This window comes from Rhea pennata, chromosome 11, assembly GCF_028389875.1.
Source record: "Rhea pennata isolate bPtePen1 chromosome 11, bPtePen1.pri, whole genome shotgun sequence".
Lineage (NCBI taxonomy): Eukaryota > Metazoa > Chordata > Aves > Rheiformes > Rheidae > Rhea > Rhea pennata.
The window spans coordinates 14767553-14838775 of record NC_084673.1 but is presented as its reverse complement, the minus strand read 5'-3'; the positions used below and the strand labels follow the sequence as shown (position 1 = coordinate 14838775).

Sequence of the window (71223 nt, the reverse complement as noted above, 5' to 3'; positions counted from 1 at the left end):
TTTCAGATAAACACAATCAGAACGGAGTTTAAATAACTACTAGAAAACAAGATACATTTTAAGAGATGCTAAAACTCACTCAGATGAGCAACTGAAGCATCACCCTGGTGTAAACAGAAATGGATATGATACTACAACAGTGAAATAACAAGAAATTTTGCTAATGATTTTTGGAAAAATGCAAATTAAGGCTGATATTAGTAACAAACAGTAGAATACCTTTATTAATAACTTTCCTTGGAAGTAAGATGATTTATTATAACTATGTTATGCAACATATGCACAATACAACTAAAAAGAACATTAATTAATCAAGTAGTTGGTTGTGCTCGTAATTTGACTAAAAATTGTGGTGTTGCAGAACGTGGCTTGGAGTTGGGAAGCATGCATATGAAAACAGACCAGTGCTTAGGAGCTATTTGTTTATTCTTTTGTTTCTGAAATTGCACAGGAAATTACCACCTGTCTGTGGGAACTGGCAAATATTAGAAAAAAATAATTAAAATAAATTTGAAATGGAAGCAGGCATTTAACAAAACAAACAGAATACAATTGCAGCACATAAGGTACTAGGGAGGTTCAGTGTATTTATTTGTAACAATACCATGTAGTATAGGTGACAATGAGTGTTTCTGATATCTTGTAATGTTTAAAATTGGTACAACAGCTTTAAACAGGAAGAGAATGTGTAATGAGCTATATACAAGTAAATTTTGTAGACCCTCCACAGTCCTACAGTCCTTCACATCAACATGATTCCACAGCTTTTGAGGTTAAAACAGAGTGTGATTTTATATGTTAAATACTGGGAAAAGAAACATTTTACATGGGGGAATATAAAGCTGAAAAACTTAGTTACATTCCATTTGCTCTGTGCCGTTTTCACGGGCACTAACAGCACTTGTGTGTCTACTCTCTTCAACTCTGCCAGAATTGATATATCAGACTTCAAGCAGATTTAAATATTTATATCTAGAATTCTATTTTCAGGCTCTGCACAGATTTAACTGCATTTAGTTTTAACTCTGGTGATTTCTGTATACATGCTAAACGCAAGAATGCCAGATGCTCAAATGGGACAGAGGATTATTATTACTTATTTAGTTATACAGATCCATTCCTCACGTGTCCAGATGCATGAAGAGGAAGTAGAGAAAAGACACCCTCCCAGAGGGCTAACACCTCCTCCTGATGAGACTTGCAGTGAGGGAGTCACAGGTTATGAGTTCCAGAAATGACTCTATGACTGATTCATTCTGCAAACTTTTGTCAGCATCCTCATCAGTGATCACATGAATTAAAAACGCTCAGATTTTCACAGGCTAAACTTATGTACTCACATTCTAAAATTTTGGTCTTCCTTCTAATTAATGTTTGCAAAATGAGTCAGAACACTTAAGGAAAATATACTGTAGAATATGAGAATAAATGTAAAAAACCAAAACTGCTAAGAAAAAACCCTCAAAGACGACTGAAATTTTGATTTATATACATTACTTTCCTACTAGGAAGACTTCCTTCAAAGGAGTTTGACTACATAAATGCCACCCCAGACATTAAAATTCTACCAGCCACATAAGGTGATAAAATAATTACAGCAAAAGACACTGCCAATAGCTTATTGACACAGCACTGAAAAGGAGTAATGCACAGATTAAACATAAAGTGTAAATGAGTATAACGAGACTATGAACATACATCTTTAAGTAAAAGATCAAACTTTTGATAAACTTAGGTTAGAAAAAAAATCCTTAAACGTGAGAAAGTTAAGAAATAACAAAATAACATAACAAAATTGAAAAACTAAGATATGAACTAAACTTTCAAAAAAGCAGAGATACTGAATTTACTATCATAGTACTTGAATTTAAATTTTATAGAAATCCTAGAAGTCAACACCACAGCCCACTACAGGCACTTCAAGTTAGTATCACAGCCTGAATTCTGAATCAGAAAACAATACCTCAATCAACCTGTCACACAGCCTGAGTTTCTTCTTTCTTTAAAATAAATGTATTCTTAGTTTTGCATACTGCGACTTCTGCCATTAATATCTGACCAGCATCTAGACAAAACCGCTTGCATCAATGTGAATGACACTATATAAACAATAATGAACACAGAATATTGGACCAGACCTGTCAATCTAGAAGACTATTCTCTGATTTTACGACTTTTGCCAAGTCCATAAACAGGAGCCATAATAAATACTTGGAATGAAATGATAGCTCATAGCAACACATTTCTGATCAACAGAATGCTGATCCGTAACAGCAAGCGATACCAGAATTTAGCTCGAGCTAAATTCTGGAAATGGATTTCAATTCACAAGTACAATGCTTTAATAAAGTAGAAGAAAGTAAGTAATGTTGTAAGACTTTGCTTTGCTAGGTGATCATATAAATCAATTGTTTGAGAAAGCCCATTAGGTGCGCAGTAAATCACTGTTGCCATAAAAGAGAATAGAATTTGCTGCTAAGCAAGTATTCACTCTCCATCTCTGTCAGAAAGAGTCTAGGTACAACACAGAGCCAATGTGATATCATGGTTGTAAGTGACAGTGGACAAACACTTTTGAAAAAGTGTAACTGGACAACAAGGATCTACTTAAGGCCGAAAGTGCGTGCATGGGTAGACCTTAAATTATACAATGCATGTGGGACAGGGTCAGTCTGGTACTCACACAGACAGTACATATGGGCTGCATCTACATTAGTGTTTTAGTTCAGATCAGCAGCTTCTGAAGCAAAGTACTGAAGGATTTGAAGCTGACCCCATGCACTCAGATCAGAGCTAGTCTGATCCCCTGAAATACATATACTGTAAATGCCAGGTTCTCAGCACCAGCTACACACCAACAGCACTATGGTAGTTTCTAATGCAAACACAAAGAATCAGTCTAACAAATGTAGAAAACCAAAAAGAAAGTACTAGCAAGAACAGTGTTTTACAGTTCTGTTACAAAACTCCACTCTGCACCTAACAGTGAATAGAGGATTACAACCACATAAGCATTAAAATTTCATTGAAAATTATAGAATTAAGAGCATTACTATTGATATTTCATTATTTGTTGTTTACTGTCATTTCTAGATCATATTTTTATGTGACAAAAATGAACAGCATGATCTTTATGTTCAGGTATGCTGTGATACAGTCTACAAGAGAGTTCTAGGGCACAGTTCTGATCTCACTGTATTAATTTCAACAAAATGCTTTGGATTTATTTTAAAATCATTAAAGAAATCACAATGATGCTCCAGAGAGAAGGAAGCAGCAAAAACTTCTCATAGTAACAAATTTTCATTAGCTCTCATCACATCCAGAGACAATAATTGCATCATTCTTTTATTACATGAACTGAAGTATGTAGTAATGTGAAGCTCCATACAGACAACAATAGTTTTCTATTACCCAAGAGAGGAGGGGTAGTCCCATAGTCTATTGTACTGTACAGGTGTCAGTGTCCTCCTTCCCTTTAATGCAAAAGAATTAAATATGAATCTATCTCATGTAGATATTTAATTTTACAAATAATTAACAGTTCCGACTACTAAAATCACTTATTGTGCATGTCCTAATCATTAGTGTTTCTGACATAGAAGGGCAACAGTGTTTTCTCCAAAGAAATGGTACAAGTTGTTAAAAAAAACGGTGACCAAGCAGGGTTTGAAAATGTTTGCATCACTCAGCTGAAACATCTATAGTTAGAACTTCAGAAGTCTACAAGATCTGTTCTGCGGGTCATGGTGCCACCTAGGGGAAAGCTGAAAAGGACCAAGAAGCATAGTTACTGAGCAGACGGTAGCATTATGTCAATGAAACTCAAAATTTGGTCTAGTTCACAAAACTATGAAACAAAGAATACATATTAAGGTTTGAAGAAGGGAAAAAAAGTGCTATTTAAGAGCTCAGCTCTATGTTGAGCTTTGTGCTTTAGTGATATGATACAAGGTCTTTTACAAAAGTTATTTCACAATGATGTGGATATAAGTTTTCAATTCGAAGTATGTTTTTGATAATAAAACGTGTTCAGGTTTTTGACCAAAAAAGCTTTATTTTGTTTAAATTTCTGCCTGATGATGTATTAAAGATAAAGTTCATCTGATGTCTTGATTAACGATTAAAATAAAATATGGAATACTTCAGCGTACATTTAGATCAACACTATGGAAATAACTGATAAAATGCAAAGTATGCCTAAATAAAGGTAAAACACTTCACATCATTACAAGTGCACATTTACTGCACATGAAAACACACTGTATTTACTAAAGGAGACAACAGGGAAGTGGAAACTAAGATTCCTGACACTGAAAAAAGCATTCAGGCCCAGTATATTTGAGATATCCCTGAAAACAAAAGAAAGCACAGAGAAACTATGAGATGATGTATTTTAAAATACGACCTAAAATTTCAATACATACATAAAAGAAAAAACATATCCATAGCAGTCATAAGAGATTAGACACAGATAAAATGGTTATGAGTGCAGCAAAATCCACAAAACTCATTAAGGTAACACACATACACATGATTATTAGAATGAGCAAGACATAGCTGAACTATCTACTTTAAGATCTTATATAACTCTACAAACAGTTTTTAACACTGCACAGCTATAGATTTAGGCTTTATAAATTCTTCTAAACATCATGATAATAAACACGCGTACCAACTCTATAGAGACAACATACAGATATCTATGTGGACATTTGTGTTATATGTTTCCATTTTATCTCAAATACTTTTAGATGTTAAGAGCAGAAAAAGTAACCAGTGTCAGTTACCAGTTAGAAGAAACATTTTTTCCACGAGTTGTTTAATAAAGTCGTTCCCTATAATACAATTGCCCATTTCTTGCTCTCTTCTTTAACACAACTTACGTTGCCCAGATATCTAGAAAAGGAAAAAAGACGAAGAAGAATTAGACTGACCCTCGAGATCGGAGAACCTTTCTCAGTGAAGACAGTGTTTGCAAATTTCCACTGAATTCAGAAAAGGAAACATTTGCATTTTCCATTTTTATTAGAGTGTTTTATCAATAATTAATAAAAAAGTAAGGTTTTGATTACATAAGAACATACAGGACCAGTTTGGAAATGCACTTATTTCTGCACATAAGTTCTTTTTCTTGTCATTCTTGCCAGGAATATCTTCTGCGATTAATTCAAAATGCTGAGACAATTTGTTTTCTCCTCTTTCTTTAAGTGCTTTCAGATGAGAGAGAATCAAAAGGTACTTATCCAAACACAGTACAAATTGATGAAGAATTCCTAGACATAGAAACTCTCCTATAAGACAAATGTTACTAAGTAAACAGAGGAATCCACTTATATTATAGCTACTACTGGTACTGCAAACTTTCCAGCTATTACAAACAGCCCTAAACAATCTTTCAAAACTTTCTGTAACATCTTGCATTTGAAAAGACATGAAGGGAAACAATTATGAAGCTGGTTTCTTTTATAGCAGGAATGCAGGTACAGTTAAAAAAAAATCAATATTTTAGAGGGCATGAACCTTGGTTGTGGATCCGTAGCCATACAAGGATGCTGATCAGTCTTATCTTTAAAATGTTTTATGCAGCTGCACATTGCATTCAGAGTTGCCTGTGGAATAGGACATAATAATCAGCAGGGGAAGGAGAGCTCATTACGATGAGCTCTCCTTCCCGTGCAGATTACCTCAGCGTGAAGCACGTATCTCAACCAAAAAAAGATTGCTACTGAGTGCTACACAAGATGATTTTAAATCAGCTAGCCTGGTGTTCAGCCTGTATTTACAACCTTCTTCTAACCTTCAGAACAGCAGAAGGATCAAGATAATCTCTTAATATTAGCAACCTAAAAGTTTAGGAACAAATCACTAAGTAGATAAAACTCATTCATAGACCTGTCAAGTCTCATGCTCACACACTGACTCCCAATTCACATATGAAAAATTCAGCAGCAAGAACTGATGTAAAAGGGCCAAGGCAGGACATTTCATATGTTGGGGAGAGAGCATCCAGCACACTGGACAATACTGAGAAGAAACTTCCATTCAAAAAAGTACAAATAAAGTGATACCTCATATACAGATTTATAGTCTTTAAATAACATACAAAAATATGCATAACTGCAGGAGATAAAGACATTTGCCTATAAGATATCAAGGACTCCCACTGGACATAACAGGCCAACTAATAACATTAGTGTTTGGACAACTTTTTAATCAGAATGCAGTATTCTGGAAAGTAATAACGATTTGTTTGTCTCCTTGTCTCAATTAGGTAAGAAAATCAGGGACTTGTGGCAACTTTTTAGTACTAACATTGCTGTAAAGTCAGAGAGTGGAATCTCAGAGATTCCACATTGCTGTAAAGTCAGAAAGCATCACCAAAAGAAACACACACTCACCTAGCTATCAGGTATTTCCATTCTTGTCTGAGATAAATGATGATCCTTTCACAAATCACACTATTTGCAATGAAATGACTGAAAACCCCTTGGCTATTATGGAAGTTCCAGGATTTAACTCCCACACAAGATTTTGATCTCAAAATCTTCCTGTTACTACATTGCATGGACTGAGAATGTCTAGATGTGGCATGTGAATTGCTAGCTTTCTTCCACTGCACACACTGCAGAACTATACATGCAAAGCGTACAATTAAAGGTGTACCCACAGTATAAACATATCTCAAATATGTCTCTGCCAAAAATTCCTATGTATATACTCTAGAAAAGTGAATGTCTCTCACAGCCACAGGAAGATCTGAACAGTGTGAGGAGTTTCAGCCTAAGTTGCTATTACATGAGCAGAAGTTGTTTTAAGTGTTAATTCACCTGACCCCCACAAAAGGATCCTTCTTATACTTCTCTCTCTCAAAATTCACCTTTGTCCAGCCTACATGCTTCCACATCTGCAAAGTACCTGATAAAAAGATGTGTACGCAAGTATTTTCTGAAAACATTTATTCTGTCTGTATTCAAGAATTTGAAGACAGAGGCACTCAGCTGCTCAAATAGCAGACTAAACTAAATGGAAAAGAACAACTGTCATATTCAAAGCACATTAAGTTTGTTCTTCATTTCTGTCAATATGCCAGAAAGTTTCTTTGTATTCTTTGACCAATAAATGTATTTTTTCTGGACAGAAGACCTCTCTTTCATAATGCCCCTGGATTTGGTTTATAGAGTTAATTCTAAAACAGGAAAGTAAAGTTTTATTATATCACTACAGCACACCTCATTTTCACATGGCACTACCTACATTAATATTGACAACACAGGAGAAAGTTTTCAGTGAATTTTTTTCTATACAGTAACTGTGATATAGAAAAGGAGTTATTAAATCAGAAAAAATACTGGTAAATTAATACTAAGACTTTTTAAAGTCTTAGTTTTACTAATTCATTCTAATACAAAAGGCAGTATATTTAATTGTAAACAAATACAAAACGCTAATGCTTGCGCTCTACTTTGTAAAGCCACATCAAGAGATTCTTGCACTCATCTTTGCTTCACATGTGCAAACATTTTCATCGGATATTTAGGGATTATGTTGTGAACAGGATCCGTGAATTGATCAATGTTAAAAATAACTCTGAAGAGTAGAAAATAACTTAAAGTATGGGAACCGCACCCTTTTGCCATAGTTTCACTTCAGCTAGCAGCAAATGACAGAGAGATTAAGAAACAGAGTAAAACAAATGGAAAGGAAGGGAAACAGAGAAGGTTAGTAGAACTCCTCAAGATGGTATCACTGCCAAATGAATATTGAATCACAGCCTCACACTTCACCAGTGTTTGGTGTTCTAAGAGCAGCAAATAGCTATGAATGTTCATATGTCAACGTGTCATAGCTTCTGGTGAATGCTGATAATTAAATAGCAAACTCTTGCCTTTCAATATGTTTATTTGCATTTCATGTTTTATTAACAGCTGAAAATTCAGTTTTGACCTCCAGTGTCCTGGAACATACTCTGGCATAACTTTACCCACTTCCGAAATGAAGATTATACTGTAACTAAGTATTACACATCTTGACCTGATTTTGACCTGAGATATCCCAGGACATATTGCTGTGTATGGAAACATGTAAAATCAGCTACTAAGTAGATTTGACAAGAACCACAGCAGTGCTTGCCTATCTAGATGAGATCAGACCTGAATCCTTATAAATGATGTACTAGGCATTGTTTTTGCTGCACAGATGCAGTAACACATTCCAATTACGGAAACTGCACAATTTTTATTCTACCATAAAATTAAAATAAGAGATACTAGGAGATACAGTAAGGAAAGCCCATTTAGAGATACTGAAACAAAGTACACTTTACAGAAGTATACAGCAAACTTGTAGAATTTCCTGTTGTTGAGATTATTGTGTCTGATACTGTGCCAAAATTACATAATTTGAAATTGGTGTTAGCATGTCAGAGCCACAGTGGCCAAAACAATTACAAGGATCTAAGATCTTAAGCATAAGTTGATCATATCCTAAGATTAGAATTTTCTTTTTCATATTCGCCATTGCACAATTGAAATCATGATCTTGCATCCTGAGGAAACCTAAAGTCAGTTTACTATTCATCACTTGTAAGACTGAAGACATACAAATATTGACTATTTGAGGTCTTTTGGGGGCGCTGCTGCAAATTGCTTTTCAGTCTTCTAATGAATCATCATGTATTAGACAAGGTTTCTACAACTTAAATATGCTAGTTTTCTGACATGAGAATTTCAACATATTTGTTCACTTTTTGTAGTGCACAGATTTCTTGTTATTCACATTTCATTTAGAACTGTTAGACTTGAGAATTTAAACACCTTGGAGATTTTCTCTTAAGTCATGAAAAATATATTCTACTTACAAGATTGAACATACGATACAAATCCCAGCATAAGTTACACTGAAGTAACCCAAATTTGATACTTGGAGAAAAAATTCTGGCCTGTACTCTCCCTGAATAAGCAACTTCCATGTATGCAGAAATTATGTAGTGGAAAAAGTACAAAAGCAAATACCAAAAAAAGCAGAAAAACTCATTGAATACTTGCAACCCTGAAGAACCTATTGAATCTGTTTAACTAACCATGCACATCCAGTAAGACAGAAATAGCTTAAAGTTAAAGACATTTAAGATAATAACCCTTTAAAAATTACAATGACCTTAAATTTATTTCACCTATTATTTTCTCTTGCCATCTATTATTTTTTCTTGTCATTATGGCATTGTAAAAAGGATTAGAATGACACCATCTAGGACACTTTGAACACATTAGAACTATGCAGGAAAAAAATAATGAAAACAGTCAGAATTTCTGAAAATGGCAATAAGGAAAACAAAGTCTCAGCAGTTAAACTCTTACTAGATATAAAATAATTTAGAATACAAAACATTCACTACAGATTACATTTGAAGTATATAGCAAAAGCAACTATCACAAGAACTGCCCAAGGGGCTTACATTAGAAAAGAATCATCCAACTCTGCTATCCAGTGCTGTTACACACTGCTAAGATGACTGCTAAAGTTTCACCTGCAAACACCTATTATTCATGAGGACAAGATTCTGGGCAAGAAATATTGCGTTGATCTTACCTTCTGCTGTGTGAAGCTCCTCTGCCTTTCTGGAAGACAGGTTCTTCAGAGAACTACAGGAACAGCCCATCTCACTTTATGCAGAGCTCTAGCAGATCACAGCTCTCTTTCCACTTCTGAGTTCCTGCAATTTTTTAAATTTTTTCACACGTTTAACAGGAAAAAAATGAAACCACTGAAATCACGATTTGATTACTTCTACTGCAAAATCATTCCTTCTTGTGAATACTTTTTCCTCCTCCCTCTTTTTCAAAGATGCTACATGCAAGGAAAAATCTCCCTAGTTACAAACTTCACATGCTTGCAACCCTTTGCTCGGGGTCAGTGAACAAGCTGCCTCAGGAAAGTCACTTTATTTTTCCACTCATTTTGGAATGGAACTATGTTAAAATACATACACTGATGTAAAATATATTTTGGTTATGCCGGTTAAGTTGAACAAACATACTGGAGCCATACATCTATTTCAATCCTCCTCTTCTACCAGCTACCTCGGTTTTGCGGTGCTCAGCAGGCCTTCGTGTATTCCTGCTGCCTATCTCAAGGGACAGCCTGCCGGGGATCACAGCAAAAGCAGCAAAGACAACCCTCCAAACACCCTCGCCAGAACAACCGTGCCATTCAGAATACTTCTGTTAGAAATGCTGAAGGCGGCAGCGCAGAGGCGCTTTGTAAAGGGCCCGGCACACAACGAGGTTCCCCTACGCGAGCGGGGCCGGCACAGCCCGCCCGGCAGGCTCCGTCCCGCTCCCGGGCGGGCGGGCAGGGACGTGCCACGCGCCTGCCATCCCGCCGGCTCATCTGGACAGTCGGCGTGACGCCCAAATGCAGTATTTTAGCAGTATTTCAACCACTTTACTGGAAGCTCATTTTCAAATCCCACACATAACCGCATCCCCTTGATGTAGTTTTGGGATACACGACAGGAAAATAACATGAAAGAGAGAAACAAACAAAATAATGATATATTGAACCCACGAGCTGTGTGTTTTGTCACTAGTTCCTTTGTCCGTTTCCACCACGTTTTTCCCTCAGGCTCCCTCTTTCCGATTCCTGCCTTCTCGCTCTCCGCCCCAGCCGCCTGCCCCGTCCCGCACTAAGGCTCCAGCCTGCCCCTCGGTTCTTCCTCGCTGCCTGCTCGCATGGCGCCGCGGTTTCTCTTTTCCTTCCCGCGAGGAGCCCGCGGACGAGCCGCCCCGGCCGGGCCGGGCCGGGCCGGGCCGGGCCGCGCCGCGCCGCGCCGCGCCGCGCCGCCCGCCCCTGCCGAGGCCGAGGCGGGGTCCGCAGCGCCTTCCTGCCGCCATTTTAGCTTCCGAGGGCGCGGGCCGCCAGCCGCAGCTCGTTACTGAGCTGCGGGGCGGGGGGCGGCCGCGGTCACCGGCTCGTGCGCACCCGGGAGCCGCCTCCTCCCCTCCCCGGGGGGCGCCGCCCGTGAGGAAACGGCCCTTGCCGCGAGGGAGAGCGCGGGGGCGGCGGTACGGCGGGCCGGCCTCCTCCTTCCCCCCGCCCGCCGCTGGGAGGGGGCCGCGGCGGCGGCGGCGGCGGCGGCGGGCGCGTTTGCGAGCGCGCAGACGCGCGGCGCCGGGCAGGGCTGCGCGGCCTCGGGGCGGCGGGGCGCGGCGCCTCCTGCCTTTGCGCGGCCGAAGCCGCTTCCGAGGATGAAGTTCGGCTGTGTCTCCTTCCGGCAGCCCTACGCGGGCCTGGTTTTGAACGGGCTCAAAACTGTGGAGACCCGCTGGCGCCCCTGGCTCGCGGCCTACGAGGGCCGCACCGTGGCGGTTCACGTCGCGCTGCGGGACTGGGAGGGCGGCAGCTGGAGAGCCATACTGCTGGAGAGGCGCGGCGTGAGCCCGCGGCGGCTCCGGCGCCTGCTGCAGAGAGGGGAGCGGTTCGGCAGAGGCGTCGTGGCAGGTAAGCAGCCGCGGGTCGCGGCGCTTCGCCCGGCGGGCCGCCCTGCCCGGGCGGGCCCGCGGCGGGTGCAGCTGCGAGGGGAGAGCGTCTCCGCGCTGCCCGGCCGCTCGCTTGGGGCTGCGGGGCCCCTCTTCTCTCTAAAGCACGTTCAGACCCCTGCTAAAGGTTTAAAATGCAGCAGCTCTAAAATCTGCACGAGAAATAACGCTGATTTGTGCCACCTTGTCATACAGTAAGATAATATAAATGAGGTTGGCTAGTTTCATCCTGTGAAATATGGCAACTCCACGTTTTTGCATTTTGAGCTTATGAACTCTTGCTGAAATCATTTTACAGTACTCGTGTAGTTTAAGTGAAGTCATCATGTCGTATTGCTTTGCATGTCTAATGTATTAGACTATTATGTAAATAAAGCTCATTTCAGTTCTACAAATGCTACAAGTGCCACCGATGCTCAGAGGCTCTTTCGCTACTCCTGCAGCGTAGGAGAGTGGTGTTTCTTTGCTTGTGTTGTGCTGAAATGTAATGTAGTAGCCATACTGTGTAAAACTTAAAGTTTGTGTCCACCACTCATTTTGTACTTTTTTCTTGAGTATCAATTTGCTTGTCATACATTCTGTCTCCTCATTTGAGTATTTCTTGCTGTTCCTGCAAAATAAATTATTTTTATCACACGTACCAGAAAATTGTTCCAGTTCTATAGTTCTGAAAATTGTTAGGTGCTAAGTAATATTAAGACCAAGATTTCTAACCTTAGTGTAAATTGAATGTTAAACCAGAGTAGCTATAAAAGCTTCTTTGATCTTTATCAACGTTAAATAATATAAAAATTCAATAAAATAAATCTTACAAAAGCAAAAAGGGATCCAGAGAACAGGAATATCCATATACTTTAAAGATCTTAAAATTTAATAAAATGGTGTCTGGATAATGAGCAGATAATAGTTTTATTTTTAAAGAAGCTGTTTCAAGGCCGGCTGTAGCTCACGAGTTTTCAATAGCAGCTCTCCAAGAAGCAGACTTCTTTTGACAGAATTGTATCTCACTGGATTGGGGATCTTATAACTGCATGCTTCAACAGTTCTTTACCTAACTTCAGTCATACAGTAGTGATTGACACTTTTTTGAGGTGTGCATATTTGAAACTATGTTCTTCTGATAACATAAATTAGCTGTTTTGTATGTAATTTGGGAGGTTTACTTTTGGAAAAACTTTTCTAGAAGGTCAACCAACCAGATTTTTTCATTTTATAATACAGGATTAATTGACATTGGAGAGACATCCCTGTATCCAGAGAATTTACCTCCTGAAAAGGTTTTGGAGCTGGAAAACAAAGCTGTCCTCAGTAATCTAGAGCAGAAATACTTGACCGTTGTTTCAAATCCACGCTGGCTGCTAGAACCAATTCCTGCCAGAGGGAGCAGAGGTGTATGGCAGGTAGACATCCCTGAAGAACTGATCCCTCCAGAATCATAGGAGTGCCCCATGCTATATTTTTCTATTTAAGTAAGAACTTCTGATTTACCACTCAGAATGCTGAATGCAAGTGAATTATTTAGGATTGCCTTCCAAAGGTAATTGTCTGAAGTAGGAAATATATTTGTCGAACTGCCGTTTTGAGACAAAATAATGAAGATCTCACACTTATGACCAGTACTGGAAAGTAGTTATTATTTAGATTTTTCATGTATAAACAACTGTAAATAAATGTGACTTTAATACATGGTTGGTGTATTTTATGCCAATTTAAAATGTGACTAAATACAGGCATGTTACATGATGCACATGTATGTGATTCCATAAGGAAGAAAGTTATAGGATCCTATATTAAAAAAAAAAAAGATTTGAGAGCAAGCTTTCACCATTAATATGTTATCTGTCTTACAGCTCATTCCTACTCCACATTTGTGACATGATAGAGAAGGAAAGCATTTGAGATGATAAAGCTAGTCCAGGTGGCTTCTCTAATCGGGGCAGAAATTTATGTGATGGGGTCTGTGCATGGGCTGTCATGAATCTACTGTAATTTTAAAAAATTCCACAGAAGGCTCTCATGCATAGATTGGGTATGCTGCATGTACATATGTTGAGAGGGAGCAGCCTGCAGTATATGACTCTGGGAACTGACAGTGAGCCTTTGTAGAAAGACATTTGTCAGAAAGAAGCTTGTACAAAATAACATTATTTCTCATTTAAGATGGGAAATACTCATTTTTAAAATATTAAGAAAGTGTTAAAAGTCATGAAGAAAAGCCACTAATTATGGCAGTTTTAGAATTTTTCCAAAATGGGAATTACAATGAAAATTACTGAATTACGATGAAAATTCATTTTGACTCTCTGGAGTGTTTCTTTACATTCAGTGGCCTGGTAGTTAAAGTGCCAGGATACCTAAGTTCAAATTTCTGTTCTGTCTTAGAGCAGTTTTCATTGCAGATATCTTTGATCTAGTAGCAGCTATAACCAGGGTTTCCCATGTTCAAGTTACGTGAAGTAAAATGAGTCTCATTCTTCTTTCCCCCAAATACCCCTGGAGAAACCCATGCAACAAATGGAATGTTTAGTTGAAAAAAAGAATGTTTTTCCATATAAGATATCAGTAAAATCTCAATTAGCCAAAATTGTTGCAATCAACAGTATCAAAACCAGCATCTTTTATCTTCCAAATCACCTTAGTTTTACATTTCTTGTTGGTTTAGTTATCACAGAATTTTGAATCTCTTTTATTAGCATAGATTGGGGGTAACTTAACTTGTACGTGTCAGTTATGACATGTGAAAGTGTTGCTTCTAAATTTTTTACCATATAGTAAAATGGTTTTAGTAATTATTTTTCTTCATTTTTCTAAAATATAGGAAAACAACTGATTTTGTAGAATCAGCTCCAGCATAAACTATGATAACAATGTTATATAGTATTAGGTTTGGCAAGATTCTGCTCTGCACGGGTAACTTCAAATGTAGGTTTATAGTAGAGAAAAAACAATTAAAAAAAACTTTTTAGATTTGAACTGCTAAAAGAAAGGTCCTGTATTTCACTAGAAAGTATTATAAAATTAGGCCATTAAGGGTAATGCTAATGACCTCAGTCAGTGGCTTTTATGTTAAAGACTGGCACTCAAAGACTGGCACTCAAGCTTCTAGATAGTAGTACTTCACTGTGGCATTGAAAAAAGTTGGCAACACATCTCCATTCAGCAGTCAAAATTTAGTTTCTTCCTACAACTTTGAATATGAGATGTGATTATTTTTTGTTAGTGTACTTTTTCCTATATGATTAATGATGAAATCTTTCATGAGAACAACTTTACAGTCTATTTAATTCCAGTTTTAGTTTATGGAGTGGTACTGTTCAACTTCTAAGAAAATCTGAAAGTGACTTCATGAACATCGTTGAGCTCTCTGCTATCAATGTAAAGCAATGACTAGTATCCCCATTTTAAGTGAAAATTAAGGTAAAGAGGATGGTGAATTGTTAGCATATCCGTGGTAACTACAAGTAGATCTCAGAGTTGTTGAATCAAAAAGTGTATCACACCACCTTGTTTTTATTATATCAACTTTTGATATAATCATGTCCAAGCTATGCGTGGAGAGATGTTCTTGACAAAAATAAGACAGAGCTAATAGAGTAGTATCAATGACAAAGTTGCTGCTTAACTCTTGATTCTCAGCTGTCCTTTTGTATGTGAAATAAAAAATAATGATAAAGGATGGCTAGATATTGACAAAGGGAGAGCTATTTTATCAGCTACCAAATATATGGCTAGATATTCCTCTAAGGAACCTTTGAAAATGATGGCATAATACTTGGTTCAAGCAGATGATGTTACAGTTCACAAAAAAGCCAGCATACTGTGCTGCTGTTGAGAATACTCAGATGTTTATTTGCTGACATGAAAAGTATATGAAGTAGTAATTTGTGTAGCTTTTCAAGATAATGCATTTCACCAATAAATCTGTGTAAGATAGAGATAAGCATGTGCTTTTCATAAGTACTTCTTGAAAATATGAGTTAGAATCAGGTGTTGGGATGGCAGGGTAGGAGACGAATGAGAAGAAACAATTGAAAATTGTCTTCCTGTGAATTTATTTTTTTCCTGTAGTAAATTGGAAGCCTGCAGTAAAAGGATTTTATACTTGTACCTTATTCCTATACCTTAGTTTTGTTTTCTTTGATTAAAATTATTGCTTTGAATTCAGTGGTTCCACTTTAAGGCAGGAAAAACTCTTATGGGTAAAAATAATGAGAGTTTTCTGGTAATTTGCTTTATCACCATTAGATAAATAATGACAATGTGGGCAGAGGAAAACAAAGGTGAGAAAATTCTAGTACAGCAAGCTGGCAAGCATTCATTGCTGCTAAATCTGAATGTGTAGATTCATATATGGGATGCCCAGCTATAGGATCAGATCTTGCCAAATGATTAGGAAGGAAAAGATGATGATAATTCAAAGCACCAAATGCCATACCTTCTAGCCAGATTTAGGTGAGCATATGTGTATGGATCAAAGTGGTAGATCTTGTCTTTTTTGACTTCGTAGTCAACCTTGCTTTGTTCCTGTGAGCCCTTTCCCATGAAAGTCACGAGACATACTGTAAGTGGCTGTTGACCCTGTTTTTCTGAAGTGGCACAGAAGTAGAATTGCATGAGCTTCAAAGTTCATTATTTTCTATTCTTGTAAGCCTTTTCTGTCAAGATAGCTGAGTAAGTTTTTAGTTTGATAGTATTTCTCAGTTCTCACTTGCTGATAGCTTTTTTTGGTTGTTTTGTAGGGAATGTGAGAATCAATTTGCCATTTAGGCTGAAGTAGCTCAGCTGGGAGAGTGTTAGACTGAAGATATGAAGGTCCCTGATTCAAGCCCAGGCTTAAGCAAGGGGAGTCCTTCTCTGGAGATATTCAAAGCCTGCCTGGATGCAACCCTGTCTAACATTCTCTAGGTGACCCTGCTTAAACTGAAGGGTTGAACTAGATGATCTCAAGAGGTCCCTTCCAACCTTACTGATTCTGTGATTTGCTTCTGTTACACAAATGCACATTCTGAAGTATCCAAAGAGCTTACCCATGGCTTTCATACCACTGTTGTCAGATTCTCAGGCCACAGTATAACTTATTTTTCCTTTTTTCATTACTATTAACAGATAAATAATAGCTTCTGATACTTGATAGTAACTGTAACAAAAGAAAACAGATTATTGTAGAGTATATCAATTCTAAAATAGCTTTATGTGACTATGCAGCTGTGCTGCTTTTGAAAAACAGCCTTTTCAAGTTGTGTTCTCAGCATTCTATTTTACAGGCCAAAATTTGCCATAACATCTACTCAGCATAGCTCTGTGTTTCCATTTACATAAAAACCAACTGATTCAATCTTTTTCTTATCTTGCATGTAAATTAATTCTACTGTTACCATAAAAAAAGCTTGAAGAACCTATTCAGTCAGGTTTCTGCAAGTCCTGGAAAGCAAATAGTTACCATTATCAGTATGTATATTATAATCTTTCTAGGTTTTATATGCAAAAATAAAAACATAATCTTTTACAGTTTAAGCAGATGCAAGTCATCATCTCAAATCTTTGGTCAGATATCTCAGCTAAACATTTCTGGCCTTCTCAAGGAAGAGGAGGGGATGGGGGGAAGGAAAAAAGAAAGAAGAGTGCAGCTTCATTGCTCTGTCTCTGAACTGCAGGAGAAACACTTGCATCCATTGATTGCACTAGCATAGGAAAGTGCAGAATGGCAGCAGAATTAGTAGCAGAGTTAACTCAAGCAAGATGACAACCCAGAAATAAGTCCTGGTGAAGAAGGGAATGGAGTGACCACAATCTATCTTCCTGGTAAAATCTATGAAATTAACTGAAAGAATGATAGAGAGTTGAATGGAGATGGAGAGCTGTGGAAGTTAGGAAAATCTAGGTGAGGCTTTGAAGTTGAGACCTATCTCCTAGCAGAAACCTTATAGCTTACAGAAAGCATATCTGTCTATACCACTATTAGAGCTAGTGTTCTTGGATTGGGTGCAAAATAATTAAGATTTACACAGGGAACTAAAGGTAGGAAAAATGTCTGTATCTGGGATAGCCAGTAGCCTATACAACTGTTCAAAGTCTTCAGCTTCTTCCTGGACAAGATCAGCTGAAGTCAACATAAGGAATTCAAGTCCAGTAAAATAGATTTTACTATGGTTAGTACTTAAAAAGTAGATTTTCTCTGAAGCAACCAAATTACATCCATATCAACACATCACTGATTACATATCTTTATTTTGGCACAACTGGATAAGATACTGCCTCTAATCTAAGAGTAGAGCCCCTTTTCAGAGTAAAGTAGGAGAGGAAAAAAAGTTACTTTAATGGTTAGGAACACATTCTTTATATAGAAATCACTAAATGTGGTATGTTGCCAATTTTTCTAGATCTTCAGTCACATTTGTTGGCAAAATTTTTAGTTATTTACATTTCAAATAATCTTAGTGGAAGTTTTTTCTTACCTGTTTTTTTGTTTAGTGTCACATCATCTATTGGTGTTCCTGCAATGTTTAAAAGTTTAAAAATCTGTAACTCCAAGTAACAGTTTTTTATAGGCATTCAACAACATCACAATAGTGAACGTGCAAACCATCATAACAGGACCTTCTTCAAAAATATAGCATCACAATAAGAAAACTAAATTATGTACCTAAAATGTAAGCATTTTACATTACTTTGTGTATAAAAAGTAATATGTTCTTATGTATCAGTAGAAATATATATAGCATATTTTTATATAAGTATATGTAACAATAATATACTTGAGACACACAAAAATACTTGTTAGGTTAGAAGACTGAATGCTAAGGATATATCGAGTCTTCGGACTCATTTATGTTTGTGAATTAAGTTCACAAATAGTGCTTGAAAGTCATTACCATTTGAAGGATACATAGAATAAGTTTGCGTCCATTCAGTTGTCGACTGTCTACTTAATAGAAGCCAGCTATCTCCTTCTGCGGAAAGGCAGGACTTCGACTTGACCATAGTGAGCTACTCCTGTTTGTGGAAATAATTCTCCCCAAAGAAGCTTGGATTATATTTGTCATGTATAAATACTTGGATTTTTGCCATATCTTGTTTTGGCTGGTCCTATTCTGTATTGAATTAGAACTTTGTTTTCAGTGGCATTCAACTGGATCTATTTCAATACAATGGTGGAAGCATTTTAAGAGTAAGATAATTCAAAGCAAATCATTTCTCAGTAGAGATAACATTTAACAAGGAGGCCACAAAAGCTGGCTGCCCACCTAAGGCTGGGGAGCCAGGAGCTGAGCATTGGTGACCCAGCAAGCAGGGCCAGGGTCTCACCAGCCTGTCCCACAGTACCTGAGCAAGGGAATGCCATCCCCTAGCCTGGGGATCACAGCCAGGTTCAGCCTGGAGCCCGCGTTCACAGCAAGCTCCTCACAATGAGGCTGACTGATCAGGACTCAAGCTGTTGTGATGGGCAGATCCAAGGTCGAGCCAGGTGCCCAGCCTGGGGGAGCTGGGCCAGCAGGCCTGCAGCCAGGCAGGGCACAGCTGTGTCTGACCTGGAGCCCAGAGCGAGGAGAGTAGTACACCCCCCACTCCCAAGCTGAGCTTAAATAGGCTCCTAGGCGTGGTCAGGGGTGGGTGGAGGCCCCAGGTGAGGTTGGTCAGGGCCATCAGGCTGTTAGTGCTCTCTAGACCCAGCACAAACGGTCCTGTGACTGGATCTGCTCAACTGCAGACTTAACAATTCTGCGCTGACCCTCTGACCTTTAAATTACCTATAAAGTTGTGATGCATTTCACACTTCTTGTTTGCATAGTAGTTTGTCTTTTTTTTCATATAAAATATAAATATTGAAGTTGCCTGCAGTAGTCGTCTGTGTAGCTAAACACAAAACATACAGCTGGATACACTGTTTATGACACAAAATTTAATCCTAGTTTTATCTGATCTTCAAAACACTTTAGGCTTTGTTTAGAGACTGTTTTATATTTTACTATTAATGATAAGCATTGCTCTTCATTGCACAGCAAGGGATCAGTGCTGCACACCTGACGCAGACAACAGTCCCTTAGAGGCCAGTCATTTTTTGTCTGAGAAAGGATTGAATAAGTGGTCCTCAGCTGAACCTAATTAGGTGTTTCTGGGAAACACCTACATAAAAAGGTGAAGCCACTTTGTCCTAAAGTCAAGATAGCCCCCCCCCCCCAAAAAAAAAAATTGGGGAAGTAATAATTTCAAATCTAATATTTCAGAATAATCATTATTAAGCCAGATTGATTAGAGATGCCAGAGTATGGAACTCCCACAATGATTTTGAATTCTTGAATATGAAATAATAATAATGTAGTGCTGTTTATTTCTAGAAGAGATTCTGTTCCAGCTCTTAGTTTTAAAAGCATATCTTTTAAGAACACTTAAAAAAAAAAGTGTACTCATGTAATTTGATCACTCTCTCAAATCAGTTGGAACCTGTTCCCATTACAGAAGTCAGTAGCTTTACTGTTAATTTCATTAAGCAAGAGGCTGGACCTGTAGTTATGTTACACATGTAGCTACAATGAAAATAGAGGAAATGGTTTCAATACTTGAAATTTTATTTCAGAGATCCTAGAACAGTAGCATCTTTTTCAAGTTATTTGATACAATATGGTAATTTCTAAATCCCTTTCCATTTCTTTTTTTTAACAAGCGTATACCTTCTGATCAACAAAAATGAATGACACCAATCTCTTTTCGCTTTGGTCTGTTGATCTTGTAGTTCTTTTATCTTAGGACTTGATTTAGGACATCTTTCAATGATCAGATTGTACTGTGTAGCACTGCATGTTTACCCTGAACTTAAGAATTTGTAATCTTATTTCTTATCATAGTTAATATAAATCACTGTGAAGTGATCCTCCATGGCACGTGTTACAAGTCTGCTATCACACCCAAAAAAATCCACTGTACTGTGAAAAGGAAAGGGATCATGAGTAGCATCTGGTATAAATGCTTCAGTTAAACCTTGGTCTCTCAACTAAGTCTTAGTAAATGCTTTTATCAGAGATTATTCCTTCAACAACAGAATAATGGATTCTCCCCCCCACACACAGAGTAGAGCCTTGGCTCTGTGACACCACTGCATCGCAAAAAGAGTTCCGGTACTTCTAAGCTCTTTATACCCTGGCACACCCTCTGGAAGAACTCTGTCTCTTACCCTGCTCTTACTCTCTACTGCTAAGAATCTAAGCTTGATTGTTGTGAAAAATTAAATTACTTGTAGATCAGTTACTTTTTGAAAGTAACTTCTTCAGCAGTTGAAAACTATTTAACCTAAAATTCCATTGTATAAATAAGACAAGACAATTGGGAAATATTTATTTATTATTCAGGTAGTTTAATTGCATATTTGTTAGAATTCATTCCCTTGGCATATGCAATCTTTTTTTTTTTAATAGCTATTTATCTATGATATCCTGTGTATTCAGGAGTTTTGGGTCCAACCCCTTTGCCTGCAGGTGCACTATTTGAAGTACAGTTGCAATTAGGGCAATGATGGTATGTTGGATTTCGGTGGTGAGATGATCTTGACATAGAAATAGCAGAGGCTGCTGCAATCATAGGCATTGAAAACCATGGGTTACAAAAGGGAAGCAGACTAGCCCAGTGAGCTTGCATAGCTGATAAATCTGGATACATGGATGGAAAGGCAGGAAGTCCCATAACAGGTCTAAAAGGACTGTTTGGTACAGGAGGTATAACATGGTATAGTGAAGTAGAAGATGTAGCGGCATCAGTATCTTGTATGCCGGCTCGAGCATGGCTGCTCTGCTGCGCTAAATGGAATGGGGCCAGCTGATTTAACTCATCCCTGTCCTCTACTGCAGCAGGGTCTGACAGGTTCAGTGAGGCTGTGCAGGAGGATATGTAACCACTTTTGATTCGAGTAGTTGCTTTAGCAAGTCCCTTGGTAATTGTGGACTTCCTTGGTGCAGATATCGGTGTGGTCTCCTTTGGAGCTGCTGTGAACAAATCCTTCTCCTCTGCAGAAGTAGGTCCTAATGCAGATTGAACATCATGGCTTCTTCCCTCACTTCTCAGGCGGTTTTCATTAAAATCTTGATTCAGTGAGAATGCAGCTGATGGTTTACTTTTTATGCCAACTCTTCGCTTACACCTTATTAGCAGGTGGGGATAACCTCTCTTAAAATTTGGGTTATAATAGAACTGTAACTAAAGAAGGCAAAGGAGAGAATTAATTGCTACCATTTCAAGATTCAAAAACACAAAGCTATGATAACTAAGAATTTTAATCACAAAAGACAAACACTGATATTAAAAACAGATATCAGGGTCATTTTAAAGCTAACATTTAGGCTGAATAAAATTTTAATATACAGTTCTGTTAAGCAATAATTATCCTTGGGTTTTAGCTGTTTTGGAGCATAGGATTTTCCAAAGTTTAAAATTTGATTTAGAAACCTAAACACCACTAATTTTCAGGAAGAAGTAGAGAATGAATACTAAGGTATGATGCTGATGTGTATCTTCTTAGGATTTAGCAAATCATCAGGACAGCCATTTTAAATCTGGTACAACATAGGCAATAAGAACAAAAAAAAAAAAAACCTATGAGCATGATAAGAAAACTTTTTTCCCCCATATAGTTAAAGTAATTGGAAATAACCAGAATTTTTTTCAGCATCATTTTTACTACTCAAAAATATTACCTCAAATTCTTGCAAATACCTCAGAAATGAATTAAAATCATATTTTTTTTTTACATCCTCATCTTCTAAATTGTAAGGACTTTTTTGTACATAAAAATATATCACACTGGGATATTCTAAGTTACTTCATGCTTAGAGAAACTGCCATACCTTGCTAAAAGCAGAAGCTGCATTTTCTTCTGCTAGAAATTCAGCAAGCGAGGCAGATCTTTGAAAATCTTGTCGCATTTTGCTAAATCCATAAAGGTTAAGTTGGCGAATGAAACTTTTCATGCAGTCAGTTTCAAAAATTCTCAGAGGTCCTCTCCTTTCTAGCACCTCCTTTCTGAAGAGCTCTTCATCAATCACTACATAGTTCCCATCATCGTCCCACCAAATTGACTTAAACTGATCACTTTCAACAATTTTCCAGAGTTTCTTCGGAAAGGTGAGGAATGAAAAATCATTGGCTTTGGCGGAGCTATCCTCAGAGAGATTAAGACGTGCTCTTTTTGCCCAGGGTCCATCATTCAAAGCCTGAAACGCATTTTCTTCTGTTACAGATCTTAAGGCAGAATCACAAGCTGCTGTTTTATCATGTACTGGAGTGACAGAAGAAATTGAGATTACAGAATCAACTAGTTTATCCCGAACAGAAACACAGGATGTTTCTGCTAAAGAGATATCCATTTCAGATTCTTTTTTCTTGCTTTGACTAGATTTTTCAGATGTAGCCATTTGCACTACTTCCTGCTGCTAGACAGCAAGATAAAATAAAATGATGCTAGCTTACTGCGAACTTCAGTAGCGAGTTCTACAACATCATAATGATACCCACGTTGTCTTGCCATGACATCACAAAATAGTGGGGTTTCCTAGCAAAATGAAGCAGTAGCAAAATTGCTGAATAAAAGTTGTTTTTCATTTATAAAGCTACAGATGTTTTTGACTCAATAGTCAAACAGTAAGTAAAACTTAGTCTGAATTTAATATATAATGATAGGACAATGCTGCATCCAGTTGCACCTAGTAGCTGGTCCACAATGAAGAGTATGGAAGTTTAAAGCATTAGGAAGTGACAGAGTTCTGAAATGTTTGGGTTAGGTACCTTTCACAAATGCAGAGGTGTCCATGCAGTCTCTACTCATGTCATTTAGATGTTAACTGTAAAGAAACATGATTCAGAGTATTTAAGCTACCTGAACTGTTAGTTCACATAAATGCAAAGTGCAGCTGTAGTTACGTAGGAGTATCAGGCATCTGCTGTTATTGGCAAAGAGCATCCGCTAGAAAAGAGGAAGGTAGTCTTAAAAAGCAGGGAAAGGCTTGGAGAGGAGGAGGATTCATCCAGTCGTCTACTTTTCCACTTTTTCCTCAAGTGGTAAAGAAATGTATAACAAAATCAGAAATTACAACTTTCCATAGGAAAAGCAGAAAGGAGTGAAAGCTAATAGACAAGGACTTGACATTTACCTCCTTTCTAGGGACTGTATGGGAAGTCAGCCTATGCCTTTTCACTATAGTAATGCAATGGAGAAGCATCCTCCCTAAAGAGGATCCTTTTCCCTACATCTGCTGCAAGGCACCAATGACTCACTTCCTATCACAAGCTGGGATTTAGAGCAACCTGTTGACAGAAATTAGCTACAAATAGAGTAACTGAAGGAAGGAAGTACCTCAACATTGAGCCAGCTCTATTTCTCACTGTTATATACTCTCTAGGAGTGAATGGCTTGTATCTTTTCTTCCCAAAGCGATGAGGGTATCAAATACCTCAACTAATAGTTACAAGATAGTAAAGAATAGTCTATGTAATTTAAGGAAGAGTTTAGTTTGAAATTCAAGAGACAGTAATGGAAAGCAACTCAAGAGATTCACCAGTCCATCCTCCTGCCAGGCTCAGCAAGTAGATGCTCTTCCTTACCACCGTTTGACCTATTTTTAGACCTCCAGTAGCCACTCCACAGCCTCAGCAGATAATCTGTTCCTGAGTGTACTGCATAGATAAGACATGAAACTTTAAGAAAATAAAGGTAATGCATTATGTATTTCAAAGACTAATTTCTCAAAAGGATCTGGAGTCAGGGCTGTCAAAGCTCATCTTTCTTTAAATGCAAAAATGCTGTATCAACATGGATCTGTTCATATTTTAAACAGTTTAATCATTTACACTGAACTTATCTAACAACTTGGTATTAATTACCAGATTTATTTATACCAGCTAACAGCTGCAAGACTTATAACTAATGTTATAAGCATAGACTACACACATCATACAAGAAACAGTTTATTAAACAGCTGAAACACTGGGAGAATGGTGTGTGTGTCGCTTAAGGAAAATTAAAACATGAAGCTAGAAAAGCAACACTTAGCCCCCCCAGACAGTGCAAAAGTTGAAATATTTACACAATAATTTACATAGCTAACAACAACAACGAAGAAAAAGTATAACAGCTTACCTTGTATTTTGTTTAAAAAAAAAAAAAAAAAAAAAAAAAAAAAAAAAAGCTTTCAAGTCTTGCCCGAGAAGCACAACACATAGGAATGCCTGTGCAGTTAAGATAATGATTGTAGCCAAATAGAAAGAAGTGAAGAGATACTACACTAAAACATACCCACGGAACTTAAACTTGAAAATCAAGTGTACATTTAAGACTTGAAAGGCATCTGTAATAGCACAGGCATTTCATACAATGTTTTTAAAAAAATACTTTTACATAATATTTATACTGTACAGGACTAGACTTTTAAACAGAATATATTACACTGCTAAAATGTTCATATAAATACTATACAGCCAAGTGTGTAACCAATCCATTGGGAAAGTTCACAAATTAAACAGCCATTTATTTCTACAGGGAAGTGTCAAAATGCTTAGAAAATTTAGGTGAAGAAAAATGAGTCTCATCTGCTGGCAACTCTTTTACAAAACCAGAAGTCTTCAATACCCTGTTCAGTACAAATGATGTCTCCATCTCTGGATTAGCATTTTTAAAATTAATGATTTCATACATTTTTGTATGAAGTTTGTTTCCATCTGTGAACCTTACTAGAACTAGTGTTCCCACTTTGATTTGCTTCCATACGATTTTATACAAACATGTAAAGCTCTCAAATTATATTAAAAATCTCCAATTTCTATAATACAAGCCACTGATTCACAAATACCTATTTTTAAGTAATCAGGACAAGGCATGAGATGAAATACATTTGTCTGTTGATTCCCAGTTCCAGCATAATAAGCTGTTGTCATCTTAGTCTGGCATATCAATGTTTAACTTGGGAGGTGGAATCACATATTTTCCAGGACTCTGTGTAATGACTACTCCAGTCTTTTTTCGGAACATTGGTGCAATTTTTGGTGGTTCTGGAACCGGTGTTTCTTCTGCTTCCTCGTTATCTTCATGATGAAGATCATACGAAATATTTCCATATTCTCGTAAGAATGGAAAAATTTCAAGCAGAAACTGACAGAAGTCTTTTCGAATTCCAAACCACCCTTAAAGAAAAAATACCAGAAGGGAGTTAAATTTTAACTAGTCAGACTAAACAGTCCTTTATTTTAAGAGATTATGTAGCTTACTCTTCATATTAACAGCTGTAAAATTTCTGCTAGAATTGCTTTTCAGTGCATTGCTTATACCTGTGGTATAACAGCATTACAATTCAGATTATGATGTGAAATAGATTGCAGCTATACCACAACAGCAAGAATCCCTTCAATTTCACTTGTTAAGCAGCATCAGGTCACATCAATACACAGAAAGTGCACAAGAGGCCTTACATCTCCCCAGCAATGAGGGTCACATGGACACACGTTTCATGTCAGCTTTTATTTCATATGTGGAGAATACAATAGAAGGGACACAGTGCCATAGGCTTCACAGATTAGTACCACATGCTCAGCATTCCACAAATACTTGTGGTATTAGCTAAACATGACATGATAATGGAAGTACATCATCTTTGGTATTAGCTGCGCTACCTAAAAGCCAGTATACCAAGTGTGTCTGTTTTAAGTAAATGGTACTGGTAATTCAGTAGATGGCACTCTTCTATTAACCAAAGTGCAGTGTTACAAGGAGTAGCCTACCCACTGAGTCAAATCTTTCACACTAAACAAAGCTAACGTATTAAGTATTTCCCGGGGAAGATCCCATTCAACATCTCTGTGCAGAGATTACACTTTACAATCAATTGGTGTATTTCATGTAACACTTTAAATGCAGATTTTCATGTAAGTCTTCTGAAGCTCATTTCAGACAAGTAATTTTATTTAAAAACAGTTTTGAGTTCTTACTAACTCTTGAAAAGCCTTATCTCCGTATCTTCTGTAAAGATTAAATGGACTCTTAAATTCTCAACAGCATTCAGTTTAATAAAATCTCCAATACTAGTTTTCCATACAAGAACAGTACAACTGTAAACAGAATGCGTGAAGATAAGCTTACCTATAATCCAAGAAAGAAGTTCTTAATACTTCACAATTAGAGCAAAACCAAAGTGAATTTATAAAACAAAAACCACAGCTGTTTCCTTTCAACTCTGAAAGGTCAGAATTATTTTTTATTGCCTTGTCAACAACAGTAACTGCAATGTAGACAGGAAGAGTGACTCATCTGCACTGCTTCAAAAATGTTAGAAGCTTCAAAGCAGATACACCCCTTCTGGCAATGCTTTGGGTGAAAGGCAAGAATGCAGGCCTAGTAAATCTATACTTAACTATCCAGGCAAATGAAGTCAAAACTAAGCAGCACATTTGGCTAAAGAGGAAAAAAAATACCATTTCAGGCTACTGGGACAAGTCCTAGCTATAGATGGTAGCTGCTACACTATTTTCAGAACCCAGGGGAGAAAGATCCTGTCATGCCCCTTGAGTATGAACCCCATGGAACTACAGAAGGATAAAAGGCTGAGCTACAAGAAAAAACTCATTGGGAATACCTGAGTCCAAGTAGAAAACAAGTTCTTATATCAATTAAAAAACACTATGAACACTGAAAGCATTAAAATTATCTCAGCAGAAGAGTAACAGGTGCATCTGTCTAGTAATTCTTCTATGAGAGAATATACCAACATCAACCCTTTTTTGGGAACAATAAATCTTACAGATACATTTAAGTCTTAAATTTCAATCTGAGGGTAATGCAATTTTACCTGGAAAAAACTATAAAATACTTACAGTGATTTCCTCCTTTTTGTCCAAATGTTGTTGCCATTAAAGTTATCAATGAAAGCCAAAGAGGGACAAATATAGGTATAAAAGAGAAGGAATTATGCCCATCCAGCCTGTGTACTAGTAAAATCTAATAGGGAGAAAAAATGAATTATACTGTGTCAGTTTTGTTATAATACCCATCTCCAAGCTTAACATCTATGATCTGATCATAGATGGAGTCCCTTCCAACCTTACTGATTCTATGAGCTCAGATCTTTAATTTTACACATTTATGAAAAACAGCCTTTGCAGAAACATGATGTTTCAATAATTATACTCAAAAAGCTGTTCAAGAATAACTCCAAAACACCAAACAATTCCTGGTTTTCCTTCATGTATGCAGTTAAGATTTTATTCCAAAACAAAAAGCAGCATCCTCAATTTAGCAAACTTTCAAAAAGAGACAGAGCAACATCTACTCACCGAAAAAAAGAACAAGATACATGAAACTTGTACATTTGCCTACCTCAAACGTGAGAAGTGGAACTACAATCGTCATCCAGCTGACAGCCATTGTTATGTGTGTCCTCCTTTGTTCAGCAATCACATCCATTGAGCGCAAGAACAGAACAGACCATACAATGTAATAGAGCACTACTAGACACAGGAAGGACATCAAGATCCACAAAGGAACACAAACAACCTGAAAAAGAAAAAAGTTAATTCCTTTTTTCCCCACTGAAATATTTTAACAAATAGATTTTTTTTTATTAAGCAATTTCACATATTATTAGTCTAAATGAAGAAAGTAATTTAAGTGTACTGCTCTGTAACTAATTATCTCTAACAAAAAGAAAAGCTTCACAAGTCATGTGCACTGTTACAAGCCATATAACTCTCCCCTGGCCTCCTTCATAAGCTCTGTAAACCTGTCAAGCTGAAACAGTTCAGTGTTCTGTAAACATAGTTCAACATGAATAAAATGTCTGATTTTTGAGTGGGCTCAAACAGTATTTGAAACTGTCTTTAGCAAGTATTTTCTGCAGTAGACACCTTACTTGAAGCAGTTTAAGTGAGATCCTTTTCCTAATTTTTAGGAAAACAGACAGGACAGTCACAACCATGCCAGACTGTCAAGCTTCACAGATGTTTACAAAAACCCAGATGCAGAAATAGGGCTTTCGTATTGTAAAGCCACTTGGAAAAATAGATCTCAGCGTATTTTGACACTAATTACTCCGATGGTAAGTAGATTTACATGCATGCTAATACAATAAGTTATTTACTATGCACTATTTGCCCAACATGCTAACTCAATCATTTTTTGTGACTGATTTACTGTTCTATTTGGAAATTCCTTTAGAATTTCTTTTTCAACTACTGATCAGAAAATAATTATAGTTGACAGCACACCTCTCTCCCCCTGAAGAATGAAATGCTATGCTCTCTTACCCAAAGAGCAGCCTCTGATCTCCATGACTCCTGAGTGAAACACAAGACCTTCAGTGAAGGGTTGTTAAATGAGCAAAAATGGGATCAAGACTCTGATCAGAGTAATTGTTTCCTACAGTCAATATCTATTAAATTCAGCATTTAGGAACAAAGTTAAGAAGAAAATCACTTTTTACGTACAAGCCATGGCCATCTGATGATCTCGTCTAATCTGAGTGCAATAAATATGAACTGTAGAATATTGACTGAACACAAGATTTCCAGCTAGAAAGAGAAGAGATATTAGAATTCACTCTTAGCATTATAAATCTATTTACAAGATAGTAAAAGAATCTGTCAAAAGACTGGAGGCTCTGATCCCAATACTGTAATGATGAGAGGTAGATGTCTCAACGAAAGTCCCTCCTTGTCTTTAGTGGGTGATTCTGAGCACTTAAACTCTCTAGAGAATAAGCAGCTATCCTAAATTAAGGTAAGCACTGAAAATTTCCCTTCTTGCCGTGCATAGTGGTTAGAATAAAGATACTGGAGAAATGCAGACTGGGGAAAGAAATCTAGCATATAGCAGAGAAATAAAAAAGCCAAAGTGATCAATTAAAAAAAAAAATCAGACACAAAGGATCTAGATCAATTAAAAAAAAAATCAGACACAAAGGATCTAGAATCAAATTAAAAACTATTTTCTTCAGATAACAAATAGGTATATTTAAATTAACAACTAAGAAAGTCATTAAATTTAAATTAGCAATGTTTGTCTTTACTTTAAAAATAACTTTTAGTAGTTGTAGTAATACATTACACACTTCTGTTAGTTGATGAAAGTTTACATGGATTTAACTAGGAGTGGAACAGTTTCAGAGTTCCTAACTCAGGAAAAAAACACAAACATGCTAGTGAAATTCAAAAGCCAAACTGAATCACTTTACAATATAATTGAGAACACCTTTAAATTATGCTGAAGACATTTAGTTTATTAGGCAATATGCAAAAGTAATAGCTTTTATAAAAAACACCAATGAAAGCCTTTCATGTGTCCTATCATCACTATTACAATTAACTTGGAATTATACTAAAAAAATAAGTTTGTGATTAGCTCAGAGAAAGCCAAATAGTGAAATACCATAAGACTTAGATTCTGTTTCTAAAAGTTTATGGGACAACCTTATGCGGATAGGAATTTCAAAGATCAAACAAAATGATTCTCTGAAATGACTAACTGAAGCCTTTAAATACTTCCTATTTTAAACAAACATGTAGGCATATAAGGCATCTTTGAAATCTGTTTCTCAGAAGTCAGAAACTAGAAGCTCCTTTACACCAACTTATACATGATTGCATATTACATTCTCTTGGTTAATTGCCTTTGAAATTTATAGCACAGGAAGTAAAAAAAAAAAGGCTCTGGACCAAAGTCTTCATGATCAAAGTACAAATAACATTAAAAAAAGACTGGAAAAGCTGTATTTAAAATATTTTTGTACCACTAGCTTTCTCAGAAGATCAGAACACCACAGGAAACACTCAAAACAGAAAATCAACCAACCAGAAAAGTGCAAGAATGATGGAGTTGCAGGAAAGAGGGGAGAAAAATCAGAGGATGGATTGTTGTAAAGAGTTTTTAATAATCAAGTTAACATTTGAGGTACATATGGCAAGAGCATATGCATTTGGAGTGATTAGGCTCAAAACTTAATGAATTCAATATGCCTTAAATAAATACTGCTTTATTGATTAAAAAAAAAATACAACCAAAGAAAGCTGCTTCTGAGCTCACCATGATATCCACAGGACTCACCATATAGTGGTCACCTAATTAGTTTCAGAACAGGCACAAGCAGACAAGTATTTTCAAATGTAATGAGTAGTTGTTCAGCTATCATTGTTTTCATAACTATTTCATTACTCATGCCAACAATCAAAATCCTGAATTAAAAACAGGCCCTTATGTTGTTAGCAAATGACAGGAAAAAAAGTGAAGTCTTCCCAAAGTAGGAAGTAGAGCAGCACAGACTGAAGATGACAAGAGTGGAAAAAGATGAGTTGGCAGTTCAACTGTATAACTTTATTTTCTTTAGGAGATAGCTGTTGCCTTTTAGAGGTGAATAGATTACATTTTTTTTCTATCAATACTTTGCAGCTGTGCAGTCATCCTGCAAATCAACTGGTAATCAAGCATCTAATGGAAGACAACTACTTTCACACAGATTTTATTTTCAGAATTTTACATTTAAGAAGGTTCAACAGAACTCTGCAAAATGAAATTAAGTATTTCTAAATCAACAGCTCAAGGCATCAGTTTACAACTGCCATCCTGAAAGTCACTTAATTTCTCTTCTCCCTCATAGACAGTAAATTCAGTATATGTTAACATTAGGATATATCCGTTTGAAATGAATACCTCATTTGTGTATCAGATTTTCAATCAACATAGGGGTGGTTTCTGAAAATAGGGCAAAATTCCTAGAATATTCCAAAAAATGCTAAGCTTATTGCAAAATGTTACTAGGGTTGCCACTCTTTCCTCTTCCTGGGTATTTCTTGCTAGTTAGAAAGGAAATGAGGTAGAAAATAGAAATAAGTTACTGTTTTGCTCCTACCAACAGCATTCCCAGACTAAAAATTAAGCACACAGCTTGGGAAGGTAAAAAATTTAACTCTTATCTATTCTGCAAGTATTGTCCCTAGGGAGAAGTGAACCAACTGAGGAATTTTCCTTAGCAATTTCAGTTTAAGTGTTCAATATTAGTCCATATTGCAGAGTTTGTGGTGAGTTTTTAAAAATACATTCAAAAATAAAAAGGCAAGTTTAAAATATGCTGCAATTGGCAAATGGTAAAAGTAGAAAAGTTTAGAAAAAAAATATTTCCAATCCCACTGATCCAAATCCCATTGATTTCCAGTCCCATTGATCCCAATTCTACTGATACAGTCATCCACAGTACATATTACTGAGGGGTGAGCTCTAACCAAACAGATGCTGAGTCTTGCATTGTCCCAATTTTTATACCTAACAAATGAGGCATTACCTCCAAAGATCTGTCATGTCGAAATCCCCACACACAAGCCGCAACTGACACTGGAGATACAAAGAATAATGGCATGAAGACCAGAAGCCAAAAATGGGTTCCTCTTTCGATCCTGTCACACACCAGAACTTCAAACATCAGTAGTAGCAGGTGGATGCCTACTGCAATTAACATAGCTTTGAACTCCACACATGTTTCTCCTTCTGCTCTAAAGAGAGGTTAAGGAAGCATTCAATTTACTTGTCAGTAAGGAAGCACACTATCACACATCCTAAGACATTGCTTACAAGAGTTCTAAGTTTCAGAAATTAAATTGTCTTTTAATAAGCATATACTTTTGGCTTAACCAGCCACTATTAAGATACAGTGCTGATAACAGTAATTCCTGCCCATTAAGCTGTATGCACATTTGAAGTATTTTTATCCAGAGAGAAAGGCCAAAAGGATTTTGGCGAGTTGAAAATCTTCTGAAAATTCCATTGCTGGGCAGCTAAAACAGGATTTCTGTGTTACTACCAAGGCTCTCAGATACCATGAAGACTGCCAGGAAATAAGCCAAGACTAAATCTACCTACTTGGCTTCTATCCAAGCATTCATTGAATCAAATCTTTGCATAGAACATCTTTATTCACATAAATCAGCATATTCCAACAGAATATCATCTATTACTAAGCAGTAAATTATCTTTAAAGTGACAGCACACATAGAAACCATACTTTTTCCTACACAAGCAGAATCAATACTAGAGGGGTGAGCAAGGCAGTTTCTTGGGCATAGATCTGAACTGCACAACAGAATGTATATGAGATCTGAGCACAAACTTTTTTATTTACTATTTACCACATTGGAAAAACACATGCAGTTTATTACATGAAAGATGGTGGGGATTTTTTCATAGCATGTTCAGATTCACATCCCATTATCATATTACTCACATTCCCCCCCTCAAATGTCAGCACTGTTATATTTAAAGGTCTGAAAACCATTGTACCCTAGGCTGGTAATTAAGAGATGGCTGTTACACAACTTTGACAAAAGTGAAAACAAAATTACAGAATTTGTTACCATAAGCATTTTACTTTGCAAACATTACATACTTGCATATATTACTATTTTAAGCTATTTGAATATTTCTTGTAAAACTACAGCTGAAGTCTGAAAATATTTTCTATGTTCACTGCATATGGAAGAACCACCAAATACTCATCCGTATGTTCACTGAGGTTATACAAACATCAAGGAGGAAAAAAAATCTTCAGGCTGATCTGTACATTTGGGGATGTTGATTTAGAAAATAATCTAGATAAATATAGTACATTTCTAATGCATATGAGAATTCTACATAGCTTATACTAAAGTATTTTAAACTTTGTAACAGAAAGGCAATCATTTCTTGAGAAGTCTTAAGTTCCCCAAAAATGATATTGCTAAAGCTTGCAATACACTTAAAAACAGTATGAAAAATCCATAGCTATATAAAGCTATGTTTGTATATGCTATAGGTTACAATAATTTTAAATAGCATCCAAAAGGTTTGTTCTCAACATATTAGCATATTTATTTTTCAAAATCTATTTATGAGTTTGATTCAGTATGGAAAACATTATGTTGCTTGTGTTTTGGGTAACGAATACCCTCAACTTACCGATACTGTGGGTTTCGGGCCCATACACCTGTTCCCACTGAGGCACCGACAATCACCATTAACTTCCATAGCCATATTGGAGCAAATACAGCCCAGTAACTCCACTGAATTTTGTCATCCAGACGTAAGGAGAGCAACACAGAAAAAAGCAGCAGACAGGCATAAATAAGAAATTTGCTATAAAAAAAAAAAAAAAGAAAATACGGAGTTAGAGTTCAAGGCATACAATTTCACACAAGCTTTTCAGAGAAGAAAAAAAAAACCAGCCACAACTAAAATTTAATCAGGACACTGCTTAACAGAAAATGCACGTCTCAAGTTTCTTTGCAAACAATTAAATATGTTCTGAAGAATTAAATATTCCATCATAAATTAGCATATGTCACCTCTCCCACTTACAGAATCACTACTTCAAGGAAACGCATCAAAAGCATTCTTGCATGACAAACTTAATGAATGGGCTTCTAAAAATAGTTCCCTCCCACAAGAATCCAGTCAGAAGCTGTATTATTAGAGACTCAGAAATCCATGTGACAGCAGCACCCGGGCACCGTATTCAGCGTTCTTTTGCACAAATTAAAGAGTTACTTTAAAAATAGCATAGATAAAGTTTTAAAAGTTAATTCTGAACATCTAAAATTGACTACAGATGAAAAAAATAACTTGCATATCTTGACATAGCAGATACTATAATGGTCATTCCATACAATGGAATAAGCTAGGTCACTAGCCTTTTAAACATACTTAAACCAACAACATTATAGCAAAACAAGCTTAAACTTTCAACGAAGTTACTGATTATACTGTGAAATTACTTTCTAACTGAAATACGTAAGATGGTGCTTATAAATTTGAGATAGTTATGTTGGTACACTTTATAAACTAATCAATCTAAGAACGAATAAATATTTTTAGAATACTTGAGAACAATGGCACAGCAATTGTTTGTACCACCCAAAGTCAGACAAAATAACTATATAGTACATGACTTCCTCACACTGCAAGAAGGAAAAAGTCATTCACACCTAAAGCACCCTTCACCTCAGTATCACAGAGTGCTTTATAAAACACATATTTGGACTTCAACATCACCTCAGTAAAGTAATTGTATGTGTTTTAAATCATGGATAACCTAAGGATCAGAGCAAATACTTGCTACACAGTAAAGCAGAACAGTCAGGAACAGTATGCTTACTCCCACAGCATAATTCAAACTACCCACTTTCTCTCTTACCAAATAATGATAAAATATTCAGCTCAGCATTGCCTGGTTTAGATAGCAAGCTACTTTGTTCAGCACAAATGTTTCAGCTGCCCTTTAACAGCGAAATACAGTTTTATTGTGTTTCCTAGCACGCTTGACATGTCAATGCAGAACACCCTTCACAGCAGCAAAGAGATTCTTTAAGTTGCTAGGCTATTCACACATTTTCAAAATTTAATATTTTTGTAATTTGTAAGCTTTCCATTGCCCCTCAATAAACACACAAATAAAACACCACTGGGGAGCACTGAATGGTCCAGTAAACATTGAAACGTTTAACATGAGTATTGCAGTTGTGTGTAGAGAATTAAAATTTGCTCACTCATCATTTAGACTGCATTCAAGTAAATTGCAAACACCACTTATCAACAAAAAACCTTAAAAGCTTCTGGAACTTTTCGTCTTACTTTTTTATTTCATTGAACCAGGTACTGCATACATATTTCAGCTGTTTATTTCAACCTCTCGGCAACAACATATTTCCTGAGGCACTTGTTAATCTTCAGTTTGTCTAGACGACTGAACACAGCTTTTTCAGAGTGTGATTATGATCACTGAAGGCCTCTTTCATGAGCAAGATTTTCCAGGACTTCCAGCATTCCATACCATCCTGCACAACTTACTTCGAGGACTTTATTCTGTGCTCTTTTTACAACAATAGAACCTGTAAAATTCAACTCACTCTCTCAGCTTCTATTAAAATTGTATACCTTTGTAAACTCTTAGCAAGAGAGCACAAGCTCACATTGTGGTAACTGTGCATTTTTCTTTTTCTTTTTCTTTTTTTTTTTTTTTTAAGAGGGGGGATGCTTGTTTATAAAAGTGAGTCATAAGCCCAGAATAAAGAATCACCATCAGTAATTCTCTGTGTCTAGACTAGGATTGTTAAGTGTAACACTTTCATGCCTGCAGAAGAATGAGCCTTCACTGTATGCTAAACATCTGTAAAAAAGTAAAAAGCAATCTTACTTTCTAGTTTAAAGCTTTATATCTGAAATCATCAAGTTGAAAAATTAAAAAAATAAAAGGATTTGGAATAATTTAGGAAAACACATATAAAAGATACTTGCAACTTTTCAATATCAATAAGAAAAAAACCCTCTTTCTTCGAGTATAGGTCTGCCACCTTTCACGTGGTAGTTTTTTTCCTAAACACGAGATTTCTGGCAAAATAAGGATAACCAGGGGGAATCGATAGCCTGAAATCCGTCCTGGAAACCAGGTAACTAAACCCTGCCCACATGCTCACGGCGACACCGACAGCGTCGACAGGGCAAGCACCAAGCGTACGCGCGTTCAGGGGGAGCCGCGCAGAGCCGGAGCGCCCGGACCCCTCGCCGCTCCCCACACGAAGCCGTCGGGGCTGGAGCCTTTCACCGCTGCGCCACGCGACCCTGGAACCCGCCGCGTCCGTAACGCCCGCGGCTACCGGCCGTGGGAGCAGAGGTTGGCCGCGCCCACAAACGGGCCGCCCGCGCCCCTCAAGCCCGTCTCTGCCGGCGAGGCCCCGCTCGGGGCCGCCAGGCCCCGCTCCGGGCGGCGAGGGCCGCGCCCTGCCGCTGCCCGGGCCCCCGGGGCGCCCTGCGAGCCGCGGCGCGGCCTCACCTGGGGTTGAAATCCTGGAACAAGCCCCGCAGGTTCATGGCGGCTCCACCTCCCCCTCAGCCGCTCTACAGGGCGCGCATGGCGCGGCCGCCGCCACCGCCGCCGGGGTCGGAGCCTGGCCTCGCCGCCGCCGGAACCGGACAGCGCCGCCACACCGCGCACGCGCGCCACCCAGCCCCGCCCTCTGCCGGGAAACGCCAGTCGCCGCCGCCCGGCCTCATGTGCCGCCAGCGCGCATGCTCGCGCGCCGGCGCGTGCGCACCGGCAAGCGGCCCGGCGGGTGGGCGGGGTGCGCGCGGCGGGCGCGTAAGAGCCGGCGCCCCGCCCCGCCCCGCCCCGCGCTCTGGGGCGCGCGGGGGTGGGGCCGCTGCGGGCGTCTGAGCGGTGGGAGGTGGCGAGACAGCGCGGCCCTCTGCGGGGAGCTGAGGCGGGCGCGGGGCTGTGGCACCGCGCGCTTGGTGCTTCGGTTTCAACGACAGTTGCTGTGCTCAATCGCAGGTTGAAAGCTTTAAAAAGCACCTGTGAAAAATGGCAGGTAGCTCTGCGTACAGTGTTTTGGGGGGTTAGCGTGGTCTTTTCTAGCTTACGTTCAAGGTCCTTGTGATGACTGGTGCAATTCTGCCCCTTTACTGGAAGGAAAAGAAAAACATACAGTGTACCCTGCTTTATGGTGAAAAACAGTGTCTCCATGCTTTGTTGACTTCCCCCTGTGTTCGGTTTGTGCCTCGGAAAGCCTGCGGGTCGTAAGGCGTGAGCCCAGGCCCTTGTCGCAGGGCTTGCTGCAGAGAGCTGTGAGGTGACACCCCCAGGGTGCCAAGAATGTTTATCTTGAGTTATGTAATTTCCTTTTAAATTTGCTATTGGGTTTCATAAGCTAAGCACTGAGGTTATTTAAAAAATGCAGGCTTAGACAATCTGTTCTGATTTTGCTCAAACTGCAGTATTTGTTATTTATTTACTTGTGTTTTAGCTCACACCTGAGTAGGCTTACATTGCCTTGCCTTGCAGGTGTTGATAGATGTCCTCATCGACCACTCCCTGGATGGTTAGCGAAGCCAGGCCCAAGGGATCTGGAGGCAGGTTTTGTCTGTGATTCTGCCACTTAATTTCTGGTGCAGCTTGTGACATGGCAGCTGTCATAGCATCTTTATAGCATGAAATCATGTATTAATTGGACAGATATGTCATGAGTGTCTGGCTGTCTTTAGATAACTTCCTGTTGAGTGATAGTGGCATTAAGCCATCATTGTATCAAACAGGCTAGTCTGACATTACAATAAATATGACCAAAGGCTGCTGGAAGAGAAGATACTGCAAAAAATAAAAAGGTAGGAGATGCAGGAAGTGGTTCTGGAGGTAAGTATGCTACCTGCTATGGGCTTAGCTTCTAGGTAGTAGAAATAGCGGTAGCAGTAGGCAATTCTTGGGCCGATCTTCATATTTGTAGGCTTATCAGAGTAATGCCAATGGATGTGCCCCTCTCAAACCACCCTTTCTATGGGTAATACTCCTTTGCCTATTCATACTGGAAACATTCATTTTACTATATATATTATGCTGCTTTTTAGGGAATTTCTCTGTTGTTTACATATAGTACTTCTTTAAATTTATCTCCAGGAAATTTTCTAGGAAATTTCTATATTCAGTATCTCCATTCAACAGTTCATCCTCTGGTAAATCTAATCTCTTTAGAGGTGCAGAACAGATGTTCACTTCTGAAGTTTTTGAGTACTTCCCTGCAAGTTGCTTGAAGAAATAGAAAAAGTTATTTGCTATTTAGCCTTCTGTCCTGTACCTTGGCTTGTATACATGCCTGTCGACTTGTATACAGTGAAGTACAAGAGTAACATGGAGAAGCAGGGCAGTTTATATGCCAGCAGTCTTTTCAGCTGTGTTGTTATCAATAGTTCCTCTTCTGTGGATGTGATTTCAAGAGTTTGGTTATGGCTTATTATTGGAGAATGGTTGCTTCAGTAATACATTTCCTTGTTACTGCAGTAGGTCAGTGTGTACAGTAAGGGGGGGGGAAGCAAAAGCAAAATGTAAAAGGAAAAAGAAAAGGTGTATGTGTGGAAGGCGTCACTTCTGAAAAGGTTCAGAACTGCTATCGTCATACATTCTGTAATTGATTACATCAGTCTTTTAAATTTTCCTGCATCAGAATAAATGTTGAAAACCATGGAGAAAAAAGCTTCAGAGGTGATTAAATATTCAAGAAAAAAGATACAGAGAGTTGAGTCTGTTTCAGAGATGTTGAGATCACTTTGTTATGTTGTGTAAGTACTTTGATGAAGAGAAAATATTAGATACTAAAAGACTCTTCAGCCTAGCCAGGAAAGACATAACAAGAATCAAGATGAGAACTTAAGCTAAACAAATTCTGGTTAGAAAGGAGATAGGGATGTGTAGGGGGTTCTTAATAAGTAAAAGTAATTAGCCAATGGGAACAAATGATACTGAGAAACATGAGATTTTTAATTTTCTTAAATGAAGTGTGGATGCCTTTCCAGAAGATAGATTCCATGATTAATCAAACCCAAGTGAATGGGCTTGTCAGTAACAAGGATTATGAAGTTATATAGCAGATCAGAATAGATTATGTGATAACTTTTTATAGGGATAGATTATCTCATGATTCTTTCTGAATTTAAAATCCCTTTCCTTACTAATTAAGATTACATTTCAAGTGAAATACTAATAGAAGAAATTCAATCATATCTTTAGCCCTAGCTTCTACAGGAAAATGAAGAAAGTAAATGATAAGTCTTCATTTAGTGCTAACAGGGCTGCTAATTTATACCAGCTAGGAATCTAGGCCTATGTGCAATGTAGTGATTTATTAAAAGCCAAAACTACATATAGCCCTTGAAAATATTTATTAGCAAGTACAAACCTACTCAAAAATGTGCTGCATCTGGAAATACTCACTGGCAAATTGTAGGTGCAATTTTAACCTTGTTGGCAACAACACAAATACATGACAGACTTCCACACCAGGAGGCCTAGATTTCTGCATAATATATTCTGCTCTGGTAAGGCAAGGGTATGTCAAAGGGTAAGAGAATGCAAGGACATCTCCGTGCAAATAATGGGAGAGGGGAGGATGTGTGAGAGGACTGGTAAGCAATCAAATGAGAGAAGTGTAAAAAATATAATGGAAGAAGGCAGAAGAAAGGAAAGACTGATGAGGTGAAAAATGTCAAAGGACTTGCAGGCTAGAGAGTACACCAATTTCTAAGGAAACAAAGAACTATCAGGGCTGTCCTGGTAGTGATCTAAATAAAAAGGCTTAAAAAATTGAAGATTAGAGTTTTGCTTTTCATTGTACTTTTCCAAAAGTTGAGCCTTGCTGATTTGGAGAAAGAGAACAATTACAGTATATTTATTCAGATAAAATATATCTGCTGCAACACATAAAGAAGCTACCAGACAAGATAGTACCTGTGGGCATTATCTTCAGCCAGATGTAATCATAAAGCAAAGGCAAAATAATATTAACAAGAAATTATCTCAACTCGAGAACTGTTAATAATTTAGAAGTCTAATAAAACAGCATGCTGATCCTAAGAATATTCATGAAGGGCTGTAGGAGTAAATCAAGAAAGATTTCTTCTGCAGTTATGTTTGGCTGACTGCCCAGGCAGTAAAATAGTTTCCACAAGGGACAAAGAACTAGAAAAGAAATACTGAGCTACAGAAAACATGATAAAGCTTTAAAAATGGACAACTACATAGAAGGAAAACAGCTCTTTTGGATCCAACCTGTGGGTGCTCCAGCTGAGAAAAACTCTGCTCACTTCATGTGCAACTGCTTTTTCCCTAAAGAAATACATAGCAAATTTAAACCTCTGTAAAACAGACTGCCCCCCCTTCTTTCCTCCTGAGGAAAGTTTAAGATCTGGCTGCTTAGGAGCTGCTTTTGGATCTGGAAGACATGCTGGGTTACATTTTTCTGTCTGTAAAATACCGGTGTTCTCCCACCAAGCAACAGAGCCAGGCTCGGTGGGGAAGTGGTGCGTGTAGGAGCAATGGCAGAGGGCAGAGAAATGTTGTCTGTGGTGAAGGCACTGCAGGTGGAACTGGAATTGAGAAGAAGCCTGAGGGCCCCAATAGGACTTGGGGGGAGGGGGGTCTGGTGGTTGCTGGGGTCAGCTGACCCTCTGGTATATTTGCAGGGATGTGAACAGCAACCACATCTGAGTGTAGATGCCCTGCTGCCAGGCCTGGGTGCTGCTCACAGGTGCTTCCCAGGCCTGTGGGTATTCACACCCTGGGAATCACTGCCTTGTGCTTTGCTGCCAAAAGTCTGGGAGCTGGCACCTATCTACAGTTTATCTAGTTTATTTGCAAACCTGGAGCCAGGTGAAGTGGGGTTTTTTTTCTACTTGACTGTTAAGTTTCTCTTTGTGGCTTTTAACCTACTGCTATGTGTTTTATTTGCAGCTTGGAAATTTTATAAGGAAACTCCCAGTCTGCAGAGCTGCCATGGGATTTTAGACACAAAGGACATGGTATGAAGCAGTTTGCGTTGTGGCTGGTGCAGGATATGTGCTCATTTCAATTTTGCCTTCTAACAACTGAGATCAAAATGATGCAAATGGCAGTGGTGTGCAGACAGCAGACCCTGATGTCACCTCCATTCAACAGTTCATCCTCTGGTAAATCTAATAACATAGAAATAAGTGATTTATTTTTCTTATCTTCACAATTAATCCACATCTTCCCAATGCCATCCAAAAGTTGATAGTACTGTGAAAAAAACACTGGTATTTACAGTAATAGATCTGTATTAAAGCAATGAGAAAACAATAGCAATGTTCCCTGCCCTCAGATAAGCCAAAAATAGTTCCCCCCCCCCCCTGCTTGATTTCTCTGAGGTTTATGATGATCTGTTTGCTGTTTTTCAGGCTGGTAGGAGATATGCTATTAAAAGATACATTTTTGGATTAATTGTTATCTTATTTTTTCCTTTAAATTGTATGTTGAAGTTGTGACTTTCAGATAGTAGCATGAAACTTTTACTGTATCATTAGCTGTGATAAAATTCCAATTAAATTCATTGTTAAATTCAGGTGACAGACACATGAATCACTGTTTCAAGTGCGATTGTATGTGTACTAATTTGTCTGCCTGAAAACCATATTTCTTCTGTTTTCTATGTACCACTGTATTTTGCCACAGGCATAGATACATTAACCATTAACACCTGTATTTGCTTAGCCGTGCTAGTTTTAGTTAGACTGGCAGCCTTTCCTCCGCAACAAATGAAAAGCCGATTAAAACTATCACTTACGAAAAATGCATAATACCAGCAGCAGTGTCATTGCTGTGCCATGCACATTCACTTGTATGCATGTGCGCTCAGTCAAGGTTCAATGTCTGGCATGATTAAGCCCAGAATTAGAAGGACTGTCAGCCTGGAAGGCTCAGTTGAACCCAGCTGCCAAAAGATTATGGAAGAGGGCTTATTCCATATGGATTCTGTAACTTCAAAACAGTTCCTTTAAGTTCACTTGGAAGTGGCTGAGAAAGGTATAAATCATGGGGCAGCTGTATTTTTGAGTGTGTATGGTGGGGGGGGCATATGAGAATGGTTTCCTAGTGTAGGTGCTGAAGGATGCAGTAGTGTAGTCACATGAGAATTGCCTTTCATGATAATCTGATGCAAAACTGTGGGCAGAAGCCGTGTTACTGCTGTTTAGAGATGTTTAAGCTTACCATGAAAGTGAAGGAAATAGGATGGTATACTTTATATGCAAAAGATCTGCCAGAAAAGAAAAACTCCTATGAAACTATATATCCAAAAAGGCAAAATTTAAATGTATTATCTCTTTACTTCATAATTATATGCTTTGTCTTCTGAGAAAGGCTAGGTAAAAATGTGTGTATATATGTACTCAGAATTGTTTACCTTCACAACAGGATTTGCTTTACTTGCCTAAGAGAACCTCCACAACACCTACCTGAGGAGTAATAGTTGCTAGACTGAATTTGCTAGATAGATAATGTGCACTCAAATGGAATAATTTGAAATGCCTGTGCTGCTAGATACATAGTTTCACTGGTAGTTCTATCTGCTTCAATAAGTTCAGCTGAAGATTATTGTAGAGTTCAGTGTTTCACCTTTTAGAAAAGAAGGCCTTGATTGCTACTTTCTTAAATTCTTGAGTGAGGTTTACAGAAGACTTAATTTTTTGTTTTATTGGATCTATTGTGTAATGGACACAGGTGTGAGCTTTTAAGCAGAAAACTATAGGTACTTAGAGTTGAGGGAAAGGTGGTAGAAATATAAAACAGCTGTGTGAGAAGAATCTGTCTCTTCTTGACCTCTTGTTTTTTATTTAGAATTAGTGCTGCCCTAGTCATTGTCTTACCATATCCTGTGGCTGAAAAAGAAAACATGTGAGGATCTTCCCATACTTGCCTATTTAATTGCATGTGTTAAAGGGGGCGTGTGTGTGAATAAATATATAGCCATTGCATTCCTGTGTACCTAAAATGAACTTTTATAGAGGAGATTGAAGGGTGTTCAAGAGGCTGGAAGTTCTGAGAAAGGTCAAGGTTCACAGTGAGGATTATTGATTCATTATTGATCTTGAGCAAAAGTTACACAATGAATTGTCCCTTCCACAAAGCTTTGATCTACCTGGAATCTCCTGATGTGGTAAGTGCTAATTGACTTTCTCCCTCAGCTTTACTGCTTTGACAAACACAGTTGTCAAAGAGGGGGTGGGTATGCCCTTGTGCGTGGGAAGAACAATGATTGGTTCCTTTTGTGTTCTTTTATTTAAAATAGTAACTGTGCAGAAAATACATACAGACGTCTGGGTAATATTGAACTGTTAGTATATAAGCTGTTCTTAGTGTCCAAAATGTTTTTAAGAACTTTACTGACTTTTATTTATGCTCACAATAAATCTCTATCAGCAGATTTAAATTAAAATGTAAACTGGCATGGCTAAGAAATAAGTGCAAGTTTTGTTCTGCAAACTTTGTCCAAATCACTAGTAAAAGCACAGATGGATAAGAGTCTGCTCTCAGGGAACAGAATGGTGATCTTAACCCAAGGGGCTGCTGAGGAGCATACAAGTCTTCTGGTCCCTCAACTATGCCATCTTAGTTTGAGGCACATTTTAACTGCAAAGGGAGCTCATGTGACTGGGATTTGCAAGCCTGTTCCAAGTTAGAATTTCATCTACAGTCCTAGGGCTGTTGCTAGAAGAGGCTTCTGAAGATTCCTTCCACTGTTTTTGTTACTGTAGTAGGGCTCCTACTAAATTTTGAGTTTGTTCTGGGCAAAACAAAGACATTCAGGGAAACGATGCAGGACAATCAGCCCTGACAAAGTCCCCACTAGTAGCCTTTTCTTATTGACCAAACTTTGTTTAGGAAGTATGTTTTGAATCTAACTTAATCCTAATTTGAGGCCCTTTGTTGTATGATTTTGTGTGGTCTATCTTGGCGTAACATTTGTGGTGCAAATAGAAGTCATCTTTTAGAAAATGTTTGACTAGGAGAATGAACATCTCATGTTTAGAACCATTAGTGCATATAATGCATGAAATGCTCTAGAAAAGAAAAATACAATGTTGGTTCTTCAATTATGTTGCCCCGCTAGATAAATATGTGGAGAAGTGTAGAGATTTTAAGGAGTTGAAACAGGAAAAGTTTGGGAGAACAGCTAGAGGAGGAAGTGAGAGGAGACAAGTTAGGTCTGGGAGGAAGGATAGTAAGTAGTAAGAAAACCTTTTCTTTTTTTCTTTTTTTTTTTTTTAACTTCATGTGTATTTATGTACCCTGTCCATTTAAGACTTGTTTATTCCTTTGATTTAACTGAGAGAAGGAAATATTGACTCAATGTCACAGAATGTAAAGTTGGATAGCTGCTGATGTATGAGTATTTTGGGAAAGTGACAGGATCAATAATCCTTTTAACATTTCAGGATTCAAAGACTGCTTGTTTAATACTAATGAGAAAGTTAACATAAATATGGAGTGTTATACAGGTAGGCTACAATTGGTCTCAGACATTCAGAGCATATAGATATTTACTGTTACCTACCTATGGTACCCACCTACAGTAATAGAATCTGATCCATCCCCTGCTTGAGTCAGCTGAAGTTTATTTGCTTTCTAGAGCAGGTTAGAGCTTCACTTTCCATGCAATATCTGTATCTCTCTTCTAATGTTGCCCAGATAGTGACTCATAACCTATTTTTATTCAAAATTTAAAACATTCAGCTTCTCAGTTTTCTTTCAACTTCTTTCTAGTAAAATAAAATGAATTTCAGTATTGCAAGAATCTGTTTCCATTGACCCAGAGAAGTAGTTAGCATCATGGCCATCCTACTTTTGTCCAAGGCAAAGCTGACTTTCCACTTTTACCTCTGAGGAACCTCTGCTGCTGTATCCGCACAGAGAGAAGATATGTACTGCATGACCAGCCACTGAGAATTATTAGCCATTGCTATCACTTCCTTATTGCTTGCAAGGAGTGGCTGAAATCTGAGGGGTCCACTCTGAACAGTTTTGACTACCCCAACAGACTCTGCAAGTGTTTTGTTACTGACTGTAATGGGAGAAGGGATGTAAGTGCTTTCTTTGCAGATGTAGAAAATAATGTCTAATATGCAATTAGATTGTAATGAAAAATGATATATATGTGCTAAGTAATTATTTATGAATATATATTCCTAAAGTTCTGCCAATATGCATTTATTTGCTACACTGATAATACCAGTAATAATGCAAGTGCTGTTTTGTCATCCATGCAACAACTCTCTTGTGAGCTAATGAAACTTTCTAGCTGTTCAAGATAGCTTTTTTTTTTTTTTTTTTTTTTTTTTGCTAAAGAAAATAAATCAATACTCCTCAATATGAAGACATTTTGATATTGATATCTATTTTTTCTAGCTGGTAAAGTATGTTTAAGGTTTTGATGTTTTTAATGGAAAACATTCAAATAAATTATTTCCAGTGCTAATGTTAATTGAAAATATAATGGCTGTCATAGAGCCATGTGTTGCCTGTTGCACGCCAGTGCCAGTTCTGTTTATCTGTCCCTGGAAAGCCCAGAGCAATATGGTAGTCTTGCCACAAAAAAGGCAGAATGTGGGAAATTTTAGAGTAAGCCTCCAGATATTATCTTGGCCTTCCTTGGAAGATGTTACCTCAGGAAAGCACAGGCTAAATACTGTATTTTTGGCTTGAAGTAAGATAATTAGTGACAGGGATTTCTGGGACTTCCTTGTATTTTTTGGTGGTCTCAAGTTTCTCAAGTGCTATGTCTAGGTACTGCAGTTACAACTGTGATATTGAGCAGAGAATTGGGCAGCGAGGAAAAGTCAAGCTGTTGTCTAACCTTAAAGAATTTGAAGATTTCTCTTATGTTTATTTTATACTCTTTTAAATGAAAGGGAGAGGGAAAGAATATGGGGAGGAGATAAAAAAGCAGTAAGTCTTCTGCTCTTTGTTAAGACTTCCTGTCTGCTACTGGTTGTGTCTTCAACACTAGGAACTGAATTGAATCTCCTAAGATAGCTTACATTGGTGACTAAACAGATACCCTTGTTCTGACAAAAGAAGGAAATAGTCTCTTCAGGAAAGACCAAAGACAGATTTTTAGCTCCAAGAGAAGGAGGGTCTTTAGAAAGCTCTGGGTGAAAAGAAAAATTTAGATTTTTTTTGCTATCAACGGCACTGAGAGATGTTAGTGATGCAAGTTCCTACCTTTCTGAGACAAATAGCAATTCTCCTATGCCTGCCCCTATGCCTGAATAAGTGTTGTGGATGCCAAAGCTAATACATGTGTCAGTATATTAACTGTATCATGAGTGCTCAAAATTATTGATACTTGCAGTGATACCTCGATTGCCATTGGAGCAGGTGGAGTACAGCATGATTGTCTACCAGCATTTCTATTCTTGGTATAACTGCTATACCGGATGATCCTTCAGGTCCCCCAGCATTGGATATTCTAGCACAGTGGTCAACCAAACAACCCCTGAAGTTGCTTTGTGCTGCTGCTTTCTGGGGATTGAGGTGGCAGCTTGATGTGGCTCCTTCAAAAATCAGTGGTGGCATCCTTATTTAGTCGAGGTGAGGTCTACCTCCGTTGGAGGACACAAGTCAGCCTAACCCGAGTTTAGATTTCCTTAGTTTGATCAGTGTGTGTTATACCATCAAGTGTTTCAAGTGATTCTTTATTAAAAGTAAACAGATCCAGGAACTAAGGAGATTTGATCTTTGATTACTTTAATGGCTTTTCCTAACAGTGTCACTATGTGGTTTGTTTCTTGATATTCCTGATACATTCCTTAGTTTTTGCTTTTCATTAAATCATGGTTGAACTTTGTTCAAGTTAGCACAGGGCTGACTTTCATATTTTCTTTCAGCTCACGCTTTGTTCTTGTTTTAGTTGCCAAAAGCAGCAGTCATCCAAATTCTGAACACAGCTAACCAAAGTGTAGATTTTCTGTCCTACAATAGTTTATAACTGCAATTAACAAAATATTTTTTTAAATAACAATGTCACAATTCTTTGGTATTTTTAAGAACTTTAATGTTTATGACCAGGAAAAATACACTTGCAACAGAAATGTCCTTATCTAAATAGAAAAACATTTATGTCACAGTGTTTTTGAATAACAGGTGGGATAAAATTTACCACTGAGAGAACAAAATACACTAAGTAGTTTAGATAATAAAAGTATTATATCTTTGTTTTCCTATGTTTAAATGTTGCATTTTAATACATTAAGCTGTAAGCATGATTGTAGAGATAGAATATTTGATAGAAAATTTATTAATAGTAATCTACACCATTAATACCAATTCTAATGCCATCACCTCAGTTCAGTGTAAAGTAATTATTTCTATAACTTGTATTCTTATCATTGAAATATAGAGGTGTCTAACAGGAAGCATCTATCCAATCAATTTACAAATTAAAATACAATTTTACTGTTGTTTTCTTTAGATTTGGTATGATTTTTTGTCAACTTCCACATCTTTTAAATATCATGATCATTATTACCTAAAATTTGTAAGTAATGCATCAGAAAATATTGATTCATTAAAATTCAAACATTTCAAATTGTCTTATCCTTTTTAGAGGAAAATATACTTCTGGTATATTTAAATTCAGTAAACTCTCTCCCTTTTTTTCTGTAATGCTCATTTTAAGTAACTTTCTTGTCTAAGTGACCTGATTTGTTTCAGACAACTCTGGAAAAGGAACTTCACTTAGAGGGGCAAACAGCAAGTTCCAACTCTACTTGATTGGTCCTGCATGCTAATGAAGAGAAAGGAATTTGAGGTTTCATGTGAAGTTACCAGGTCAAGAGAGAGACTGACTTTTCATTCATTGTGAAAACTACAAGCTCTAGTTGCAAAACTTTTGTATTAAGGAAATCTGCTAGGAATGAAATTTTCATGAAGAAGGAAAAGGTCGGTGAGATAGGAGGACTGATTGTGACTATCAGATCATGTCTAGAGAAACTGGGGACAGTTCTGCATGTAAGACTAAAATTCCAACTATTTGCATTCTTCCCTTTTTAAGTAAAGGCATCTACTAATTTTACCTAAAGCATTTTTCAGATTAAGAATTTTAGTACTGTGATAGGTCAGGTTCTCCAGGAATCTCAAGAACCTGCATGTGCAGATAACATTGACTTCAAATGAGATTTGTCTGCGGCTCCTTTAGGCTTCTTTCAGGAGTCAAGCTAGATAACAAGATGAATGCTTAAATGCTACCAAAACAAGTAACAGTTTTAGCATTTTGTATACAAGAGGTGAATTCAATTCAGCATGCCTTGCAGCCTTGTAGTAATTTGCAGCAGTACGCCATGAGTTTAAAATGTTGACATCCTGATGTGGTAACATCGTGCAACTCATATGTTATCCAGTGCTGCAGGGCAGTGATAAATCAGGCTTCGTCTTAGCAGTAATTAGATACAACATAGCTTATTCTGAAATATATTCAAGGAAAAGGATGAGGTTAAACTTCAATGATTGTAGCAAATTTACATGGCTGTTGTGGAGAAGATATTAACCAGCTACTTGCTGCATGTCATTCTTTGACAAGAGCCTACTTATATCTCTCCACACTGAAAAGCTACACATAAGGTCTGAAGAGGAAGTAATACAACTCACTTAACTCTGTTCATCATTTCAGCTATGAATTGTGAAACCAATTGTTAACAAAACTGGATGGGAGACTGAAAGTGATTTTGAAAAGGTCAAAGACATGAGCTTTTTACCTTGGTTTCAGGTCTGAGATCTACCAGCAAGATAACTTTTGAGACTGTCTAGAGGCTGTTAATATTAAAGATGAGAAAGACAGAAAGCTCCAGCTCAGTGGCCTTCAGTAAGGGGGACAGCATCAGGTCATCTATCTGCCTTGGGCTTTCAGCATTACAAAAGTATGTCATTTGTTTGTTTCCTAGTTTGGTATTGTAGGGACCATACAAATATCTTATATGAAAAACACTAAAGTGTTTTAAAACATTGCTATTGTTGCAAAACAATCTCCAATTAGGTGACCACATACTGCTTTTTCTCACAGAATTCCTGCAGTAAGTTAGGGTTGTCTGGTGAAGCATAATCTTGTGTATGTTTTTTGTCCCAGAAGGTGAAAGGTGTGCTGTGAATGAGGTAAAGAATTTCAGGAAAAGAATGAATGGTATGCTTTTTGTCAATTGAATTTTACCCTGTGTTTGTGCTGCACTTCTGCTGTGAGTGCAAGCCATCTATGTTGGGCTTCACAGGTCCTTTTCAACTTTGTATTTCTTACCCACTGTGTTTGAGATCCTGAGATATGATCTATAAAAGTGCTGATCACTCACACCTACAGGAGTGATCTGATCACTCATACCTACAAGGAGATATGATTTTTTTAAAAACCTGTATTAGAGGGTTATGTAACAATGTGAAAAAGTTTGGAAAATCAGCTTCTAGATGAGGAAAATGGGTGGCCCATTTTGGCCTTCATCTGAGTTCTCCCTGTCCTTTACTCCAGTTTTTCATCACATGGATGTTGGGAAAACTGACATGACTGTGGTAGAGTTTGTGGAAACAAACAGTTCAAAGGACTGCAATAGCATGCAAGAAATGAGGCATGATTTTAAAGAGTACTGTTTGTCCTGGGCCCCAAATGGGGTCAGACTGTGGGGAGAAATTGGGTGTAGTAACGTCCTTGAAGATGGTCATGTGTGCAAGGTAAATTCAGTTCTGCTGTTTACTTCTAGGCACTTCAATTGTATCTTAGTACTCTTTTCATTAAGACGTCTGTGCTTGTGGTTCCTTCAAGCCTAAATTTTTATCAAAGCAAATGTGTTAAAACAGTCTCTACCCCCTTCACAGAATGATTAACTGATGATGATGATAAGCTTCTATCCTGTATGTGGACCAGCATTCATGGAACACTGAAACCCATCAGCAAGATTCTCAGACAGCAGAGCAATGGTAAGACTCCAGTACCTCAGTTCTCTTTCAGACTTCATTTGAAGTGGCTTGTTAAATATAGACATTTTATCCTATTTTCTTCCTAATCACGAGTCCAACCCTTTAGTTCAATCTACCTATTTTTGGTTTGCATGGGTCCTCATTCCTCTCTCCATGGCTTTTTAGTCAGTCTTTCTGTCTTCCCTGCTCATTATAGTCTTCAAGTCCCTCAACATTCTCTGCCCTGCTGGCTTTTAGAAGCTGATAGAAATATTGCCAATAGTGTGGTATTGCAGAGGGGGTAACCTGATCACAGCTGCTCCCCCTTTAACAGCTTGAGTACCTTGTGATTGCCCAGAATGGCAGGCATGCATCTGCAAGAAAAATTCTGCCAGCTGAGGTTGCAGTTTCTACTCAGCATGTGCAAAGTGTTTTCTTTTTTTTTCTTTTTTTTTTTTTTTTTAAGATGGCTTATAACATTACTATGTTCATCAAAGTTGACAGCTAAATCAATGCTTATTTTTGGTTGCTGATATTTTTGAAGTTAAAACTTCTGCTCAGTTTCAGCTTTTAAGACCTGCAGGGGCTTTGTTTCTGTTTTACTCTTCTGATCTTCTAGTTACGATTTCTGGTGAATTTTGGAGTCTATATCCTGCTGTGCCCCCAAATGGCTACTTTCTTCTAGGAAGCTTGTCTTCTGAACTTTAAAACTCCTAGGGCATTTCTGAACAAAGCTGGCTCGTGCTTTTTTGTGCTGTGACTTAACCTGATGCGTGGAAGGTGCTTTAACTAAAAAGTGATCAGAGATATTTGACCTGAATAAACATGTAATCAGTGCATTTATCCCTCTGCATTTTTTTTTACTTGCATCATTTGGACCATTAAATGCTATTGCCAAATTCTGGAGAAAGAGCTTTTGAAAAGGGCATGCTAGTTTGAGCTGCTCATCAAATGCAGATCCTGCAAGACTCCTCTCATTGACTCAAAAGTAAATGATGGCATCTGGAATGTTGCAGAAAGGACTAATTGAACCTTGTTGAAGCATCATGCTTAAGGGTGCTGAAGTAGACTCAGCAGAGAGCCTTTGGGATCTAGTACAATTGATAGCAATTATAGTAGGAGATAGGATACAGATTGGACAAATATTTTTTCTGGGTTCTGTCTCCATTTATAGTAATTGCAAAGAATGATTCTACATTATCATTCTGTTATCAGACATAGTGGAAATTATTACACCCTGCATTCACACTCATGATAGTGCCTGTTTCTGAATACCTTGTGGATTTATCTTGATCTGTTAGGCACTAAATTCTGTAAGCTGACTTGAGAGCCATGTTTCCAGTATTTCTTGTGGACCAGAAGCAGCCTGCTGTAGGGGTTGTTGACTACCAGGGGTCATGCCTGGCCTGTTGGTGGGGCTGCTTTGGGAGATCCAGGTCATTTTCAGCACATGAGGAAGCATGGATCATAGGCAGCTGCAATCAGTTTGCATAGCTTTGTGCAAACTATATATTCCCATAATTTGGGAACTACTGGCTTAGAAGCATAGCCACTCTGCTGCTGTTAATACAGTAAACTCATGCAGTAGTGCAGGAAATAGTCACAGTGGCTACAAACAAATTATTTTCTGCTTCTGAACCTTCTACATCAGAGACCTATTCCCGAAGATGAGCTGTGAATAAGGAGGCGGTGAAAAAAGAATGGAACAATCTGATCTTGACAGAAGACATTGTTTGCTATTATGATTGCTACTTCTGTGCTTTTGTTGGTTTCACTACTGTTGCCTTTTATCAAGGATGATAACAGGTGTCATTAAAGAATACTAAAGAGAAGCAAGCCTTTGCTAATTTTTCAAAGGCCTTATCCAAACTTTGAGCAGCTTTTATTGTGCCCAATTACAGATCCCCTACTAATCCTCCCCTGTGACATTTGCTTTGCGTTCCACAGTTTGCATGCGCATGGGAGCAGGATCTGTCTTAGTGGGAATCATTCTTCTCCTGCTTTATAAACAGAATGATACCACACAAAATATCACCTTAGCCTGAACAAAGTGTACTTTGGTGTCCTTGTCATAAAGTGCTAATTGCAAGGTTTTAATGTTTGAAATGGTGAGTTGCTTAACAGAAGGTGACCTCTGTTAACAGTACCTGAATACTGATGAGCTTATTCACTTCTCCTCTGAGGCAATTTTAACGATGGGAATATACGGTCAGCTAGATTTCAGTATTAACAATAAATGGAGGTCAGATTTTTGAAAAAAAAAATAATTACACTGAGGATGCTGTCTAAAATACCCTCTAAGAGCTGCAGTGATTATTAATCCAGAATACCAAATGAAAGAATAGTTTGTAAATGTTTAAATATTACGTCAGTCTTTGCCAGAGACCTGCATTAAAGAATTCAGTAGCATTGCCTAACATCTTGTTTGCACAGGTTTTCCCTGTTTTCAGAGCTTCTCTCTTTATTGTACTCACAGTGTAGCTTGAGAAATTGCCTGTGTCAATATGCATGTGCATAAAGCTGTTTCTCAGGGGCTGTGCTGCAGTGTGCTTGTGTGCCTTCAAGAAGTTCTTGGGCAAGTGCAATCTCTTTGAGGATCACCTAAACTGTAGAGGTGTTTGCTAGAATGGCAGTGGGGAGGGCCAGGAAGTCTCTGGTTCTTCGGTACACCCAGCCCTTCTCTGGCCAGCACATCAGAGCAGGAGCTGGCAGTACTTAATTTGCATGTTTGTAGGCCAGACAGGAAACAGGAGAAGCTGTGACTGAGGCGTGCTGTTGATTCAGTACTTCTTGTGGTGGTACAGCATGTGCCTCACCCAGTGCTCTGTACTTTGAAGTAGTGTCTTAGAAATGACTCTGATAACGTGTTTGGCAGAGATCGTTGTATGAGATCACTTGTGTAGGACTTGGGAGAGTGTGGTAGGGCTGTATGACTCACTTCAGCCAAAGGAAAATGATTGTATGAAATGAAGGCTCATGAAAATGCAGTTTAGAGATTTATCAACATTACAGTTCAAGCATAGTGGTTCAGGCAGATCCATACTGTGACAGGTACTTCACTTACTCACCAAATGTGCTAGAAAAGGCTGCAGTTACTAATGCAGTATTAATGCTTTTCAAATGTCTTTCTCATTTTTGGCATAGTAACTTTCTTACGTAGCAATAAACCTTTGTTTAGTACATAAAGCAAAATGGAAAGTATCAGTTTTTTATTTTTCAAATCAGTTTGGAGATAAATGGTTTCTGGCAATTGAAGCTTTATGTAGTGGTTAGTCAAGTCTTTTCTATAATGCACAAAAAAAATAGCTGATATTTGCCATTTGTGATTAATTATATTGATTCACAGAGGACAGCATGGTTCTGTGAGAGTTTGAGTGAACTGATCAGTTCCAGCCATTTGTTTGGGAAGACATACCTTCTTAGAGTGACTTGATGTGTAATGTAGAGGCAAATTCCTTAGATTTGCTAATTATATGGTGTTTGGAGTTACTGCTTTGAGCCAAATGCAACTTCTCTTTGCAGTACAAGTGGTACAGCAGAGATGACAAAGTTCATCACATACTTTGTAGAGTAAAATAAAATTATTTTTCTTCTGATACTTGCATTAATTTCTTTGTAACACCTCCTCGTTAGATGCCGACTTTTGGGATTATTATCAGCTGAGGTAACTTTTTTTGGCTCAAGAACTTTGAATGCTAAGAAAAGTGCAATTTCCCAATGAAACTGAGGAAATCCTCCTTTTAGGAAAAAGAATGTATGTGGGAACTTTCCTGAAAGCATCCCCAAGTATGTAAATGCTACCTTATGGGATCTGCTATGGGTCTGATAATACAACCATTTATTACAGATTTATTTGCATTAGTAGGATTTTCTCACTAACAAGATTACTGTGCTGAATTTCCGTTATCTTTTAACTCGAGTCTGTCAGGGATGCTGATGTTTTGAGATACTCTGCCTTATGGTATTATCCATGTGTGTTAATAGCACTTATGCAAGCATTACTGTGGACCCCAAAACCTTCAGTATATGCCACAGCATATTGTTAAGCCATGTCAAATTTGATGCTCAGTGTTGGTGATAACTGGAGGAGGCTTGCATCCATGTGGGCTTCCAGTGCTTCTAGCAGAATGGTTGTGAAGGAATGTTTTGAGATGTCTCCAGTTCAGACAGGGCTTGGTTTTAAGCTTTCCCATGACATTCCTGACTAATCACACCTAAAATGGTGTTTTATTTCAGGAGCTGAATGACAGGCAAGTGAGCTATCCATGTAGCCAGAGCAGAGTGGACATCTGGGATGTGGGACCTCACAGATCATCACAATCCATCAGAGATACTGTTAGGGCCCTGATTTTGGTGTTTGCAGTCACTTGGCTGGCATCGTTTCAGTTTATTCTTTAGCATCAGAAGTTGGGTGCTGTTTGAAATTTTTTTTTTATCTGTATAATTTGTTCTTCTAGTGGATTGAGCTTGAGTTGATTGCTAAATACTCATGTTAGGCAAACCAGGAAATCCATATCAAGTACCGCTTAACATATTTACATTTGTGAGACAGCCTTTATGGTAATTAAGGACATGTGCAATAGCAGAATAATTCTTTGCTTCTTCAGTCAGAAGTCTCCAAATGAAAATGACAGAAGTGTCATTTGGGGACACACTGCTAAATAAATTTCCAGCTATCAGCTGATCTATCCTAGGACAGTTGCTGGTACTTATAAGGTACAGAGTTTACAGATAAAATTAGTTCCAAAATATGCAATCAAATATACTGAACAATATTCAATATTCATGACTTGATTGCGTATAGTATGCTCTATATTAACTGATTCCCCCCCACCCACCGCCAGTTCTTGATTTGGTTTGGGCACTTCCAATATGCATAGAAAAGAAATGTAAGAACCATGAAAGAATAAACTTCACTGTAGAAGTCCAGAAAAAATAATTTGTTGAATGTATATGCACATAACATATGCATATGGACTTTTGAACTATACCTCCCAGAGAACAATAGGATTGTGGCAGACTATTTTAGCTACTGTTCTTGTAAGATGGATAAGCTTATGTTGAGTGCATAACTGAAGCTTGAAAACATGTTTACTTATAGAGCAGAGAAAGAGGCTATCACCACCCCCTTCTCCTGAGGTGTTTAGGTAAAGCAAATCTGTTATAGCAAACTAAGGCATTCAGTATTGTTTGCAAACATCTGAAAACATTTATCTTTTTAGTTTTTGGGTAACTGCTGTCCTCCGAATTATCCTTATAGGTATTCCAACAAAACAGCTAGTTTGCATTACAGAAATATTTAGATGGAATAAAGTTTCACAGTTCAGTTCTGAGCTGGTTCTATTTTGAGCATTGATACCAGCTCCAGTGGAAGATGTCACCAGTCTGGGGACTACTGATATGAATCCCTTGGTGTTTTTCAGGTAAGGTCCTGTATTTCTGCTTCAGATTTTCCAGACACAATGAGTGCACATGTAGTTTAATACGTGTGCAGTAACATTGCAAGTGCAGCAAGTCTCCTGTGGCTTGTATGTATTGGAGGTACTGCACAAACCATGCCCACAGCAAGTCAGTGCGTTCTCCAGTTGATGTGCACATTAAGGCCCAGGGCTCTAGAAAGCATCAAATTTTTTATGTGCTTTCGCTATTTATGCATTGTACCTGCTGTGAATTAACTGCACCTGGTAAATCCACTGCCCTGGCTCTGAGTAAGCTGCAAGGCATCCAGAAATCCCAGACAAACCTTCAGAATTTTCATATTCCCTTTGGATAATATTTGCAGGTGCAAAAGAGGAGCATCTAGGAAAAATCTGTATTATAGAGCTGTTTTCAAAGCCATTTTTCTTAGTGCAGATAACTTCAAAGTTACAGAAATATCACAACCTGCACAATCCCAGAGGCACAAAAAAACTAATCCACCCTGCTTCTGAAGCAGGCTCTCCTATCTTTGAACTTTCCACTTGGCTAGTGATTTTTCTTTCCAAGTGCTTGTCCTTGGTATAAAAAAGTGACAAAACAAGGCATTTCTGCCTCAGAACTCATGCTGCCAGCATTCTAATTTTGGTAAGAGCAATACAGTCCTGAAGCACAGAAAGAATAAAAGTGTAGATTCCATTATAGATGGAATAATTCTTTACTTCCCTATAAAAGCAGACTTTTTCTGTAGGGTTTCTTTTTAGTAGTCTGATTTTCGAGACATTGATATTTGCCACTATGTTTCACTGTTTGTCAGCCATTTACAGTCAAAGGGGCACTTGGCATTTGTGGAAAAAAAAGAAAATACATGTGCCATCTTGGGCAGCATTGCCAAAGAAGGTTTTCACATACAAGTGAGTGAAAAATTGGCAGTATGTTTGGTGTATTTTTCATCACTTGTTGCATGTCTGGGGATACTTATTCATAGTCTTTTAACTCACTTTTTTAATAGTTATGTTGTGTGCTGCTTTGTGGTATCCTCTTAGTCACTTATAGTTGCAAAAATGTTTGAAATATAATGTAAATGTTAACTGGCTGAAGCACTGATTGACAAATAGGATTAAAATGCTGTATGACTCGGCTTCTCTAAATGTTAACTCTAATGCACTCGATTTCCTCATTCCCCAAGGTTGCAATGCGTGTGCGTGGAGAAAAGCATCGTTGGAATAACACTAAATATTCCCTCTGCCGGAGAACTACTGCGGTAAGCGCCTGGAGACTCCTGGGAGGCAGTAAACGAATCGGGGTTAAGGTCCTTTATTTTGTAATACTGTCTGTTGAATGACAGCGTGTAAACATACGTTTTTGAAGACCCGCCCTCCTCCTCCTCCTCCTCCTCCTCCTCCGCGCTTTGCATCGCCCCTCCTGCGCTTCCCCGCTGCGCCTGTCCCAGGTGTGCGCGGCGCGGCGCGAGGGCGCCACCGTGTGGGCGCGGGGGAGCGCGGCCGGCGGCGGCGGGGCGCTCCGCGGCCGCTCCGCGCAGCCGCCGCCGCGGCGGGGCCGCTCGCCGGGAGGCATCGTGGCTGCTGCCGCCTCTTCCTCGCGGAACGTGCCTCCGGCCGACCCCGCGCCCGCCCTTCCTCCTCCTCCTCCTCCTCCTCCCCGCGCCCGCAGCCGAGCAGCCGCCGGGGGCGCTCCCTGAGCAGAGCCCCGGCCTGGGCGCTCGGGCGGGTCTCTCCCGCGGGCGTGGGCCGCGGTGCGCGTTTCTCCATCCCGGGGTTTCCTGCTGCTTGAGTATGTGCAGCGCTCAGTTCCACGTTAAAAACAGCTTACTTGGGAAATCACGTTTCTCGTGTTTCCTGCCGCTTCCCCGGTGCGGCTCTGCCGTTAGGACACGGAGTCACCAACAGCAGTCAGGACGGCAGCGCGCCGCCGCCAGCGTTAAGCCGGCGGAGGCGAGCGCAGCGGCGCGCTGCCGCTCCGCGAGGGCGGGCGTCGTGCTGCGGCCTGGGGCCGGCTCTGCTGCCGCCGGGCCCTGCGGAGCGCCGCGGCGCGGCGGGGCGCGCTCCTCCGCTGCCGGCGCCCACGCGCGGGCAGCCCGCGTTCGCGCACGCGCGGCCCCGCTGCGGAGGCGGCCGCGGCGCCGGGCCCGCCCCGTCGTGCCGCGTCCGCGATGGCGGCGCCCGCCTGGCTCTGCCTGCTGGGGGCTGCGTGCGCCGCCGCGGCCGCGCCCGCGGGTGCGCCGGGCCCGGGCCGGGAGGGCGCCGAGGGCGGCGGGTTTCCGCGCCGCCGGAGTAGCCGGGCGCTGCTCAGAGTCCCTCGGGCCCGCCGTGGTGCGCGGCCGCGGGGCGCTGGCGGAGGGCGCGTCTTCGGGCGTGGGGCGCGCTGCGGCGGGAAGCAGCAACGGGAGAGCGGCGGGGCGCGGGGCGGGGGCTCGCTGCCGCCACGGCGCGCAGCTGGAAGGGCTGCGGGGTTAAGCGGGCTCGGAGCTCCCTGGGGCTTTTTTTGTGCGTTTGTTTATTTCTAGCAGTTTTCTCGTTCTTCTCCTGTTCATTTTTTTCCTTGAATCATAATATAGCTTACTACTTCCAGAGGGTGTTTTTAGAGAGAGCAATACATCTCCTGTAAATCTCTATTTTTTTTTCTTTTTTTCTTTTTTTTAAAGCCGTTTGCTCTTTTTTTCATTTGTCTGGATTGGGATTAGATAATGTATCAGTATCTGAACTTTATCTCTGATTAAAAACAAACTCTGCAACTTGTAGGAGGTAAAGTTAAGAATGCAGAACTGTAAAGTCTCTACATTTGTCAGAAATATTTCACTTTCCTTTGAATACACTGCTTTTCATAACCACCTGGAAATACGTGAATATAATGCTCTAGGAAGAAGCAATGAAATAAAAAGGGAAGTGAAAAATACAGTAATGTTGGCTAGCCAACTGAGAAGGGAACCTTTGGATTGCTCTATGTTTAAGGAATTAACCCCCAAAGCTATAGTTCCCTACAAAGATAATAGATATTCTTGATGTTTGTGTATTTTTTTAAGTATTCTTGGCTTAAAAAAAAAATTTCAGAAGGCATGTAGTCTGCATAAAGCAATTCTTACTTACCAGTGCTCAAATTAACGTAGCCTGATTCTGTTCCGTCGTTGTAGGTGGCAAGAATGTCCTTTTTATAGTTGTGGATGACCTGCGTCCTGTTTTGGGCTGTTACGGAGACAAGATTGTAAAATCTCCAAACATTGACCAACTTGCATCTCAAAGTGTTGTGTTCAGCAATGCATATGCACAGGTAACACGAGTAACTTAATAAAAATGGTTCTCTCTGCTAAATGCTGTGTGGTTTCATCACAGCAAGTGTTGGGAAGAACTTTGAAAAGTTGTTGGCTACTGGAGTTACTTCAAAAATAATAAAGGAACAGTTAGGTTAAGCTGGACTGTATGTACCTGTCTGCTAAAATGAGAAAAATGAAAATGGGTCACGTGGATACTAATATTTGTATAACCCTTGGCATAGTATAATACTACTTAAACGTTTTCACTGGTGACGCAAAATCTACTTAAAAGTGTTGTTTTACCAAATTATAATTCTTTTCTTTTGATCCTAACAGTGGTGTTATGGAATATTACTTTTACTACTTCTTCTGTTCTCGTGAAGGAATCTATTTTATAGACCAGAACTTGTACTCAGGAATGACACTTACTGTACAGGACTCAAAATATCACTAATTATTCTTTACTTAGATACTTTGCGTAGGATGTTTCCATTCCTAAGCTTGAACCTGCTGAGAAGTTAGAAGCTTGGGCCTAATTTTGATGGAGAATGAGGACTTTAAAGCAAAAAGGCTTGGATTTTGCCACTGTGAGACAGAACTGCTGGGGCTTTTGGACTGTAACCTGGACCTCCCACATATTCATACTTGCTGTTATTCTTAAGGCAGTCAGCTAGACCTTGGACTTTTGTCAGCACGGTCCATCTGCCACTTCTACTTAATTCTGTATGAGTATGAGATTTCAAAGGTGTCATCTTTAGCATGACCTAATCTTTATTATTAGCTACATAATCAAAGCTTAGTCCATACTTAGGAGTTGGTTGTTTGAGATAATAATAGCTAAGTAAATGCACAATGTGATAAAAGTTTGTGGTTGAAGATTGATACTCGTAATAATGATGCTGCTTATCCTAGCTTGAAGTGACATGAAATGTTTTCACTGGTCCCTGAGCCTTTGAGTGTTTTGCTCAGCAACACCTAAGTCACTACGTTGGAGTTCATATGGATATATTCTTTTTATTTAGCACTGATTCTCTTTCTGTGTCTCTCCTCAGCAAGCTGTTTGTGCTCCAAGTAGAGTATCATTTCTTACTGGACGCAGACCTGATACTACTCGACTGTATGATTTCTACTCCTACTGGAGAGTGCATGCAGGAAACTATTCCACGATGCCTCAGTATTTCAAGGAGAATGGCTATGTGACCCTATCTGTGGGGAAAGTTTTTCATCCTGGTATCACTTGAGTTGTTGTGCACTTAACATAGTTGCTATGTATTCTTGCAAACAGACTTTACATTCAAGTATGAACTGTGTGATTCTTAGCTATTATTAGCCAACCTGAATTGTTATTATAGGCCAGATTGTACAACAGTTGTAGGTTGTCTTTAAAAGTTAAAGTGTTTTAGAGATGAATATATTAGATGACTCTTAGCTAATAAAAATTTTCACATACTCTCTGGGGGTTGTGAGCATTAGTGTCTGCCATGCTCAAACATGTCTGGAAGTTAGCTGTGTCCAAAGATGAAGTTACTAAACAGCCTTGTTGTCTCAGTCTTTGTTCAGCAGGTACACGTGCTTCATGTTTCACAGTATGCTGCCTATCTCAGTCAGGAGACATTGAATATATGAGTAATACTTCCAGTTAAACTAGGAAATTAGTTCACTGTTTAAAAAAACCCAACACTGAGTTGAAAATACTTTAACACTTATGTGACCCTTTTCTGGTAGATCTTTACCTTAGAATGGAGCTTGTGTGGATGTGTAGACTTTCAGTTGATAGTAAATCTAACTAGGTACGTGCATGAAAACTGTAATTAATCCTGAAATAAGATTGCTCAAGAGGTTTGAGTTATCTTTTCCCCATTACCAGATTTATTTCAGGGACGATTGCCTGTCTTAAACTTTTTGACTTTTATTTCTTAAATATTCTTTCTTTGTACCCTGAGTTGTCCAGAAAACATTTGAAATGCTTCTGCAATTGGAATACTTAACAAATAGTAAAAACAAATTAAATTTGTGTATTAGTTCTTGCTGCTTTAGTGAACTATTGGAGTGTTTCTAATACCTTTATGCTGTACACTTTTCAGGGATTTCATCCAATTACAGTGATGACTACCCATGTAGCTGGTCCATTCCACCTTTTCATCCTTCTACTGAAAAGTATGAAAATGATCAGGTAAAGATAACTTGTGGGACCCTAATGAAGAAGGGTTTTCTACGTACAATAAAGTTCTTTGTGTCAAGCACCAGCGTATATTCTGTCCTGTTTTTTGGGAGAGAGATGATAACAGCGCAGAAAATTCACTTGTTACTGGTTTTAACAACAATATTTGTATCAGCAACATGCTTTTCTTTGTTTAGCATCTGTCCCAAAGACCCTGTTGAGGCCACGTTTTCTTGGCAACTGTTTAGTCTAATTCATCTTTCTCCACTGATTATAAGTCAGACATTGGCATTTGCCCAGAAACTAATGAGTTAGTAGTAGCTTCCAAGTAGCTTTCTATGAGCTCTTGGGATCAGAAGGAGCAGTAATGCATATATGTACCCTAACTAAATTTTAACTTGTTGCTAATAGGTTAGAAATCCTATTCATTATAGAAATGTGTTTTCCTATATGATTACTTCTCGGCCTCTGGCCACCTTTCGAGAGAGGATTCTGCTTTTCTGTGCACACACAAGTTGCTAGTGTGTTCTTCAACCCCTACAACTGTCTACCTTAGACATTAACTTACATGGCATCTTTAGTTTGCATAGAAGTTGTGAATTTCCTTATTGTATCCAATCTACAGAGTTTGTTGTGGATAGAGTGATTGCTAGAAATGAGTTGGGTTCTAAAATTGTGGAAGAGAGGATTATTTCTTTACTTTTATAGATTTAAGGTACTTAAATAATTCTTTTTTTTAAAGACTTGTAGAGGAAAAGATGGAAAACTTCATGCTAACTTGGTGTGTCCAGTGAATGTAACGGAAATGCCCAGTGGTACTTTGCCTGATATTCAAAGCACTGAAGAAGCCATACGCTTACTGAGGGCTATGAAAGCCAAAAATCAAAAATTCTTCCTGGCTGTTGGTTACCATAAACCACATATCCCATTAAGGTACCCACAGGTAAGGAACCTTGCACCTGTGGGAAAGAAACTTGGATAAGTGTTACTTTTCCTTTTCAAAACTGCTTCTAGAAATGGTTTGATATTATTTCTGGAAAGCAAGCTGAAAAACAGCCTTGATTCAGTGCAATTTTAGTAATTGTCTGTGTTACACTTAAAAAATACTTAGAAAGGGTGTTGTGACCAGTCAAATAAAAAGGAGACTTCTACCATAATAGCGTAACTGCTATTGTGTGGAGATGTTCAACTTGGAGTATGACATAATGAGGTCTTACAAGATCTTGTTCTTTGTTCACCATTTGAGTCAGTAGCAAAACTCCTGTTGTTTTCAGAGGAAGCACTGTTGGACTTCTTATTTCAATGTGGCTTTTCAATATATGATTTCAGTCTTTGATTTACTGCTGATTTTAGATATAGGAGACTCTTTTCATGTACAGCATCACTTACTAACTTGCCATTTTTCAGAAACTGGTTGGGGCAGACTAGCATAGCGTTGTCATCTTTAACACTCAGGGAAAAGTCTTGGTAAGAAAATTAAAGGGTCATGAGAGGTAAAATGGTTGCTGCTTTACAACACTAAAGTTTACAATAGGCCTTAGAAGTGGGGCTAATCTGTATATGTGTTTGTATTGTAAAGGAATTTCTCAAACTGTACCCCTTGGAAAACATCACATTAGCCCCAGATCCTTGGGTGCCTGAGAGGCTACCTTCTGTGGCATACAACCCCTGGATGGATATCAGACAGAGGGATGATGTGAAGGCATTGAATGTTAGTTTCCCTTATGGACCACTCCCAGAGGACTTCCAGGTAAGCAATCAATACAGTGCACTGAAGTCAAACTGCCCTAAATTGTTGAAATGCAAGAGAATAGTTTGCTGCTTCTGGATGTTCCAGAGTACTCAGCACTGGACAGTTTGCAAAAACTATTTGAGGGATGTGTGTTCATTCCTGTGGGGAATGTGGGCATCAGTTATGAACATCCTTTCTGTTTTCATTAGCTAGAGCTGTTTCAGCCGCCATTTAGTGCATCTTCTTTTTGCAAGATTCTGCTGGACTCTCAAGTGTTTATGTGGTTGGATCCTGAGAGAAGGGGAATTGAATTGCAGTATCTTCCTTGAAAGACCAGACCAAGAATTAACCATTTTGAGAAATGGTTAGAATTTTCTAACTGCCCCCTTCCTGGATTACCTCTTCAGCTGGGACATTAATCAGGCTGCAAACACTTGAAAATAAAGTTTTACAAGGAAAACCCTTCAGTCTTTTTATTTACAGGAGGTCCAGTGGGTGGCTTTGTGGAAAAAAAGACTCTCCTCTTTTTGTCTGTTGTTTCTTAATAACTTGCAGCGGCAGATTCGCCAGAGTTATTATGCCGCAGTTTCTTACCTGGATATGCAAGTTGGCCTGCTCTTGAATGCTTTGGATGATGTAGGACTCTCAAACAGCACAATGGTAGTTTTTACTGCTGATCATGGTGAGCAATCAAATCTTTTCTTCAGCTCAGTGCAAATAACTTAATTGTGCAACTCAGTACTGGCATATTAATCGCATGTATGTTTACATAACTTGCAGCAGTGCACCCATACTTTGTATATTTGGCTAGTCAGTCTCTAATTAATGGATTCTGACACATGATTTTGTGGCTGCACAGCTCTGTTTCCCTGCAGGCACCTCTCTCCCTAATCAGGTGGAGGGTTTGCTAGTGAGTGATGAGGCTGTCTGCCAGGGCACTGGGCTGAGCTTGCTGTATTCCCACCTCCTTCCCCAAAGAGTGACTGCTGCTGGGAAGAATGCTGCTAAAGGATAGCTCCCCCATTGCAATTTGTAGAGAGCCATCTGGTACAGTGGGTCACAGGCTTTCTCATTAATGCTGAAGTGTGTGTTCTTGCACTTGTCATTGCTGCTTGCAGAGCATCTAAACTAATAGCAATATAGCTCCTCTTCTTGTAATTGGGGTCTTGCACTTTCTAGATCTTAGTGGTAAAAATCCTGTTTGAATTTCAGTTGTGGAACAAATACCTCAAGCTTGTAACTGTTTCACTACTCTTAATATTCATTAAAATAACACTCCCATGAATCCCCTCAGTTGGGAGATTGTTTAGCTGGCTTAGAACAGTTTGGAATGATCTACAACAGAGCCATTAAGAAAAAATAGTCTGGTTTTATTTTTTTAGAGAATCCTTAATTTGGTTTGCTTTCAAAATGAAATAACCTAAATCAAATTAAATCATTTTAGTTAAGCCACATTAAACCCTAGATTCTATCTGGACTGCAGTCTAGATTCTATCATTCAGAATACAGTACTTCGAAGTTTCATATTTACTTAATTTGGGCTGACTTTTGTGAATGAGTCTGTGTAAACAAGCCTTTAGTGTGTTGTAGAGTAATAGGATTAATACTTCTGGTACTAAAATTACTCTAACTATCCTTTTGACTTGCCACTATGGCTTGGAGTTTTTTCTTTCCTTTGTAGACTGAATTGCTCTTCTTTTCCTTGCCTTGTTTAATTGCAAGTTATTGGTATTTCCAGTACTATGGCTAGTAAAGTGATCCCGTAGAAATCTCTTTCAAAAGATCGTGTGTTAGTATAGCTCTTAGAGAGGCCCTTTGTCTTCCCCAAAAGTGAAGCTGGCAATAAACATGCCCTGGAAGGACGTCAGGTTGGCATCGCATCTAAGGTGAGGAGAGCTAAGGTGTTTTGATCTCCCCTTTGCTTCCTCAGGGATGGCATCCTGGTACAAGTCAGACACAGACAGGAGCCTTGGCTCCAAGGGATGCTCAGTTACAACGTAACAGGGGTACTGGAGAGCTAGCAGCTGTATAAAGCTCAAGTGAGTGCTTTGTGGAATTGATCCCGAGACTTTTGCAGGCATAGTGACACACCCCTGTTCTTTTATGCTGTTTTAATACTGATTTCCTAATTCTCATATAGACTAGAGGAAATAAGGAAAGGTTTAATTGTTCCTTTAATATAAGGGTAGTACATGGCAAGATTTAGATTTGTTGAAACAATTTTCACATTAGGGAAGTGTTTTACTGCATTTAAGCATGGATTTTTACTTGACAGTTAGTGCAACCTTGACAAAAGACTAGTGTCGTCAACAGCCAGAGTTGCTTTTGCTGTGAGAAAGAAATGACAACTAAATTACAATCTAGTATTTGCTCTGAATGATGTTCTCTGTCATCTAGGATGGTCTTTGGGAGAACATGGTGAATGGGCAAAATACAGCAATTTTGATGTTGCTACCCGTGTGCCACTGATGTTTTATGTACCAGGAATGACCTCTTCTGCTGGCCAAGGAGAGAAAATCTTCCCCTACCTTGACCCCTTTAGCCATGTTTCAGACTTGGCACTTCGAGGTAAATTTCCAGCATTTATTGTTTGCATTTGCAGTGGAGATATATCTATCTATCTATATATATATATATAAAAAAGACAAGGTGACTTAATGATACTTCACATACAAGCAGCTCAGGTTCGATTCCCAGCTAATGCAAGCCAAATCTCACTTCTAGAAGAGGTTCCCTCTGAGAGGTTTAAACATTCCTGATCTTTTATCAGTTGAAGACTAATTCAGATATTCAGATGGTCTCTTAAGATTTTTTCCAGCAATACATTTCTCTGATTTAAAAACTACTTCTTTTGCCTTAGTATGTGTTTCAACAAACTTGAATTATCTTAGGAGCAGAGCTGCCAGACTCTTTCCCTGTTGTCAATATTTGCTAGAGCTCAGGGCAGAACAACTGTACAGCAGTTTGCTAAGTTTTTTTTAATATCTAGGTAAGAACAAAAAGGGATTCTGTTCCTTTTCTCCTGGACTAGAGAGCTTGGTGGAAAAAGGAGGCTTTAGTATGCCTGTGTGTGGATTTTCTTTATCTCTACACAGAGTAAGATACGACAGTGTTACTGCTCAGTTCCAGGACTGCGAGAGCAGGAGGAATCATTGGTAAAATATTTTTACGCTTTAGGCTTAAAGATTGCATCTAACTCATTCAGCCAGTTCTTGGCTTAGTGTCATCATCTGTTTTTGTACTGATGAGGAACAAGATGATGAAGGAAATGTTACATCTTTGAACACAAACCTTTGTTTTGGCTAGATCTACTTTAACGGAAACAGCTAGATGTCTGCATTAACACAGCAGGAGACTTGTTTTTGTGTTGCTTAGATGCCTAAAAGGATACTTGACCTACCTTTCGTAATGGCTGTAGCAGTTTTTCCATCAGTGATTAGTAAACAGTCTGTGTAGAATCTGCACCTAAAATGGTGGCCTGAGAAACTGCTTTGATGGAGGTAGCCTTGTATTAAATGGTAGACGTTGGAATTTCCTTTGTCTGACAAACTCTTTTTTTCAAAGGAAAAAAGTCAGTGTCTTGAAGTTGGCACATTTGAGAAATAGAAGTGATAAAATCTCTTTTTGTTAAAATATTACATAAATGCATAGACTAGCATCCCCAGAGCTAACTGCAACGTGTTAATTAAATAGCCTTGGTTTTAGTACTTCACAAATCCAGTACAAAACACTTCCAATAAAGCACCAGCTTAATTATCGGAATAAGTTTCTGAAATGTTCCATCAGTGTATGTTAAGCCATTCTGTTCCTTAACCTGTTTTTTGATGATGTTTCTTTTAGGGCGAAGCAAAAAAATGGTTGAGCTTGTGTCTCTTTTTTCAACGCTTGCTGAACTTGCTGGCTTGCAAGTTCCTCCTGCATGCCCAGAGACTTCATTTTCTGTTGCACTGTGCACTGAGGGGGCAAGCATTGTCCAGTATTTTAATTCCTCTGATGAGAAGCTGGAGAAAGCAGAGAAGGATGGGTTTGGTGACACTTACAGAGGTTATAATGAAGAACCTATTGCTTTCAGCCAGTATCCTCGACCTGCAGACACTCCTCAGTGGAACTCAGACAAACCAAAGCTGAAAGACATCAGAGTCATGGGGTATTCCATGCGTACAGGTGACTACAGATATACTGTGTGGGTTGGATTTAATCCTGAAAACTTTAGTGCCAACTTTGAGGATGTCCATGCAGGAGAGTTGTACATGGTGGAGAGCGATCCACACCAGGATTATAACATCTATAACAATACCTTACATGGTGGCCTTTTCAAAAAAATTCTTAGCTTCTTGAAGCACTAGGGTTCAGGAACTTGTCTGTGCAAATTCTTACCAGTAAAGTAACAATTCTTTTTTTTTGCATGAAACACTTTGGTTGTACATAACACTTGGACTGAATTAAAATCCTGTTTGTATCAAAACATTAGGTAGTGCTTTTGTCTTGTTACAGCCGAATTACACCTAAGTAGTCAAAATGCTGTTACTTCTGCAGTTGTGTTTTCACATGTCAGCAGGCAATACTTCTGAAAAGGCCACACAGGATATGCAGGCCTGTGCTGAAATATCTCTGTGGTCTAGTGACTGACAAAGAAAAACTTGCTGTATTTGCTGGAATTTGTGGTGTGAAAGGTGGCAAAAGAGAAACTTTTGTATAGGGAAGTTTGTATAGAGAATGTTGTGTGTAAATAAACAGGCCCTGAGAATGCTTGGAGTTTGGGTGGTCAAGAAGACATTTGGTAGTGATAAGGAACTGAGGTGTCTGCCCTTGTCAACCCTGCCCTGACAAAAACTGAAGGGGAAATTGATGTGTTTCAGTTTCATTCTTTTCAAAATAAAAGCTTCAGTTTGGAGATTCTTGCTCCTGTTCTGACAGAGGACAGAGGGGGTCTGAATTAGGAGTTTACAGATACCAGGTAAATGCTTTAGTCACTGAAACAGTGAATAACATGGAAGGGTTAAGAGAGCACCAGTATGCTTTCCTTTTCAGGTTTGTGGTGAGGATCAGTCCAGTGAGGCACCACAGGTGAAACAAATAGAAGCACTGATCTGTTACAGTTTGCTGGTGTCTCGTCATTGAACTCAACACACTTAGGGTTTCCATGTTGGTCATGTCCAGGGACAGAAGTTGGGATGTCTGCATTCTTAGATGTTGAGTGGGGTTTGACAATCTGAATTTTGGGTAGGGCTAGCTAAAAGCCTTGCATTTAGCTTGTGTGTGTGTGTATATGTGGTGCTAGGCAACACAAGATGTGGAGCAGCAGTGGCCCAGGGTAATGCTGATATAAGTACATTTTCATGTGGCCAAATGAATCAGGGTTGATATGTTTGGAAACTTGTATCTCAGATAAATGCATTTCCTGAGTATTATGCCTAAGTGCTATCTGCACCTCATGCTCACACCTGTAAAGTATGCTGTGCTCTAGTGTGATGACAGTAATTTGTGTTGTGTTCTATATCAGCCTGCTGGATTTTTGCAGTTCCATCTTGGTGACTTTCAGAATTTATTCATCTGTACATGAGCAGATAAGGCTTGTTCTGACAATGCCAACTCCTACTGCCTTTCTCAATGAACTGTTCCTCTGATGGCTGGCTCTTTTTCTGCAAGAATAACTTAATCTTCCTCAGATAAAATTACTTTAATATTAGAAGCCACAGGCATAAAATCCATGTGATGGTCTCGTTTCTAATTAATGCCTTCTAATTAATGTATTTCTAATTAATAAACACCTCCCCATGAATTTCGTTCTTCATTAGAAGACAGTAGTTTAGTGAGTTAAATTCAATTAGAAGAATGTATTTCTTATGAGCTTGTCATTTTGTTTTACTCTACCCAGGATACTGTGTATTCTGCAACATTATTATTCCTGATGAGAATGCATCTTTTTTTCACTTATGCATATAGAGTTAGGTCCTCAGCTGGTATGAAACACTGCAGTTACATGTAGCAAATTCAGTATAGCTATACCAATTTCGTACTAGCTGAAGATGTTCTTCATTCAGAATGGTGCCAGGCAGAGATTTGAAGTCTGCAGCTAGAGTTAATTATCTGTGACACTTTCCTTCAAAGGAAAATCGAATATTTGGAAAGTGATTTCTTTTTGGATGAATTGAAACTTTAAGAATTAATCTAAGTCTCTGGTATGCTAGGACAGTAACACAATGTACATTAAAATTGCACTGGCAAACAGGTATCATCTCAGACTTGGCTACCTGATAGAACATCTTAATCAGATCATTTAAATAGGTGTTTCTGATCATCTCCAAGTACAGGTTTAAAAACAAAACACCAACAATCCTCTGTTTTGGTTTGTAAAGGGGAACAGGACTTAATCTTGCCTCAGAAATGCCGTTGTTCACGCTAACAACATTGTTCACAATGAACCAGCTTTTGGCTCCTTTAAAACCCCTCTTATGTCCCTTTTATGTGTATTCTTGCTGTTTTAATGTATGTTTCATGGCCCAGTATGCTACAGTTTCCTGCTCATTTTCTAGAGACAGTATATTCAGAGGGAATCTGCGTTGCTCTGGGTATAATGTGAGACAAACTTTGTGTTCTGTTTGACTGTATGTGACTTCATGCAGTTCTGCTCTGATTGATAGGCAGTGTGCACCTCCTTACCAATTCCATAAACTAAATTAGAGACTTTAGGAGTTAAAGGCAGCTGTTAGAGAAACTACAATTTGAATTAAAGACTGAGGGTTGTTACATGGGGAATTGTTAGATTCTTGTTTAGTGAAGACCACAGATCAGGACCTGTAAAAATACTTTTGGGGGACTTAACTTTGCAGCATGTAGATAGATTATTTAAGAACATATTTGTGTTAAAACATTATTCCCTTACATCCAGCTTCCCAAGCCTCCCATCACTTCAGGCACTTTCATTTTTCAAGTGGAAATAAAAGTCCTGGTGCCAGGTGATGAGTGTTTTTTTCTCCCTAAGCTATTCTCTTTATATTGAAAGGGTAGAGCTATCCTTGGCCTTCCTTAATCAAAATCTAGTAATGTTTTGGGGAGATATGAAACAATTGTCTTTGACAGACAGTGAAACAGGACTGCTATCCAAATGCTCAGAGCAAGGACATTTTTGAATAATTGCGCAAGTCGCTGAGCAGCACTGCAGTCCACTTGGAGAACACGCTTTTGTTCTGCTTGCTGCTGAGTTGAAGTGTAATGCTTTTGAGACATGGGAGAGGCATAGCAGTGAACAAGCTTTACTGTTGCCAGTGCTAGGTGAGTTACAGTTTTGTTATGAAGTTGGTTGAGAGAAATGAAAAAGCAGTGGAGACAAAGGGAGAAGGCAGATTTTTTTAAAAAAAGGAGCTAATATACTGCCTCTCCTGGAGAGCCCAGGTGCAGGCTTTGTTAGGCCAAGCAACCTGCCCTGAAGAACAAAAGAACTTAAGAGCAATAAAAATAAAGTGCTCTTGCAAACAGCTCCTCTCTCTAGAGAGATGGAGGATGCAAGCCCAGCATCAGGAAATAAATGAGATGCCAGTGTTGACCCTATTTCTCAGGATGGCACTGGAACAGCTGGAAGAACAGCATGATGCTGCATCAGCAGGAAATGTTACCTGTGCTACGAGTATGGAGAGAGTCCACTGGGGACCTGAGAGTAGCCGTTGTAAGCACTTGGCACAAAATAGAGTCAATAAACAGACCTCTGTTAATAAGCTAATGTGCAGGAGTGATTAAGCAATAGAATTAAAATGTTGGTCCCTAATCAGCCATGCATCAGTCAATCATAGCTCATGATGTTGTTTCTAGTGTATAGATGTGCAGCATCCTAAAATCAAAGTAATTTTTAAATCAAAGGGAAAAAGATCCTGCATACAAAGCAGAGGTAATAGGCATCTTTGAAAAGTGAAGGTGGCTGTTTAGCTGGCTGTGTTTTGTAATGTTCTATTTGCATATCTGCAGTTTGCAAAGGAAGGATTTGGATCTAATTTTGGACATGCTCTGCACACTGGAGTGTATGGAAATCTTGCTACATACTGTGCTGCGCAACAGATTGGACTTCTTCATTTGGACTGTGTGCTTGTTGAGGGAAATGGGGTACATTTTGAATTAACTAACTGTGGGAGTTACAAATGTTTTGGGGTTGAGCAGTGAGACAGGCAAAGACAGCTCCATCTCCTGATACTGGTCAGATGTTGCCTAATTAATCAGTTTTGTGTTAGTTGTTATGACCCACTTCTTGATGCTCTGTTGTGTTGGTAAGCGGAGTCCCCTGCTGGAATGAGTGCTCCATAGCACGAGGGGTAGGACAGAGAGTGCCTCTGACAGGGATACTTCTTAATTCCCAGTGTTTATGTATAGTTTCTCTGATGGGGAGCAATATTGCCCTATTGGTGAAACAGCCGCAATGTCATGGTCGAGTCGCTGCTTTCGCAGGGTGCTGCAGTCAGCTTCTGTTTCAGCACTTTGGGTCAGACTCTCAGACTACATTTGGGAAGTGCCCAGTGGATGAAGATCCTTAGTTAAATATGGAATTCTTTTTGTTCAATGGCTACTTAGCATTCAAATGTGACTCTACATAAAGCATGAAATCACCCTTTTAGTAACTAGGTTTTCCAGCACTTAGTTTTCTAGGCTATAGACATTCTTGCTGTTCACATCAGAAACTCCCAGCCAAGTTAAGATGACCCTGAGTCAAAACTTTTCATGTCTCTGTGTTTAACTGACTTCTTGCTAATGAAAATTATCTTCTTGACCTGCATGATGGACCTCGACTCTAATATTCTTCTCTGTCTACATATGCAGTTCTCCTTTTGAAGCCTGTAGGAGTCATACTTATGAAAGGAGAT

General features: G+C 38.8%; 4 protein-coding genes and 1 long non-coding RNA gene across 8 annotated transcripts; 2 read left to right on the top strand and 3 right to left on the bottom strand.

Annotated features, from left to right (window-relative positions):
• Positions 1-2972: 2972 nt before the first annotated feature.
• LOC134145334 (uncharacterized) lies at positions 2973-10803 on the bottom strand. 2 transcript variants are annotated; one of them, XR_009959585.1, is made up of 4 exons: positions 10570-10803; positions 9592-9715; positions 4791-4899; positions 2973-3767 (listed from the first exon to the last, which is right to left on the bottom strand). It is a non-coding gene; the product is annotated as an uncharacterized LOC134145334 (long non-coding RNA). The 2 variants fall into 2 exon arrangements; XR_009959584.1 differs by lacking the exon at positions 2973-3767 and having other exon boundaries at positions 4385-4899.
• A 375-nt stretch (positions 10804-11178) lies between these two features.
• LOC134145307 (protein EOLA1-like) lies at positions 11179-13226 on the top strand. Its single transcript, XM_062584680.1, has 2 exons — positions 11179-11502; positions 12762-13226. The coding sequence occupies exons 1-2, from the start codon at positions 11250-11252 to the stop codon at positions 12977-12979; spliced, it is 471 nt and encodes a 156-aa protein (XP_062440664.1). The 5' UTR covers positions 11179-11249; the 3' UTR covers positions 12980-13226.
• Positions 13227-20888: 7662 nt separating this feature from the next.
• Positions 20889-23120, bottom strand: LOC134145287 (heat shock transcription factor, Y-linked-like). The gene is made up of 2 exons (XM_062584650.1): positions 22373-23120; positions 20889-21725 (listed from the first exon to the last, which is right to left on the bottom strand). Exons 1-2 carry the CDS (start codon positions 22937-22939, stop codon positions 20955-20957), a joined length of 1338 nt encoding a protein of 445 aa, XP_062440634.1. The 5' UTR covers positions 22940-23120; the 3' UTR covers positions 20889-20954.
• Positions 23121-23232: 112 nt separating this feature from the next.
• On the bottom strand, positions 23233-36501 carry TMEM185A (transmembrane protein 185A). Of its 3 annotated transcripts, XR_009959577.1 has the most exons (8): positions 36353-36501; positions 33484-33660; positions 31838-32045; positions 28992-29075; positions 27886-28062; positions 27384-27507; positions 25370-25700; positions 23233-24197 (listed from the first exon to the last, which is right to left on the bottom strand). XR_009959577.1 is itself a non-coding variant. In XM_062584651.1 (7 exons), exons 1-7 carry the CDS (start codon positions 36388-36390, stop codon positions 25456-25458), a joined length of 1053 nt encoding a protein of 350 aa, XP_062440635.1. In that variant the 5' UTR covers positions 36391-36501; the 3' UTR covers positions 24473-25455. The 3 variants fall into 3 exon arrangements, 2 of the variants coding, with proteins under 2 accessions (XP_062440635.1, XP_062440636.1); XM_062584651.1 differs by lacking the exon at positions 23233-24197 and having other exon boundaries at positions 24473-25700; XM_062584652.1 differs by lacking the exons at positions 23233-24197; positions 28992-29075 and having other exon boundaries at positions 24473-25700.
• A 20880-nt stretch (positions 36502-57381) lies between these two features.
• On the top strand, positions 57382-67268 carry IDS (iduronate 2-sulfatase). The gene is made up of 9 exons (XM_062584500.1): positions 57382-57447; positions 58362-58498; positions 59534-59711; positions 60566-60654; positions 61385-61585; positions 62222-62392; positions 62930-63056; positions 64772-64942; positions 66215-67268. The coding sequence occupies exons 1-9, from the start codon at positions 57384-57386 to the stop codon at positions 66718-66720; spliced, it is 1644 nt and encodes a 547-aa protein (XP_062440484.1). The 5' UTR covers positions 57382-57383; the 3' UTR covers positions 66721-67268.
• The last annotated feature ends 3955 nt before the right edge of the window (positions 67269-71223 follow it).

Bases quoted from the DNA above. Each gene is read 5' to 3' on its own strand.
- LOC134145307 (XM_062584680.1), top strand. From the start codon at position 11,250: ATGAAGTTCGGCTGTGTCTCCTTCCGGCAGCCCTACGCGGGCCTGGTT. The intron at 11,503-12,761 runs GTAAGCAGCCGC...TTTATAATACAG, and splicing joins CGGCAGAGGCGTCGTGGCAG to GATTAATTGACATTGGAGAG.
- LOC134145287 (XM_062584650.1), bottom strand. From the start codon at position 22,939: ATGGCTACATCTGAAAAATCTAGTCAAAGCAAGAAAAAAGAATCTGAA. The intron at 21,726-22,372 runs GTATGGCAGTTT...TGCCTTCTTTAG, and splicing joins CAGCTTCTGCTTTTAGCAAG to TTACAGTTCTATTATAACCC.
- TMEM185A (XM_062584651.1), bottom strand. From the start codon at position 36,390: ATGAACCTGCGGGGCTTGTTCCAGGATTTCAACCCCAG. The intron at 29,076-31,837 runs GTAATGCCTCAT...TTCTCTTTCTAG, and splicing joins GACATGACAGATCTTTGGAG to CTGGAAATCTTGTGTTCAGT. The intron at 28,063-28,991 runs GTACGTAAAAAG...TTTCTTTTTCAG, and splicing joins TCATCAGATGGCCATGGCTT to GTTGTTTGTGTTCCTTTGTG.
- IDS (XM_062584500.1), top strand. From the start codon at position 57,384: ATGGCGGCGCCCGCCTGGCTCTGCCTGCTGGGGGCTGCGTGCGCCGCC. The intron at 57,448-58,361 runs GTGCGCCGGGCC...CCGTCGTTGTAG, and splicing joins CGCCGCGGCCGCGCCCGCGG to GTGGCAAGAATGTCCTTTTT. The intron at 62,393-62,929 runs GTAAGCAATCAA...AATAACTTGCAG, and splicing joins CACTCCCAGAGGACTTCCAG to CGGCAGATTCGCCAGAGTTA.